Source organism: Gossypium hirsutum, chromosome A10 (assembly GCF_007990345.1).
Source record: "Gossypium hirsutum isolate 1008001.06 chromosome A10, Gossypium_hirsutum_v2.1, whole genome shotgun sequence".
Lineage (NCBI taxonomy): Eukaryota > Viridiplantae > Streptophyta > Magnoliopsida > Malvales > Malvaceae > Gossypium > Gossypium hirsutum.
In genome coordinates this window covers 115021883-115083017 of record NC_053433.1, presented here as the reverse complement: position 1 = coordinate 115083017, position 61135 = coordinate 115021883, and the positions used below count along the sequence as shown (strand labels likewise).

Below are 61135 nucleotides of genomic sequence, written 5' to 3'. Positions count from 1 at the left end.
CAAACAAGGTAGCTTTTCTAATGTAATTATCGCTTAATTAGATAATAAAATTATAATTTAAATTTGACATTATTATAAAAAATGACTTTATTTTATTTAAAAATGTGCTAATTTTATTTATATAAAATAAATTTATTAGTTGAATAGAATTCTAATTATCACTTAATTAGTATTAAAATTATATACCAATTAAAATTTAACTTTAGCTTTACAAAAAAAATTCCATAATTAGGTATATTTAATCAAGTAGCATTAAAGAAAATATATTGTAAAAAATTGGAGATTGTTAGTAATAATAACTTAAAATTATATCAAAAAGAATGAATCATTAAAGTAATGATTCTTTGAAAAGGAAATATCGAATCATATTCAAACAATAATAATATCGAAGAAAGATAGAATATTATTTTTTTGATGATAAGATAATAAAATGTCATGATTTTTTTTTTAAAAAATTTAATTATTTATACTAAACAATCTTAAATTTATTTTTTTATTTATCCATTATTTTTTTTGTTACAGATAAAAAAATGTTTAATTAATTTCAACCATTATTTTTTACCTAAGATTTCAAACTGATCGGCAAGTATTAGTGGAGGAATAGTTTTTGTATTAGTGGGGGAATATATTATGCATTAGTGGACGAATATTAATAGTTTATTTATTAGTGGGGAAATATTGGAGTAGGGGGCTAGGCTAAGGCTATAAAAATTCGTCTGCTTTCTTAAAGCTTGGTCCAAGTTGGACCCAAAATTTTAAAAATAATTTATAGGATAATCGCTTTACTTTTTTTGTGATATTAGGGGTTAAGTTTAAAATAATGATATAAGATTAAAATTATTACATAAGATTTTTGGGCATTTCCATTTTTTTTATATTTTTAATCAAATTTAGCTAATAAATTTATTTTTTTATGTGGAAGGGTCACAAAAAAAAAACAAAACTATATAAGAGATCAAACTACACAATGTGTAAATATTGTGGGATTGATTTTTTAGAATCAAGTCTAAATTGATGCAATGTATATATTTTGAGGGTTAAATGTGCTATTATGTCAATTTTAAATGTTGTTGTCATTAGCCAATTTGTGCTCAGAAAAGGCAAAATTGAACAGTTGAGCAACAAACTTGTAACTTTTTATAGTTGGATCAACAAAAAAGAAATTTACTAATAGTTGGATGATCATTTTGTAACTTTTTATAGTTAGACAATCAAAAAAGAAATTTAATAATAATTGAGTGACTACTAGTGCTATTTACCTTAATTTACTAATAATTAGGTATCTTTTATATTTAATTGAAAAAATATTTTTTATTTAATGAACACTAATCCAAATTAGGTAAAAGGAAAGCAATGCTCAATTAACATTGAAGTTTAGTAGTTAACACATAACGCCATTAACATAAAAATAGTAGGCGGGCCGAAATTGATTAATCACCTGCCATAGATATGCAAAGTGTAACAACTTAATTTTCAGTGGTGTTGGAACAGTGATTTGAGATCACTAAATTCGACAAATGAGTAGGAAATATTATTAATTTAGTGAGTATAAGTTAAATGTGAAGTTAGGAAAAATTTTGAAATAGTGAAATGTACAAATATATATATTAAAATAATTAGAATTGAAAACGAGGTATCGAGACCTCGGGAATTTTAAATCGAGCCATAAATATTTTTATAAATATTTATGGAGTGTTAATAAGTTAGTATTAAAGTTTAATCAAGAAATTTTAAAGTACTGATAGCTAATTGAACAAAAAGGACTAAATTATATCAAATGCAAAATTGTGGGAAATGATTAAATAGCTTAAATGATAAAAGAAAGAGGGTTTAAAAGGAAAATAGACCCAAGGTCTATTTGGGATGGACGGCAAGAGCATGAAATCACCAAGAAAATAAGGGAAAAATTGCAAAATTGCAAAATTTACTTAATAAAGCTAGGACTAAAGTGGAATTATCTAGATTTCTCTTTATTTTTCTGCATTCTCATCAGCAAAAACACCATGGAAGAGTTCCCTTAAGCTGGTTTTTCATATTTTTACTGCAAGTAAGTTCAATTCTTGACTAATTCTTGAAATTTTTGTGTTTTTGTGACTTTTACAACTAGGTCCATTTGTTAAATTCATTAGTTCTTGATTCTATGAAAGAAATTGAAAGTTTCTATGAATATGTGCTGGAAGTATATGATGATTTGACATAGAATTAGAGCTTTAAATTGTTTATATGCTGATTTTATTGAAAGAATTGAATAGAAAGTGAATATTTGGGACCTAAATTGTAAAAAAGTTTGAAGTTAGAGTTTTATGTGAAAATTCTGAATTTCAGTAGTTATGAAATAACTTATAATGTCTAGAAAAAGTATTAATTGAGAAAATTATCTTAATTGAGGGGTTAATTGAGCAAGGACTGAATTGTATGAATTGTGAAATTTAGGGTAAAATGGAAATCAACATTTTGCACTAAAACTGTTTTGGGCAGCAGCAGTAGTTTAACTTTAAAAAATCACCAAAAATTGTATAAATCGAATTAGAGGATGAATAAAATATGAAATTAAAGCTTATTGAGTCTAGTTTCTTATAAAATAAATTATGTAAGCAATGGAATTGTAAATCATGAGATACAATAACTTTTGTGAGACAAGGTCAGAATGATTTCGGGTTCCCCTGTTCTGACTTTGGAAAATCATCAAAAATTTGAGAAAAATAATTAAGGGATTAAATTTATATGTTTAAAATCCTTAAAGAGTCTATTTTCAATAGAAATAAGCGGGAACATTCTCGTACGATGAGATAATTAATTCTTAGTGAAGAAGGGTCGGAACTGTCAGACAGCAGAACAGGGGCAACTTTAAAGAATAAACTGTACTTATTGGCTAAACCAAAAATTCTGAAAATTTTATGGTAATAAGATAAGTAAGTCTAGTTTCAGGGAAATTTAACGGATCTTAATTTCGAGTTCTGTAGCTTAAGATATAAATAATTTAGTGACTATGACGCAAATGGACAGTTTTGAATATACATAAGTAAATAGTGAAATTATTGATAATGTTACTTGTTGCATGTTATATAAATTAAAGATGTGGAATGGAGAGGAGGAGGAGGAAAATATGTATGAATATTCAGTTAGCATGACTAATTTGTATGTTTTAGGCTCATGGACTAAATTGAATAAAAGTAAATTTTTATGGGCAATTTTGTAAAAAAATGTTAGAAATGACCAATTTGCATGAAATGGATTATTTTATTATTTAAATTAAAAAAATTGAATGAAATTATTAATTTAGCTCAAGATCAGGGAAAAACATGTTTTAAGGATTAAATTGAAAAGTGTTGAAATTATGGAAAATTCTAACATTTTATAGAATTCATAGGTTGTTATCAATTTGTGTGAGAATAACGGCTGGAAATAAGGATTAAGTTACAATAATTTTATTTTATTTTAACCTAAAGATGAAGTCGTCATTAATTAAAAGTTTAGGGGTAAAATGATAATTTTGTTTAGAGCATTAGTTGAATGTATTATAACATGAAATAAATGAAAACAACGATCAAATTTCTTTATAAAGATCCGGATGACTTGAATACGAGACTTGAACGTGGAAAAGAAAAGATATCAGATTAATGAAATATCTGATAAATGAATTGGTAACTCCGGTAATGCTCCGTAACTCTATTCCGGTGACGGATTCGGGTTAGGGGCATTACACAAAGGATCCAATTTTAAACTGCAAGATGATAACACATTTATGATGAAATTGGGCTATAATATTGTAGCTAATTCTAAGGCCCCTTTGGTTAAGGTTCTAAGGAACAAATATGGAATATCTAGTGGTTTACTAAAATCTTTATCGTGGAGTAGATGCTCTTTTTTAATGGATAGCTCTCACTAAAGCTTGGCCATTTATTTCAGAAATTTGATTTAGTCAGTAGGAAATAGCACAAGTATTAGATGTTGGCGCAATCCATGGGTTTCAAAAGTGGGGTTGTTGGCTAAGACCGTTCCTAGTCGTTCCTCACTGGATATGGAATGTCATCTAAGGGACAAGGTAAATGAGAATGGCGAATAGAACCTTGACATTTTCCAATTATGGCTCATTGAGGAGGTGATTCGAAAGATTGTTGGGATTCCCCCACCGCATACGACTGTAGGGGTTGATAAAATCATTTGGGGAGGTACCTGATCAGGTTGCCTTTCCCTTAAAAATGCTTATGAGAAGCTTCGAGAAGGGTCGCGGAATCTGAAAGAGCTAATGTGGTGCATTTCGTGGAAGCTCTAAAGACCCTAAGGGGTTCAACTCTTTCTTTGGCTTGCTTTTAACCAACATCTGCTTACCAAGTTTGAATTAGCTCGGATAGGAATAGGTTATGATCCAGTATGTGGGGTTGTGGCCAGGATTCTGAGGACGTACTTCATGCTATTAGAGATTGCAAGGCTGCGAGGAATGTTTGGGACCACTTAATTCCGATGGAATAGTTTCCTAGATTTTACGTAGGAAATCTACATGAGTGGCTTGTTCTAAATTTGCAAAATCAGCATAATTGGTGTTTGGGAGATGTTGACTGGCAATGTCTATTTGGGATCATCATTTGGCGCTTGCGGATTTTTTAATTTTTCAAGGTACTTTATAAAATGATAGTAAAACTATCAAGGTGCCGTATAGCTAGGCAAAGCAATACGTTTCTACTAAAAGGGGCAAAACAAATGACTCACAAGGTAAGTTCCTGTCTCTATTTTTAAATAATAACTATGTCCTTTTGAGTACAGATGGTTCCATTCTGAAGGAAGCTGGATTCACGGCAGTAGGGAGAATAATATGTGATCGAGGTAGAATTTGGATTGTTGGATACAATAACTATTTGGGGAACTGTTTGGTGAGTCGTGGGGTATTATAGAAGGTCTGTCTTTGATTGTGAAGCGAGGATATGATAGTGTAGTGATTCAATCTAACTGTTTTGAAGCGGTTATAGATATTTAGAAGGGATCTACTAAAGGGTCCAACTCTGCTTTGGTTTGAAGAATTCATCAAATACTGTCGCAGTTTAAACAATGGGACATTAGACACATTTTTAGAGAGGAAAATCAGGAAGCTGACCATTTGATCAAATTGGTCCAACATAGAGATTATTGGTTATGTCTATTTAAGACCTCTCCGTTAGAGGGGATGGTCTAGTTTTTGTAATTTGTTTTTAATTCTACTCTTTCACCCAAAAAAATTTGTATGAAAAAAAGGTTAAATATAAAATTATTACTCAAACTTATCCACTTCTCCCAAATTGATATTTATGGTTTCTTTTGTCTCAATTTAGTACCTGAGACTAATAGCATTAATTTTTTGCTGATGTGGCAGCGCTAGCCAATCGTACGCTGCCATGTGGCATCTTATTATGCCTTCTTTTCTTTTCTTTTTTATTTTCCCTCACTTTCCCTTTTTCTTTTATATTCTTATCTTCTTTTTTTCTTTTTATGGGCATGGTTCTACAATCTTTTTTATTTCTTTGTTCCTCCGTCAAAAACTTCCTCTCGCCTACGCGAAACCAAATTACCCCATGCCCCATCTCCATCTGATCTCCAAGAAAATGAAATCAGTGACGACTTGAAACACGATGTAAAAAAGAGCCACAACCAGAAGAAGCACAAGGCTCGTCGCACCGTCCGTTAAGGCATAGACCTCACTTCCCTCTCAACCCCTCAAATCAAATGTATCCCTAGGTGCAATGCAACCTACAATCATATATTTATTAAAAAATATTTTTAAACATTTCAAATCAAATGGTATAATACTAAAAGCTAACATCTTTGTTTATTTTAATTTCTTTTGCGACGTAGATGTTTAGAGCGTCTTCTATCGAACAATATGTTTTCAATGTTTTAATGATAGTTAAGGTACTTAAGGAAGTGCAAGTTTTATAATTCTAAAACTTCTTAGTAGTTTGTTGGAAAATATGTTATTGTAAACAAGGTGTTTGTGTGTTGGTTGTAGAGACTAGGGCTTGATGTTCAAGATGAAAAGGGAAGGCAGTTCAATTATATTCTCTTGCTATTTGTGGGTTTTTTTTACACGCAAAAAACACACATTTCAAATCAAACGGTATAATACTAAAAGCTAACATCTTTGTTTATTTTAATTTCTTTTGCGACATGGATGTTTAGAGCGTCTTCCTTCGAACAATATGTTTTCGATGCTTTAATGATAGTTAAGGTACTTAAGGAAGTGCAAGTTTTATAATTCTAAAACTTCTTAGTAGTTTGTTGGAAAATATGTTATTGTAGACAAGGTGTTTGTGTTTTGGTTGTAGAAACTAGGGCTTGATGTTCAAGATGAAAATCGAAGGCAGTTCAATTATATTCTCTTGCTATTTGTGTTTTTTTTTACACGCAACAATCATAAGAGTTTGTTAACATTGCAAATAGATGGTTTGATAGGTTGATCAGGAAGGATATTGAAATTACTAATGAAGTATTTGTGCCTTTCTCCACACCCTCAACCTAAGCCCCATTACATCCTCTTAAAGACCTTTTGATTGGTGTATCATATCATTTTATAGTGGTGGAGATTTGATTTTCATGCAAGCATATGGTAATGACCTTTCTTGTTTGACTTTTGAGTGCTTATCCTTGAACCTTAAACACTTTGAGTGATTTGAGTGAATCTTTAGTGAGGATGTCGACTCTTGTTGATTTTGAATTAAAGGTAATTACTTAGATAAGGGGAAATACCTATGTTTTTGTGCTTTAAAATTTTTTAACTTTGATTGTTTGGACCTTTATTGCCCTTTTAGTTGAATCGCCAATACATGATTATTTGTGAATTATTTTGAGACATTATTGATGAAAATTATAAATTGAGAAATATTAATTTTAATGAGAGTTAAGGATTTTGCTTGAGGACAAGCAAACGCCTAAGTGTGGTGATATTTGATAAGCTATAAAAGCAATATATTTTAATCACATTCTTAATGCGTTTTTGGATGAGTAATTATGCAAATTAGTGAGTTTGACGCTCTTAATCCTTTAAATTCATGATTCTATACTTAGGAGAGCATTTGGAAGCGAAATGAGCAAAAAACGAGACAAAATCAGACAAAAAGAGCTATTTTCATGATCTATACGGGCTGGCCATACGCCCATGTGCCAACTCGTGTCGATTTTGCACCCTACTTTCTTAATACGTGGAAAACCCAATTTTTAGGTTTTCTGAGCATTTTAAAGTTTATAAATACCCATTAGAAGAAGACATAAAGAGGCCATTAAAGAAGATCGAAGAAAACACTTGAAGAATGCCATCGGAATCAACTCAGAAACAGATCTATATCAAGATCGAAGATCTCTCTTTAATTTTTTTCGAAGTTTTTTTGAGTTGCTTTATGTCTTGTGGTTATTCTGACTTTGAGATGTTTCTATTATTTGATTACCTAGATACCTAGGGAAGATGAAACCTATGATGAATCTTATTATTTGATTTATGATTTACATGATAAATACTTGATTCCTATTCTCAATTATGTGTGCTAATTTCTTGTTTTAATATTTTCGAGATATTAATTCATGTTTAATGTGCTTAATCTAGTGGAGCAAAAGTCCATGTTTAAGAGTAGATCTAGAATAATTGAGTGGAGTTGTATGTAATCCTAGAAATAAGACGACATAAATCTACCAGATTAGAGTCAAATCTAATAAGGGAATCTATAGATCGAGTTAATGCAACGATAAGGGTTTTAATTAGAAAGAGATTTTAATTAATCAACCTAGAGTCAGTTGTTCTTACTCTCGAAAGAGATATTAGCATAATTTAGAGATTTCTACGGATCAAGTCACAAGTGAATAAATCATTTAATTCAGATTCATAATAATGGGTGAAGTCTAGGTGGATTATTTCCTGGGTATTGTCTATCTCATTGGTTAATATTCGATTATTTATTTGATTCATTCTCTGTTGTGTTCTTAGTTAAATTAGTTTAGTAATTTTAGATAAAAACACAATCACTCCAATTTGTCGGCAAAATAATAAGATATCAGCAATTACTAGTATTTTTAGTCCTCGTGGATATGAGATTCCTTACTCACCATAGATATACTATTGTTCGATAGCTACGCTTGCCTTTGTGGTATTTATAGTTAGTTTAGTGACCGTCAACACCCGATTATCTTTTACGAATTGAGCTACAGAAATCAAGTTTTTGCATACATTCGGAACATGGTAAAACACGGTTAAAGTATAAAAGTCTATTACTAGTGGTAATCGAGAGGTCCTTACATAAGTGATAGGGATAGGAGTCCCATTGCCCATCAAGAGTTGACTCGTACCTGTATACTCAGTATGATGACTAAGTGAAGAGAGATCTTTGGTAACATGATTTGTGGCTCTGAAGTCGGGGTACCACATTTGGTCATCACAGCTGGTTTAAGATCTCGATGGTTGACCACTACCTCCTTAAAAGCTAGGAAATTTATTGCAACAATGATGCACCCCATAGTTAGATGCGGTCTGCCTTGGATCGAAAAGATGATGATGATTTACTGTTATCGACCTATCGTCATTAGAGATACCTGCAAAATTCTCATCAAATCGGTAATAACACTTTTGAACAACATGTCCAACTTTACCACATAACTGGAATTGGGGTCGATTATGTGAAAACCAGCCCCCACGTCCTCTACCACAATGGAAACCTTTACTTTGCTGAAAACCACCTCTATACGATTGTTTACTCCGTTAATAATCTCTGTCAGACCCTTTTTTCCTAATCACCACTTTTATAAACTTGTTTTCTAGCCAAGTTTGCCTATATTGGAATACTAGTCAAGAACTTAAGTTGTCTTTCTTCGCAATCAAAAAGTAGTTTTGTCAAAAGATCAAGGGACACACAAGTAGCTGAAGCTACTACCCGCATAGACTCATATTCGATCGAAAGGCCCGCAAGAACTATACTAACCTATTCTTGTTCAGAAATTGAACTCCCTGCCATAATCAACATATCACTCATCGACTTGATCTTGGCCAAATATTCTTTAACAGATAAGTGGCCCTTCTTCTGAGAATACAACGCATGTCGCATACTAAAGAGTTTAATAGTAGATTTAGTTGCAAACTTATTTTCAATGGCTACCCATACATCATAACTGGTACGAGCACTAGTAAGATAGATTAGGACCTCATCACCAACAGTCTTCAATAGAAAGTTGAATTTACTACATAGAGTTCCCTGAATTTACTATATTTTGATTTGTGTAACCCTATTAAAACAAGTCTTCAATAGAAAGTTGAGTCGCTACTTTCTTCTTATTGTTAATAGGAAGAACAAATTATGTGAATTCAACTTTCTCAAACATACAAACTTTTGTGAATTTGGATTGGGGGTGTTAGTTCATAAAATGGTTGATTACCTTCGGTAATATTGTTACCGGACAAGTAGTACATTATTAAACATGTTACAATACTATGTTTGGTTCAAGGTAGAAGTTGAAATAATTATAGACTCAGATATTTAATGATCGATTTGCTCTTAGTAAATAGTAAATGATTAAAAAATATATAATACTTTATCATGTTTTTTATTAAAAAAAATTTATGGAATGATTAATATCATTGATTAAACGGTTAAAAGTTATACAATAATTAATGTTTGACTTTTTTTATACAATATTAAGGTGAGAATGGGTGTCATATAGTTTGAACTCGTGTCAAATAGGTATCTAATAAAAAAATTTAATCATCGTTCTATATAAGTCAAGAGAATATAAATCTGTTTTATTCATTATTAAATGAAAAAGGGTATTAATAATAAGTAATTTTTGTTATAAGAAATCTTAAATATTTTTTGTTATATCATATAAAAGTATATATGTTTTCATTTACATTGTATCATCTAATTTTTAATTTAAATAGAGAAGGCAGAAGCAGTGCTAAAAGACAATGGAAGAAAATATTGAATTGATCTCAAAACTAGGGTTTTTTACCTTAATATTATAAAAAAATATATATACACCAAAATGGGTTGTCAGCCAGATTAATTACGAAAATGGTATACTTTTTGGGGTCGTGCCTACCTGACAGGCACAACCTATTATTTTATTATTAATTTTTTTTTGTTTTAAAAAATTATTATTATATTATTTTTAATATTTATATTAATATATGGATAAAAATACGGGTTTTATACGGATAAAAAATACCCGAAACGGGTCGAGCCTGTCAGGTAGGCACGACTAGTCGTGCCTAACAGGCAGGCATAACACCCTGCACATTTCCCATTTCTTTCTTTGCATTTTACAAAAAATTGGTCTTATATCACTTTTGGTCCCTCTACTAGGCCTAAAATTAAAATTCAATCTTTATACTTGAATTTCTACAATAATATTTGGTCCTATTTTTTATAATTTTTTTCCAAATAATTAATATTGTTAATTACTCTGTTAAAGTTTTTAACGTGTTTTTTTAAACAAAATATTAGTTTAACAAAAGAATGATATGTTAAGCTGTAATAAGTTTTAAATAATAAAATTTCTAACAAAAATGTATTCCAACTTAACATATCATTGTTTTGTTAAACTAATATTTTGTTTAAAAAAACACGTCAAAAATTTTATCAGAGTAATTAACAAAAATTTTAATACAATTTTGTTAGAAATTTTATTATTTAAAACTTATTCCAACTTAACATAACATTGTTTTGTTAAACTAATCAAAAATTTTATAGAGTAATTAACAAAAATTTTAATACAACTTTGTTAGAAATTTTATTATTTAAAAATTATTCTAACTTAACATATCATTGTTTTGTTAAACTAATTTTTTGTTTAAAAAAACAAGTCAAAAATTTTATCAGAGTAATTAACAATATTAATTATTTGGAAAAAAATTATAAAAAATAGAACCAAATATTATTGTAGAAATTCAAGTATAAAGATTGAATTTTAATTTTAGGCCTAGTAGAAGGACCAAAAGTGATATAAGACCAATTTTTTGTAAAATGCAAAGAAAGAAAAGGGAAATGTTCAGGGTGTTGTGCCTACCTGTCAGGCACGACTAGTCGTGCCTACCTGACAGGCTCGACCTGTTTCGGGTATTTTTTATCCGTGTAAAACCCGTATTTTTATCTATATATTAATATAAATATTAAAAATAATATAATAATAATTTTTAAAACAAAAAAAAGAAATTTAATAATAAAATAATGGACTGTGCCTGTCAGGTAGGCACGACCCCAAAAAGTATACCATTTTCGTAATTAATCTGGATGACAACTCATTTTGGTGTATAAATTTTTTTTTATAATATTAGGGTAAAAAACCCTCAAAACTAATATTGTAAACAAGAGAACTAATGTCTCGAAATATAAGAAAAAAAACATAGAAATTTATTGAATTTAGAAGAAAAAAAAAACAATGGATAATTAATCATTCTTCATCAATGAAAATCTATATTCTAATCAAATTAATAATCAACAATCACTTCATTCATATTATATAGCAATCCAATTTTAAAAACACACACTTGATGGAGTTCGGCCATACCTGCATCGAGAAGAAAATAGTATATACATATTATCATCTCTTATGTATACTAATTAAAAATATGAAATAAAAATTATGAATTAATAAAATAATATTAAAATTTTAGTTTTTTTAGAAAAATATTTGAAACCCTTATTTTTTATATTTTAATAATAATTTTTATGTTAATTTTTATGAAATAATATTTTTATATTTTAATGATAAAATGGTATCTTTTATGTTATTTTACCAATTTTATATCAATCTCTAATGATATGGGTGAAAGAAAAATAAAAAGAATGGAAAGACTATTATTTTACAGAAATAAATACCTCACGGGCAAAGGCGTGTAAATACTTGGATGGAGGGAATATGGTGCACTTTATAGAAATTTTCTCCTTCTCTTCCATCTATCCCTTTAATCCTATTTTTAAATGGTAAATTCACTCCTACTATTAACAGTTCTTGAAAAGTAGTAATATACATCAATTTTTCTAGAAGCATCCCTAACCTTTCAATATTGGCCAAACTCTAATCTTCGAAAGGCATGGCATTGTGCTTTTTTCTATTTCCCACTCCTTCAATTTAAATAAAGGATGCATTTTAAGAAATCAAGTTGAGGAAACCATTGACAGACCAAATCATTTTTCTCCCCAAATACTGTAAATTAAGAATTCTCAAACATGGCAGCTTTCCCAACACACCCGTCAGATCATTAGTCATATGAGAGAACTGCAAAGTTAACTTGACAATACTTGGTGGAAGAAATTTCAAAGCATGATGGCTCTGATGTGGATATTCCTTTATGGGACCACTTAACTTCAATTTGGAGAGGCGACAACACTGTAAAAGAGGTTCCAAATCTAGATATGTAAATGAGCTTGATTTCTATAGAAAATTTTACACAAAGTCATGGACAATGACTTAAGGCAATCCAATATCGCCAATAGTAAGATAGGCTTAACATCTTTTGATTTCTTAAATATTATTCCAAAACACTGAATATGAGTCAACCTAAGCACCTCATTATTTTCAATCAACTTCTTGTCCACCCACATGTACTTCAAAGTTTCAATATTTTTTGAAGAAAAGTTTCGCGACCAATGAAAATATCTTTCGATCTCAGGATACTCATCCCCTTTCGTTACAAATTGCCTTAAGCGTTCCAACTGGAATACAACATTTGGAACTACAAAGTGAAAAAGGCATCGGAGGTACAAAGTGTGTAAATTCTTCAACTTTCCAATAGCCCTTGGCAAGATTATTTTCATTATGCATCGTAACCTCAAATACATCAAATGATGGAGATTACCAATTTCACTTGACACATGCCACTCCTCAACCCATCTAGTAAGTTTCAACACTCTTAAAAGTTTAAAGTTATTGAAATTTGAAATATGGACATTTATCAATACCTTTTCTTGATTCATCAGCAACAAAGAACGTAATTTTGGATGCTTTCCTTTTAAATAGAAGCCCCTTTCGCCAGGATGTATAGCAATTCTTCGTGGCATAGATGCTACCAAGGTCACATCAAGAGAATTTTCAGATTTTTGAATAAATTTTAAGAAATTCTCCTCTTCTGCTTTCTCCATGCACAAGTCTCTGAAGAGATCATGTATTCGACATGTTTTCACTTTTGTCCCTGTAAAGTCTCGCCTCCAAACTTGAACCAAACTTCTATCTATAAGCTCTTCTTCGCCTACATCCTCCATCAAGATTTCTTCGCTTTCCAATAATGGTGAAATGAAACCTTCAGCGATCCACAATTGAATGAGTTCTTTTTTGATATTTCCCAATCTTCTGGATAATGAGCAAGATACAGAAAGCATGGTTTTAAATGATAAGGCAAATCATTGTAGCTTAAAACCAAAATCCTGTTCACCGCACCATATTGATGATCATGTTGTTGGAGCCCTTTTAAGTGTCCATGGAAAAGGTTTTTGTGAACCGTCTCCCATTGATCCACTGATTGTTTTCTTGCTAGCAAGCTTCCCAAGACAACAATTGCTAAAGGTAGACCTCCACATTTTTTCACCATCTCTCTTCCGAATTTCTCAAATTCTTGTGAGCAGCATTGAGAACCCATTTTGCTCCGTGGGAATGCTTTCCTACACAAAAGATTCCAACTTTCATCATCTGCAAGAAATGAGAGCTCCATGGGAGTGTTGCAAGGATCGGCGTATAAAGCCACATTCCTGTTGCGTGTTGTGATCAATATTTTGCTTCCCTTTCCTCCTCGTGGAAAAGCGGGTTTAAGAATATCCCAATCATCGCTTCCCCAAATATCATCGAGGACAATCAAATACCGCTTTTCTTTCAAAGCGTCAAAAAGCCTTTTCATCAGCTCACTCCCTTCCAGTTTCTCAAATAGCTCTCTTTCATCTTTAGAAGGAGAGAGAATTTTCATCAAGACAGTAAGCAAAACTTCTCTCGGCTTACATTGTTGAGATATATAAACCCAAGCCATGTAATCAAAATGGCGTCTCACATCAACATGATTATATACTTTTCTGGCAAGAGTAGTCTTACCAATGCCCCCCATGCCGACTATCGAAACGACGGCATGGAGTCTATCTTCTTCAGTCATCAACTTGGTCATGACATCCTTCGTGCTAACCTCCAAGCTAACAACATCCTCTTCCTCGACATGTGAGTATGTCCTTCTTACCCGTTGCTGCAAAATTGAGCTAGAGCCTTCTCCATCACGGGATATCTCATAAGCTGGAAGATTCTTGGAAATGTTTTGGAGCTTGGTCTGGATTGCTTTGACCTGCACCCCTATTTTGTGCAGATGCGAAGGTTTGGTGCAAATGGAGGTGAATCTCTTGACGATTCCTTGAAAGCCTCCTTGATGTGCACGTTCAAGGATGAAGGAGTCGATAGCATCTTCAGCATCGTAAGCAAGATCTCTAATTTCCGACACCCGATTCTGGAAACGCGCATCTTGTTCAAGCTTGCGATCCGCGTCCTTCAAGAAACACTGCATTCGCTTAAGTTCAGCGTTTAGGCTCTCAACTTGATCTTTCACATCTTTGAGGAAAACAGCTTCATGGATGAGTAAATCAGAAATTCTTTCAACAGCTAAGGACACAATAGCCTCTGCCATTTCTCCTGCTTGTTCAGAACAGATTCCACCAAACAGATCGGCAAGTATTAGTAGAATATTTTAAGTGGAGAAGTATTTCTCTTTATCAGAAGTTTCGAAGAGCTGTTTTCGGGAATAACATATATTAGTGGAGAAACACGTGTTTAGTGAAATAGGAAATTTGGGGAAAGATTTTTTGTTATTAATAAAATTAAGAATAATAACAAGAAATTAAAAACAGAAAATTCAATAAATCCAACTTATAATCAGGATTAAAAATGTTATAAACAAATTATAGTTATGAAATAAATAATAAGGACAGTAATTAATAATAATAATAATAGAAGAGTAAAAGCAAATAAGGAATGAGAGCAAAAGAAAATTTATATTTATAGAGATTAAAAATATATAATAAATCAAATTTATTTTCATATCATTCATAGCAATTATAAAATAACTTATTCCAAATAATAATAATAATAAAACTCGCTTTTATTTTTTTCTTTTTGTAAGAAAGAAAACGTTAGGTGTACACAAAATTCCAAAAGCGCAAGAGATTTTCCACATTGAAACCAAAAGCTGTTTCCAATTTCCACATTGGATGCCATACAAAATCGATAAAGTAAAATGGCATGTGAAGAAAAGGTAAGCTAAAGTTATGATCACTCAAACAAAACTTTACGGAATAATTAATATTATTGATTAAACGGTTAAAAGTTTCAAAATAAAAAATAATTAATGTATAATTCTTTTTATATAATATTAAGTGAGAGAGGACGTCATATAATTTAAATTCGTGTCATTAAGATACCTGATAAGAAATTTCACTCTAGAAAAAATTTCACGATATTTGGTGGAAAAAATTCTAAAACGTGATGGCTTGGATGTGGACTATCATCTATCCCCATTAATCCCAAGAGAGATGATGACATTGAGAAAGGGATTCTAAGTCTAGATATGATAGGTGTGGAAGGTGTAAAAACTCCAAGGGCAATGACTCAAGGGGTTGCAATTTGGATAGCAAGATGAGGATAGGCTTCACATATTTTATTCTTGTAAATATATTCCTAAACTTTGAATATTAGTCAACCTAAGCACCACGTTACCACCACTATGTACTTCAAAGTTTCAATACTTTTTGAAATGAACCCTGGGCACAAAGGAATTCCTCTTCCGATCCACTTAGTCGCTTTTATTACAATATGCTTTAAATTTTCTAACTTAAACACAACATTTGGATTTACGATGTGAAAATTAAATTTGATGTATAAAGTGTACAAACTCTTCAACTTGCCAATAGATGACAGCAAAATCATTTTATTCTGACATTCTAACTTCAAGTATCTCAAATATAGGAGATTACCGATTTCAACTAACACATGCCACTTTTTGAAACACCCTTAAAAATTTGAAGCTTTTGCATTGCGAAATACACAAATCTTGCAATGTTTCATTTTGAGGCAACAACAAATAACGTAATTTTTGATGCTCTCCCTTCAAATGAACTTTCCTTTCACTAGGATGAATAGAAATTCTTCGTAGCATAGGTTCTGCCAATGTCACATCCAATTCTGACTGTTGTTGAATAATTTCCAAGAACTTCTCCTCTTTTGCTTTCTTCGTGCACAAGCCCCTCAACAGATCATGCACTCGACATGTCTTAACATTTGTTCCTGTATAGCTTTGCCTGATAACTTGAACCAAGCTCCTATCTATAAGCTCTTCTAGAAATTGTTAGCCTACATCCTCCATCAAGATTTCTTTGCTTTCCAATGATGGTGAAATGAAACCTTCAGCTATCCATAATCGAATGAGTTCATTTTTTGATATCTCCCAATCTTCTGGATAATGACCAAGATACAAAACGCATGGTTTTAAATGATAAGGCAAGTCATTGTAGCTTGAAACTAAAATTCTGTTCACTGGACCATATTGATGATCTTGGTGTGGGAGCCCTTTTAAGTGTCAGTGAATATTTTTATCACACCCCTAACCATAAATCACACAATTAGCTTTGTAAATATTTTTAATAAATATTACGAATCTGATTTATGGAAATAGAATCTCGAAAATACATTTTCCGACACCTATGACTATTAGGTCGTTACAATTTTTGTGAACCATCTCCCATTGAACCAATGACTGTTTTGTTGCTAGCAAGCTTCCCAACATAACAATTGCTAAAGGCAGACCTCCAAATTTTTTCACCGTCTCTTTTCCAAGCTTCTCAAATTCTTGTGAGCAGCATTAAGAACCCATTTTGCTCCGTGGGAATGCTTTCCTACACAAAAGGTTCCAACTTTCATCATCTGTAAAGTGAGAGCTCCATGGGAGCGTTGCAAGGATCGGCATGTAAAGCTACATTCCTATTGCGTGTTGTGAACAATATTTTGCTTCCCTTTCGGCTTTCTTCCTCGTGGAAAACCAGGTTTAAGAATATCCGAATCCTCTCTTCTCCAGAATATCCCAATCCAGGTTTAAGAATACAAATTATTAGATATTTAATTATCGGTTTGTTCTTAGTAAATAGTAAATGAGTAAAACGTATTTAATATTTCATGATAATTTTGATTTAAAAAATTTTATGAAATGATTAATATCATTAATTAAACGGTTAAAAGTTTCAAAATGATTAATGTATGACTCTTTTTATATATAATATTCCGGTGGAAATGGATGTCATATAATTTAAACTCGTATCAAACGGGTACCTAATAAAAAATAAAAATATATAGAATCTAAAAAAAAATATTGCATAATTAATCATTCTTCATTAATGAAAATCTATACTCTAATCAAGTTATTGATAAACATCACTTTATTCAAGTTCATATTATTTAGCAATCCAATTTAAAAACACACACTTGATGGGGTTGAATATCTCAATGAAGTGTAATTACCTGCATCAACAAGAAAATGGTATAAACATATCATCATCTCTTATGTATACTAATTAAAAATATGAATTGAAAATTATGGTAAATGATATTAAAATTTTAGTTTTTCTAGAAAAATATTCAAAATCCTTATTTTTTTATATTTTAATTACAATTTTTATGTTAATTAAAGATGTGTATTTTTGTTTTCTGTTGTTTTACTAAATTTATATCAATATCTAACTATATGGGTGAAAGAAAAAAAAAAGAATGAAAAGATTATTATTTTACATAAATAAATACCTCAAATGATGTTGAATCCAGTAACTTTACAAAGTCGATGGAGGGAATGTGGCGCACTTTATAAAAATCCTCTCCTTCTCTTTCATCTATCACTTTAATCCTTTCTTCCAATGATGAACTCAATCCTACTAATGACATTTCTTGGAGAGTAGTAATATACCTTAATCCTTCTGGAAACATGCCTAAACTAACGTTAACTAATTCCAATCTTCGAAGACATGGCATTGCGCCTTCTTCTATTTCCCACTCTTCCAACTTTATTAGATTCCCTATCTGAAGAAAATCAAGTTGAGGAAACCCATTCGCAGAGCAAATCATTTTTCTCCCATTATATGCTTTAGACAAATAGAAAATCCTTAAATGACATAGCTTTTCCAATACGCCCATTGGATCCTGGCTCATATTACAGGAATCCAAAGTTAGTTTGACGATATTTGGTGGAAGAAATTCCAAAACACGATGGCTCGAATTTGGAACTCCTTCTATCGCCCCCATTAATCTCAGTTTGGAGAGGTGATGGCACTGAGAAAGGGGTTCTAAGTCTAGATATGATAAGATTGAATTGTCTAAAATATCAAAGGACAATGACCGAAGGCGTTGCAATTTGGTTAGCAAGATTAGGATAGGCTTCACATATTCTGATCTTGTAAATACTAATCCTAGACTCTGAATATTAGTCAACCTAAGCACCACATTATTTTCAATCAGCCTCTCATCCACCTCTATGTACTTCAAAGTTTCAATATTTTTTGAAGTGAACCCTAGCCGCCAACGAAATCCTCTTTCGCACCACCTAGTCCTTTTTAATATAATATGCCTTAAACGCTCTAACTTGAACACAACATATGGAATTACAATGTGAGTTTCATACTTGATGTATAAAGTGTATAAACTCTTCAACCTGCCAATAGATTGCGACAAAATCATTTCTCCATAGCATCCTAACTTCAAGTATCTCAAATGTTGGAGATTACCAATTTCAACTGACACATGCCACTTTATGACATTCCTTCTTAGAAGAGTCAACACCCTTAAAAATTTGAAGCTTTTGCATTTTGAAATGAAGAATTCTATCAATTCAACGTCTTGAGGCAACAACAAAGAACGTAATTTTGGGTGCTCTCCCTTCAAATGAACTTTCCTTTCACTAGGATGAATAGGAATTCTTCGTAGCAAAGGTTTTGCCAGTGTCACATCAAATTCAGCCGATGATTGTTGAATAATTTCCAAGAACTTCTCCTCTTTTGCTTTCTTCGTGCACAAGTCCTTCAAGAGATCATGTATTCGACATGTTTTCACTTTTGTCCCTGTATAGTCTCGCCTCCAAACTTGAACCAAGCTCCTATTTATAAGCTCTTCTAGGAATTGTTCGCCTACATCCTCCATCAAGATTTCTTTGCTTTCTAATGATGGTGAAATGAATCCTTCAGCGATCCATAGTTGAATGAGTTCACTTTTCGATATCTCCCAATCTTCCGGATAATGACCAAGATACAGAAAGCATGGTTTTAAATGATAAGGCAAATCATTGTAGCTTAAAACCAAAATCCTGTTCACTGCACCATATTGATGATCTTGGTGTGGGAGCCCTTTTAGGTGTCCATGGATGTTTTTGTGAACCATCTCCCATTGAGCCAAGGACTGTTTTGTTGCTAGCAAGCCTCCCAACACAACAATTGCTAAAGGCAGACCTCCATATTTTTTCACCATCTCCTTTCCAAGCTTCTCAAATTCTTCTGAGCAGCATTGAGAACCCATTTTGCTCTGTGGGAATGCTTTCCTACACAAAAGATTCCAACTTTCATCATTTGTAAGAAGTGAGAGCTCCATGGGAGTGTTGCAAGGATCATGTTGGTGCAAGAGGCAGCAACAGGCTGTTTTGTATCTTGCTTGAATAGCAAGCCTCGAGCCTTGGTGAAGAAACAAACTCGGAAGCAGAAACAGAAAATGAAACTAGCTAGTGAAAAAAACATAAAAGAGAGAAGAAGATTGAATGAAAATGAGCTGATTTTTTTCATTAACACATCAACAAGGCATTAAGCCATTACATATATTGGTCAACAAGTAAAACAAACAAGTAATCACCTAATAACATACCTAACACCACTAAATTGCCTAGTAACTTGGTAAACTTGATTGAAAAACAAAAACTTCTACCTAAACTTGTCAATCAGCACCTAATTACATCAAAATACAGTTACCAACTTAGTTCAAAACAAACTAAAACACAAAATGTTCATTTGAGTAACCAAATGAAACAATGCAGTTTCGGTTTGCTGTTAAAGCACGATCCCTGCATGGCCACCTTGCATGGTTACCTTGGCTGCTGCATGGGGGTTGACTTCAACACTCCTCCTCAGCTTCTATGCAGCAGACTCCTAGTTGCTTCCTTAGGTTTACAAATCTCGATGCACTAAGTGATTTTGTGAAGATATCAGCGATTTGATCTTCTGAGCTGCAATGAATTAGCTTGATCTCTCGAGCTTGTTCCATTTCTCTTATCACATGGAGTTTGATGTTGAAATGTTTTGTCCTGCCATGGAAGACAGGGTTTTTAGCAATAGCAACTGCTGACTTGTTGTCACAATGTATCACAGTTGCATCATTCTGCTGTAGATTCAAATCACCCAAAATTTTTCTCAGCCACATAGCTTGATTAACAGCATTAGCAGCTGCTACATACTCTGCTTCTGCTGTCGATTGAGCCACCATTGTTTGTTTTCTTGAGCTCCAACAGATCATAGCTGAGCCAAGAGTAAAAGCATAGCCAGAAGTGCTCTTCATGTCATCCTTTGAACCAGCCCAATCGCTATCAGTGTAGCCAATCAGTTTCAACTCTTCAGCCTTTCTAAACTGTATTCCATGGTTTAAGGTACCTTTGATGTATCTTAGCACCCTTTTCCCAGCCTTGTAATGTTGCTGGTTACAGCAGTGCATGAACCTTGATAGCATGCTCACAGCAAACAGAATGTCAGGTCTTGTTGCTGTTAAATACAGCAAACAACCAACAAGGCTCCTATAAAATGATTCATTGACAGGCTCGTGTTCTTCTTGGCTCGACAGTTTTATGCCAACTGCCATAGGTGTGCATGTTGGCTTGCAATTTTGCATTGAAAACTTGGATAAAACTTTCAAAGCAAACGCCTTTTGTCCCAAAAAGATTCCTTGATCAGCTTGCTGTATCTCTATTCCAAGGAAATAAGTCATCAACCCCAAATCTGACATCTCGAACATTTCCTTCATTCTTGCTTTGAAATCAGCCATCACAAGCTTGTCTCCTCCAGTCACTAGAAGATCATCAACATATAGTGACACAATAAGCTGTGTTTCAGCTCCATTCCTCTTAACATAGAGTGTTGGCTCACTAGCACTACTTTCAAATCCCAAACTGACCAAGTATGAGTCAATTCGAGCATACCAGGCTCGAGGGGCCTGTTTTAGGCCATACAAGGCCTTTCTTAGCCTATACACCAAATGTTCCTTACCAGGCATTATAAAACCTGGGGGTTGCTCGATGTATATCTCCTCTTCTAGGAATCCATTGAGGAATGCAGACTTGACATCCATTTGGTGGATTGTCCACTGGTTCTGAGCAGCAACTGCAATCAGCAATCTGATTGTATCGAGTCTGGCTACTGGAGCAAATGTTTCCATGTAGTCCAGACCATACCTTTGACTGAAGCCCTTTACAACTAGTCTGGCCTTTAGCTTGTTTAAACTTCCATCTGCATTGTGCTTCACTCGATAGACCCATTTTACACCGATAATCTTTCTGTTGGCAGGCTTTTCAACCAACTCTCATGTCTGATTCTTTACAATCATGTTGATTTCATCAACCATAGCTTGTTTCCAACCTTCATCTGCCTCAGCCTCTTCAAAACTGCTAGGTTCTGCTATTGCAACCTGTGCCCTTTCATAAATATCTTCTAGGAGCCTTGTGCCTCTCACAGGCACATCATCAACATCCATTTCAGGTCCTAGCCACTCAAGTTCAGCTTGATTAGGCACTAGGTCTTCTAAAATTGTTTCTGGCTCATTTTTCTCCCAATTCCAGCAGGCTTTTTCATCAAAGATGACATCTCTGCTCACCTGGACTTTGTTTGTCAAGGGATCCAGAACCCTGTAGCCCTTTTTGACTGAGCTGTAGCCTACTAGAACACCTGGTTGAGCCCTTTTAGAGAGCTTGTCTCTCTTTGCTGCTGGTATTTGTGCATAACACAAGCAACCAAACACCTTCAGATGTGCCAAGGAAGGCTTGAAACTGAACCAAGCCTCGAAAGGTGTCTCGGATGCAAGAGCTTTGGTAGGAAGCCTGTTCTGAAGGTAAACAGCAGTGTTTACTGCCTCAGCCCACATGGTCTTGGGCAGTTTCTTTTCAAACAGGAGACATCTGGCCATATCCATCAGACTTCTATTCTTTCTTTCAGCTACCCCATTCTGCTGAGGTGTGTAGACATTTGTAAGCTGATGTTTGATACCAGCATCATTGCAAATGGCTTGAAACTGAGCTGAAGTGTACTCAGTGCCATTGTCAGTCCTTATCGATTTCAGCTTGCAACCTGTTTCTGTTTCTACAGCATTTTTAAACTTCACAAACACTTAAGCTACCTCAGACTTGTGTTTTAAAAAGAAAATCCAGCAAAACCTTGTAAGATCATCAATAAAGAGGATGAAATACCTGTTTTTGCTGAGTGATTCAGTCCTCATTGGGCCACATACATCAGAGTGCACCAGCTGCAGTCTTTCAGTAGCTCTCCAAGCTGAATTTGTAAGAAATGGCAGTCTTGCCTGTTTTCCCATTTGGCAAACTTCACACACATCATCATGCTCCACTGAGCTGGTGAAGTTCTCTGCCAAGCCCTCTTTGGCCAATCGAGCCATTGATCTGAAGTTGGCATGTCCAAGCCTTTGATGCCAAAGCTTGAAGTCATCAACAGAAGTTGTGTATGCTGAGTTTGAGTCATTTGCCCAGTGAACCTCAAAGCATTTATCAATCATTGTGACTGTCATAAGGCTTGATCCACTTGGATCAGTAATGTGGCATTGTTTGTCCTTGAACACAACAGAATAATCTTTCTCGAGCAGTTGAGCTATGCTGGGAAGGTTTCTGTCAATCTCTGGCACCAATAGCACATTTGGAATGATCTTGTTGCCTGTGGGAGTACATATCAGCACTTCTCCTCTTCCTTTAGCCCTTATAAACTGACCATTTCCAACCTTGACCTTGGTTTTGTATCTTCTGTCCAAGGTTTTAAACAAGGAGGCATCTGGTGACATGTGGTTAGTGCAACCACTGTCCAGCAACCAGCCTTTTGAGCATTTCTTCTCAGCAGCTAAACAGGAAACAGCAAAGACCTGTTCTTCTTGGTCACTACTGTCCTCAGCTACTCGAGCTTCAACCTTTGACTGCTGAAATTGATTCTGCCTTGGCTTACTCCTGTTTTTACAGACCCTTTCAACATGGCCCTTCTTCTTGCAGTGTTGGCATACTGCATCTGGCCTAAACCAGCATCTGTCTTCTGGATGGCCAGGCTTCTTGCAATATCTGCAGGGCTGGTCATTGCTCCTTGCAGCATCAGGCTTAGGCCTGTTTTTCCAAGGCTTTTTGCCTCTTTGAGCATTGGTGCTCGAGGCTTCTCTGGCCTTGGCTTGAAATGCACCTTCTTGGTGATCTTCAGCTCTGCTAGCTCTTCTTTGTTCCTGAGCATAGAAGGTGTTGATTAACTCAGTCAAAGAGATGCTAGCAAGGTCTCTTGAGTCCTCTAGGGAGGATATCTTGGCCTCATATCTCTCAGGCAAAGTGGAGAGGACTTTCTCCACAATTCTTGCCTCATCAAAGTGCTCACCTAGGAGCCTTATGCTGTTAACCACTGCCATAATTCTATCTGAATACTGCTTCACTATTTCTTCTTCCTTCATCTTCAAATTCTCGAAGTCCCTTCTCAAGTTCAACAGCTGCTGTTGCCTTGTTCTCTCAGTGCCTTGAAACTCCTCCTTAAGCTTGTCCCAAGCCTGTTTTGGAGTCTCACAGGCCATAATTCTGGTAAAGATGACATCTGATACACAGTTCTGAATACAGGACATGGCTTTGTGCCTTTTGGTCCTCTCATCAGCATGTTGTCTGATCTGAGCTACTGTGGGATTAGCCCTCAGTGGTGCTGGCTCAGCATCTATGTTAACAACTTCCCACAGATCGAAGGCCTGTAGGTAAGTCTTCATATTGACCAGCCATATGTGAAAGCCTTCTCCATTGAAGACTGGTGGGGCTGCTGGTGAAAATCCTGAAGAAGCCATCAGTTTCCTTGATTTGAGGCAACAGGTCCACTAAGACAAGAGCTCTCGATACCAATTGTTGGTGCAAGAGGCAGCAACAGGCTGTTTTGTATCTTGCTTGAATAGCAAGCCTCGAGCCTTGGTGAAGAAACAAACTCAGAAGCAGAAACAGAAAATGAAACTAGCTAGTGAAAAAAACAGAAAAGAGAGAAGAAGATTGAATGAAAATGAGCTGATTTTTTTCATTAACACATCAACAAGGCATTAAGCCATTACATATATTGGTCAACAAGTAAAACAAACAAGTAATCACCTAATAACATACCTAACACCACTAAATTGCCTAGTAACTTGGTAAACTTGATTGAAAAACAAAAACTTCTACCTAAACTTGTCAATCAGCACCTAATTACATCAAAATACAGTTACCAACTTAGTTCAAAACAAACTAAAACACAAAATGTTCATTTGAGTAACCAAATGAGACAATGCAGTTTCGGTTTGCTGTTAAAGCACGATCCCTGCATGGCCACCTTGCATGGTCACCTTGGCTGCTGCATGGGGGTTGACTTCAATAGATCGGCATTTAAACCCACATTCCTGTTGCGTGTTGTGAACAATATTTTGCTTCCCTTTCTTCCTCGTAGAAAAGCAGGTTTAAGAATATCCCAATCCTCGCTTCGCCAGATATCATCGAGGACTACCAAGTACCGCTTTTCTTTCAAAGCATCAAAAAGCCTTTTCCACATCTCATTCTCGTCCAGTTTCTCAATTAACTCTCTTTCATCTTTAGAAGGAGAGAGAACTTTCATCAAGACACTAAGCAAAACTTCTCTAGGCTTACATTGTTGAGATATATAAACCCAAGCCAAGTAATCAAAATGGTGTCTAACCTTAACATGATTATATACTTTTCTGGCAAGAGTAGTCTTCCCGAGGCCCCCCATGCCGACTATGGAAACAATGGCGTGGGGTCTATCTTCTTCAGTCATCAACATGGTCATGACATCCTTCGTGCTAACCTCCAAGCTAACAACGTCCTCTTCCTCGACATGTGAGTATGTCCTTCTTAACCTTTGCTGCACCTTGATAATTGAGCTAGAGCCTTCTCCATCACCGCCTATCTCATAAGCTGGAAGATTCTTGGAAATGTTTTGGAGCTTGGTCTGGATTGCTTTCACCTGCACCCCGATTTTGTGCAGATGATAAGGTTTGGTGAAAATGGAGGTGAATCTCTTGACAATCCCATGAAAACCTCGTTGATGTCCTACTTTAAGAATAAAAGAGTCAATGATATCTTCAGCATCATAAGCAAGATCTCTGATTTCCGACACCCGATTATGGAGACGCTTGTCTTGTTCTGGCTTCCGATCAACGTCCTCCAAGAAACACTGCATTCGCTTCAGTTCAGCGTTTAGGCTCTCAACTTGATCTTTCACATATTTGAGGAAAACAGCTTCATGGATGAGTAAATCTGAAATTATTTCAACAGCTAAGGACACAATAGCCTCTTCCATTTCTCCTGCTGGTGGAGAACAAATTCCACAAACTGATCGGTAAGTAATTGTAGAATATTTTATGTATTAGTGGAGGAAGTAATTCTCTTTATCTGAAGTTTTGAAGAGCTGATAAGGTTGCTGATTATTTTTCTTTGGACAGGAAAAAGCTGAAGATATTATTATTATTATCATTATTATTATTATTATTATTACTGAACTGAATTTTTTAAATAAAATAACTTATATTATTTGGACGAAGCTACACGTTATTGAGTGATTTCTTTTTTTATATATTTTTAACCAAATTTAGTTAATAAATTCATTTTTTTAATTCCTTATGTGGGAGGATCGTAAAGAAAAAATTATATAAAAGATCTTGAAATTCAGAATAAGAGTACTGATGTAACATAAAACTATTGAAAAGGGATACAGATGACATGGCGTCACTATTTCATACAATCCTTTCCCTGTTAGAATAGGTGTAATCAAATATAAGCATTTAAACCCTATGAAATCACAAACAATAAAGATAGAGATATGACTGTTATAGCACCATAATGCGAGGAACTATAAATTTTAAAGCTAAAAAATCAAAAGAATTAAATTATGTATAAAATTATTTTTTAATACAATATTAAGGGTAGGGATGAGGTTAAATGGTTTGAACATATATTAAACGAGTGTTTGACAAGAGCTTTAATAAAAACGAGTTTTTGTGATAATGGCTCCAACTCTTCTAAATCAAATGAAATTTGTCATTGTAGAAAGATATTCATCTATAGTATGTGATTTGGATGGAGGGAATATGGCGCACTTTGTAGAAATGTTCTCCTTCTCTTCTATTCTTCACTTGAATCCTCTTTTCCAATGAACGTCTCATTGTTGATAATTTCAATTCTTGGAGAGTAGTAATAAACATCAATCCTTTCGGCAACATCTCTAATTTTAAAATAAATCTTAACTTCAAATTTCAAAGACGTGGCATTGCACCTTTTTCTATCTCCCACTCTTCTAAATTTTTTGCATAGTCCATGCAAAGAGAGTCAAGTTGAGGAAAGCCATTGGTAGAGCAAATCATTTTTCTCCCCTCATATGCAAAACCTTGTAAGTTAAGAATTGTCAAACAAGGCAACCTTTCCAATACACCCATTGGATCATGAGTTAGCTCAGAGAAACGCAAAGTTAACTTGACAATACTTGGTGGAAGAAATTTCAAAACATAATGGCTCTGATGTGGATATTCTTTATTAGGCCCTATTAACTTCAATTTGGAGAGGCCACGACACTAAAAAAGAGGTTCCAAGTCTAGATTTGAAAATGAGCTTGACTTGTCATCGTTTAGAAAGTCAGACAAACTCATGGACAATGACCTAAGGCGATCCAATTTGACCGCCAACAGTAGGATAAGCTTAACATCTTCTGAACTCTTGAATATTATTCCTAAACCTTGAATATTTGACAACCTAAGCGCCTCATTATTTTCAATTAACTTCTTGTCCACCGACATGTACTTCAAAGTTTCGATATTTTTTGAAGAAAAACTTCGCCACCAATGGAAACCACTTTTGATCCTAGGGTATGCATCCCCTTTCATCACAAATTGCCTTAAACGTTCCAACTTGAATACAACATTTTGGACTATACTGCGAGAAAGGCATTGGAGGTACAAAGTGTGTAAATTCTTCAACTTCCCAATAGCACATGGCAAGATCATTTCCCCAGTGCATTTTAACCTCAAATACCTCAAATGATGGAGATTACCAATTTCACCTAACACATGCCACTTTTCCTAACATTCCTCGTAAGTTTCAAAACTCTTAAAAGTTTAAATTTCTTGAAATTTGAAATATGGAAATTTATGAATACCTCTTTTTGAATCAGTAGCAAAGAACGTAATTGTGGATGCCTTCCTTTTAAATGGACATCCCTTTTGCCAGGATGTATAGCAATTCTTCGTGGCACAGATGCTACCAAGGTCACATCAAGAGAATTTCCAGAGTTTTCAACTAATGAAGGTTGAATAAATTTTAAGAAATTCTCCTCTTCTGCTTTCTCCATGCACAAGTCTCTGAAGAGATCATGTATTCGACATGTTTTCACTTTTGTCCCTGTAGAGTCTCGCCTCCAAACTTGAACCAAGCTTCTGTCTATAAGGTCTTCTAGGAATTGTTCACCTACATCCTCCATCAAGATTTCTTTGCTTCCCAATAATGGTGAAATGAAACCTTCAGCGATCCATAATCGAATGAGCTCCTTTTTCGATATCTCTCAATCTTCTGGATAATGAGCAAGATATAGAAAGCATGGTTTTAAATGATAAGGCAAATCATTGTAGCTTAAAACCAAAATCCTGTTCACTGCACCATATTGAGGATCATGTTGTTGGAACCCTTTTAACCTTCCATGGAAAATGTTTTTGTGAACCGTCTTCTACTGATCCAGTGATTGTTTTCTTGCTAGCAACTTTCCCAAGACAACAATTGCTAAAGGTAGACCTTCACATTTTCTCACCATCTCTCTTCCGAGTTTCTCTAATTCCTCTGAGTAGATATAAGAATCTGTCTCGTTTAGTGGGAATGCATTCCTACACAAAAGATTCCAACTTTCATCATCTGTAAGAAATGAGAGCTCCATGGGAGTGTTGCAAGGATCGACATATAAAGCCACATTCCTGTTGCGTGTTGTAAACAATATTTTGCTTCCCTTTCTTCCTCGTGGAAAAGCAAGTTTAAGAATATCCCAATCCTCGCTTCTCCAGATATCATCGAGGACTACCAAATACCGCTTTTCTTTCAAAGCGTCAAAAAGCCTTTTTGTTGGAGTTTCAACACACTTTAACCGGGTAAAGTAAGAATTTCAAACAGAGCACCAACAGTAATATATTATACCCGGGTAAAATATGAGGGAAAAAATGATTGGAGTTCAAGCTTTTTAGCTACTGTCAAGAATGAAGAACAGAACTTAGAAGTTTTTAGAAGGCAAAGAAAGATAGAGCATATGGAAGAAAATCTGATGATTTCATTCATTTGAAACATTGGCTTAAAGCCATTACATATACCAGTCATTTGGCTGGTCAAAAGATTAACAAATCATTTACCTAAACACTACCTAACTCCACTTATTACATTGGAACTTACAAAACTAAACTTGTACACTTAAGTAAAGTTGGTCATCAGCTCCTACATCATCAAACTACATCAAATAGGCTTAAACTAAGTTCAAAACGAACTAGAACACATTTCATAGACTTGGTTACAAAAGAAACAAAATAAACAGCTTCAGTTACGCATACTTTACCGGGTAACTTATGTGTATGAATTCTTGCACATACTTTACCCGGACAACTTATGTATATTTGTTCTTACGTGCTTGAATCTGCATGGGCTGTATGTCTTGCATGGGAACTAACTTCAACACTCCTCCTTAGTTTCCATGCTTGTAACATCTAGCTGCTTTCTCAGTTTTATAAACCTTGACACACCAAGGGCCTTTGTGAAAATGTCAGCAACCTGCTCCTCTGAATTGCAATGAATCAGCTCCACCTCTTGAGCTTGTTCCATCTCCCTTATCACATGTAACTTGATGCTGAAGTGCTTCGTTCTGCCATGGAAAACAGGATTCTTTGCAATTGCAACAGCAGACTTGTTTTCACAAAAGATCTCTGTTGCCTCCCTTTGATGTAGGTTAAGATCAGCTAGAATTTTTCTCAGCCATATGGCTTGATTTACAGCATTTGCAGCTGCAACATATTCAGCTTCTGCTGTTGATTGAGCCACAAACGATTGTTGTTGGGTTTTTGAGCACTTATCAGCTTCAGCTTCTTCAAAACTGCATGGCTCCACTATGGCAACTTGTGCTCTTTCATAAATTTCAGCCAAAGGTCTAGTGCCTCTGACTGGCATGTCATCAATGTCCATTTCATGACTAATTTGATTAGGTTCAGCATGATCAACCATCAGCTCTTCAGAAACAGCCTCTGGCTCATTCTTTTCCCAATTCCAGCATCCTTTTTCATCGAAGATCACATCTCTGCTTACATGAATTTTGTTTGTTAAAGGGTCCAAAATCCTGTAGCCCTTCTTAACCATACTATACCCGGCTAAAATACCAGGAATAGCTCTTTTGGACAACTTATCCCTCTTTACAGCTGGTATTTGGCTGTAACATAGGCAACCAAAGACTTTCATATGAGCCAATGATGGCTTGAACCCGAACCAGGCTTCAAAAGGTGTCTTGTGAGCAAGTGCTTTGGTTGGAAGCCTGTTTTGTAAGTAGACTGCAGTGTTAACTGCTTCAGCCCACAAATTTTTAGGCAATTTCTTCTCAAACAAGAGACATCTAGCCATATCCAATAGGCTTCTATTTTTTCTTTCACTGACCCCATTCTATTAAGGTGTATAAACATTTGTTAGCTGGTGTTTGATGCCAGCATCATTGCAGAGGGCTTGGAACTGGGCTGAAGTGTATTCAGTCCCATTATCTGACCTAATGGTCTTTATCTTGCAGCCTGTTTTTGTTTCCACTACAGCTTTGAACTTTATAAACACTTGAGCAACCTCAGACTTATGCTTCAAAAAATAAACCCAGCAGTATCTGGTAAAATAATCAATGAAGAGAATAAAGTACCTGCTGCCACTAAGTGATTCAGTCCTCATGAAACCACAAACATCACTGTGCACTAATTCCAGCTTACTTGATGCTCTCCAGGTGGTATTTGCAGGAAATGGAAGCCTAGCTTGCTTTCCCATCTGACAAACTTCACATACATTTTCAATATGAACTATTTTGGGGAAGTTTTCAACTATTTCCTTACTGACCATTCGAGCCATAGACTTGAAGTTGGCATGACCAAGTCTTTGATGCCAAAGCTTGGTGTCTTCTGTTGAAGCAACATGGGCTGAGTGTGAGTCACCTGACCAGTTGACTTCAAAGCATTTTTCAGTCATGGTGACTGTCATGAAGCTTGATCCATTTGGATCAGTGATTTTGCACTTTTGGCCTTTGAACACAACTGAGTACCCTTTCTCTAGCAATTGAGAGATACTAAGAAGATTCCTGTCAATCTCAGGTACCAACAGGACATTTTTGATGATTTTCTCACCTGTGGTTGTGCGAATAACCACATCTCCCTTTCCTTCTGCCTTGATAAAGTGGCCATTGCCGACTTTAACTTTTGTTTTGCAGCTTCTGTCTAATGACTTGAAAATAACTGCATCTGGTGACATATGATTGGTGCAGCCACTGTCAAGGAGCCAACCATTTGAGACTTTCTTCTGAGTAGCTGAGCAGGAGACTGCAAAGACCTGCTCTTCATTGTCACTGCCATCTTCAGCTATCTGAGCTTCAGCCTTGTGTTGTTGGTTTTGGCCAGGTCTGCCTTTTTCTTTGCAGACCCTTTCAACATGGCCTTTCTTTTTGCAGTGTTGACACACAGCATCTAGTCTGAACCAGCATCTGGCCTCTGGATGACCAAGTTTTTTACAAAATCTGCAGAGTCGATCTTCTCCTCTTGCAGCATCAGGCTTAGGCCTATTTCTCAAGTTCTTTTTGCCTTTATAGGCTGAGGTGCTCAAGGCTGCTTTGGCCTTAGCTTAGAAAGCACCCTCTTGGTGCTCCTCCGATCTGCTGGCCCTCCTTTGCTCTTGTGCATACAGAGCATTGATCAGCTCTGTTAAAGAGATACTGGTCAGATCCCTTGAATCCTCTAAGGAGGATATTTTTGCTTCGTACCTCTCCGGTAAGGTAGAGAACACTTTCTTCACAATCCTTGCCTCATCAAATTGCTCACCAAGGAGCCTTATGCTGTTAACTACAGCCATGATTCTGTCAGAATACTTCTTGACAGTTTCTTCTTACTTCATCTTCAAGTTCTCAAACTCCCTTCTCAGATTCAACAACTGCTGCTGTCTTGTCCTCTCAGTACCTTGGAACTCCTCCTTAAGCTTGTCCCAGGCCTGCTTGGGAGTCTCACAAGCCATGATTCTGGTGAAAATAACATCAGAAACACAGTTCTGAATGCATGACATAGACTTGTGCTTTTTGGTCCTCTCATCTGCATGTTATCTGATTTGAGCCACTGTTGATTGGCTCGAAGTGGAGCTGGCTCGACATCAGTGTTGACAACTTCCCACAGATCAAAGGCCTGTAGGTAAGTCCTCATCTTGACAACCCATATGTGGAACCCCTCACCATTAAAAACTGGTGGTGCTGCAGGAGAAAAACTTGATGAAGCCATTTAATTTTCAACAACAGGTCCTCTAAGATGAAAGCTCTTGATACCAATTGTTGGAGTTTCAACACACTTTAACCGGGTAAAGTAAGAATTTCAAACAGAGCACTAGCAGCAACGTATTATACCCGGGTAAAATATGAAGGAAAAAATGCTTGGAGTTCAAGCTTTTTAGCTACTGTCAAGAATGAAGAACAGAACTTAGAAGTTTTTAGAAGGAAAAGAAAGATGGAGCATATGGAAGAAAATCTGATGATTTCATTCATTTGAAACATTGGCTTAAAGCCATTACATATACCAGTCATTTGGCTGGTCAAAAGATTAACAAATCCTTTACCTAAACACTACCTAACTCCACTTATTACATTGGAACTTACAAAACTAAACTTGTACACTTAAGTAAAGTTGGTCATCAGCTCCTACATCATCAAACTACATCAAATGTAGGCTTAAACTAAGTTCAAAATGAACTAGAACACATTTCATAAACTTGGTTACAAAAGAAACAAAATAAACAGCTTCAGTTACACGTACTTTACCTGGGTAACTTATGTGTATGAATTCTTGCACATACTTTACCCGGACAACTTATGTGTATTTGTTCTTACGTGCTTGAATCTGCATGGGCTGTATGTCTTGCATGGGAACTAACTTCAACACTTTTCCACAACTCATTCTCGTCCAGTTTCTCAATTAGCTCTCTTTCATCTTTAGAAGGAGAGAGAAATTTCATCAAGACACTAAGCAAAACTTTTCTCGGCTTACATTGTTGAGATATATAAACCCAAGCCAAGAAATCAAAATGGCGTCTCACATCAACATGATTATAAACTTTTCTGGCAAAAGTAGTCTTACCGATGCTCCCCATGCCGACTACCGAAACTACGGCATGGAGTCTATCTTCTTCTATCATCAACTTGGCCATAATTTCTTTGGTGCTAACCTCCAAGCTAACAACTTCCTCTTCCTTGACATGTGAGTATGTCTTTAACCGTTGCTGCACCTTGAAAATTGAGCTAGAGCCTTCTTCATCACTAGGTATCGCATAAGCTGGAAGATTCCTGGAAATGTTTTGGAGCTTGGTCTGGATTGCTTTGACCTGCACGCCGATTTTGTGCAGATGAGAAGGTTTGGTGAAAATAGAGATGAATCTCTTGACAATCCCATGAAAACCCCGTTGATGTGCTGCTTTAAGAATAAACGAGTCGATGACATCTTCAGCATCGTAAGCAAGATTCCGAATTTCTGACACCCGATTATAGAGACGCTTGTCTTGTTCTGGTATACGGTCAATGTCCTCCAAGAAACACTTCATTCGCTTCAGTTCATCCTTTAGGCTCTCAACTTGATCTTTCACATCTTTGAGGAAAACTGCTTCATGGATGAGCAAATCCGAAATTCTTTCAACAGATAAGGACACAATAGCCTCTGCCATTTCTCCTACTGGTCTAGAAGTGAAGGAAGTATTTCTCTTTATCAGAAGCTATGAAGAGCTGTTTGGGGGGGTGAGGTTGCTGATTATTTTTCTTTAGACAGGAAAAAGCTGAACATAATTTTTTGAATAGCATAACATGTATTCAAAGTAGACGGAGGAGAAAATCATAGGAAATTTGGAGGAAGCTGCGTTAAGTTTAATCAAGTGGAAAGATTTTTATTTTTTCTCCCCATATATGCGAATTACTGTAAGCTGAGAATCTTTCAACGCAACTTTTGCAATACACCCATTGAATCGTACTTCATATAACTAAACAATAAAGTTAACTTGAAAATATTTGATAGTAGAAATTTCAAAACATCATGGCTCGGATGCTGATATTATTCTATCTTCTCTACTAATTGCAGTTTGGTGAGATAATGACACCGAGAAAGATGTTCCAAGTCTGAATATGATATTGGGACTGTAGCCACATATAACTCTATGTACAATGACCAAGGCGATGCAATTTGATCGACGACATTAAGATATGCTTTGTATATTGTGTGCTCTTAAATGCTATACCTAAACTCCGAGAATTAGTCATCCTAGGCATCGCATTGTTTTCAACAAGCTTCTTGTTCACCATTATGTACTTCAAAGTTTCAATATCTAGAAAAGTCAAGCTTGGCTGCCAATGCAACCCTTCTTTGATCCACATTAAAAGGGGAACTTCGACCACAATATGCAATGCAACATTTGGAATTACAAAGTAATTTCCACATGGAAGGTATGAAGTGTGTAATACTCTTAAATTTTCCAAGAGATTGTGACTAGGGACAAAGGGAGGAGCTAAGCCCTCGATCCTCCTAAAATGAGAAATTATTTCTTTAGATTTTCTAAAAAACTCTCAAGAAAATATATTAAAATTTTAATTTAATCTTTTTGAAAACCATAAAAATATAATTTAATACAATGATAAAATTACAAACACTAATCTAAATTAAGTCCCATTGACCCCAAAAAAAAAATTAACATTACAATTATCATGGAAGTTTAATAGCTAACACTTAAAACCATTAACTTAAATGGAAAAATGAGCAAATCATTCTTTTGTTACGAGACTTAACTTTAAAATTATTAGGAAAAAATCTTAAAATTATATATGAATTTTGATTTAATGTGCAATTTAATACATAAATTTTGATTTGGTGTAATTATAAGCATGAAACTTTGATTGTGATTCAATCATAGGCATTTGAAGAAATAAAGACATCAATTTATTATGATATTGGGTCAATATGATTATTTGTGTATGTAATATATAGACATAAAATAATGTTATATAAATAATTGTGTGAATAATTTATTAGAATTGGATTAAAGCAAAATTTCATATATAAAATTGAACAAAATTAAAATTTATTTATAAAATTACGCATTAAACCAAAAAGTATGTATAATTTTGAGATTTATCCCAATTTATTAATATAACCGAGTGAAGGCAATACAAAGGTTTTTTTTTTTCAGTTTTAGTGTAATGTGAATCAAAACTAATAGGATATACAAGAAACAACTAAAGCTTGGATATATATATATAAAAACAGACATAGTAGAATATAATACTATAAAAAAATTGGTTCCTATATTAGGCCCTTATATTAGGAGTTGATTACATTTTGTTTTTTCTATTTAAAAAACGAGTTAGTCTTTATGCGTTAGATCAAAGAGTAAATTGGTCCTATTAAAAATTTTATTCATTTTTACTATTAAAAATTGGTCCTTATACGTTAGTACATGTGGCACTTTACGTGCAATTGTCTATGTTAAAATTGAACGTCGATAATGGTAATGTATAGCAAAGAAAAGAAAGAAAAATAGAAGATTATACAGATTTTACGTGGAAACCCTTTCAGGAAAAAACTCACGGGTAGAGGAGAAAAAATTTCACTATGTCAAATTCGAATGATACAAGAAGAGTTTAAACTACATCTATTTATAAGTTTAAAAACATTTTTCTAATCAATATCTAAGTAATGCAGTAAGATTTAAGCACATTATTCAAATCAATATCAAATAGTGAAAGTAAACTTCTATACGGATTCCACTTATTCAAACACCCCCGTTTGCGACCCCGTCTAATCAATATCAAATGCCACTGTATTTTTCTTTAACTAAAATTTAGGTCATACAATTCTAACAGTCTAATTATTTTATTAGCCGTGCCAGTTCTTAATAGTAGAAATAGACTAATTTTTAACTAAAAATATCAGTTTACTTTTTAACCTGACATACAATGACTTATTTGTCTATCTTTTAAGTATATTAAGCAAAATGCAACTAACTCCTAATACAAGTACTTTCATAATACATTTATCTAGTTTATAATTATTTTATTAGTATTTTTTCCTCTATATTATTGTGTTGATTGCTTGAACACCAAGTAATTGGATTTTAAAAATTCTAATTTCATATAATTTTGCATGTTCCAATTTACTTCTTGCCTTGCATTTTGCAGGTTTGTCTCTTATTCATTTAGATTAAAATTTTAACATTTCATTATTGACTTTGGGTATTCTTTAATTTGTTTTGATTTTTTTATGCTCCTTCAGTATCAATTATTTTGATTTACTGCTTTGTAAATTCACAATCACAAAAAATTAATAATTGGAACAAAATCTCAGTTGATTGAATCAAAACTAGGGAAAATTACATTTCATGGTCATTTTAAAATAAGTTTTGTCCTATTTTAGTCATTTTAATTTTTTTCTCAAATTTAGTTATTTTAATTAAGATAATTGTTCGAATTAATCATTGTCGTTAAAAATTTTATTAATCCACTAGCGGATTGTTGATGTGGCACATTAGCCTATTGAGTGATTGAAGATGTTGTACGGTGATGGAGGATGTTGGGCGGTGATGAGTATTGGTGGTCGAGCTTTAAAAAGAGAGAATAGAAAAGAGAAATAAAGAGATAAAAAAAAATCCTCATGTTGCAAATAAACAAAAAAAAAAGTATTTTTGACTAATTATAGTGAGGTCCCCAGTTTTAGCCAAAAAAAAAGTCATGTGTCAATCATTCAATGGGCTAATGTGCCACGTCAAAAATCAATCAGTGAATTAACAAAACTTTTAATAAAAGTGATTAATTCGAACAATTATCTTAATTAAAAAGATTAAATTGAGAAAAAAAAAATTAAAGTGACCATAAGTATAGTTTACCCTTAAAACTAATATTGTGTTTTGTATAATTCATCAATGAATCGATGTTATATTAATTTTCAAGTAGCAATAATCCCATTGGCCGAAATTTGCAAACAAATCCCAAACATTTGGTATTTGAATTTAGTTTCAAAGTTCAGATTGATACTTAAGGTTTTCTTTTATCTAATTAGACACTTGAACTTGGTTTGAAGGTTCAATTTGGTACCTAAAGTTTATTTTGGTCCAATTAGATATTTGAACTTGACATTGGTTCATATTGGTACCTAAACTTGGTTTTTTTTGTCCAAATTAGTTCAATAATTGGTACCTAAAGTTTATTTTGGTCTAATTAAGTACCTGAAATTGGCTTCTCGGTTCAAATTGATGCCCGAACTTGATTTTTTGGTCCCATTAATATTTATAGTTAATTACTTATTTAAACCAATTTGAACTATGAAGCCAAGTTCAGCTATTAATTTGAATCGAAAGTCTAAGTTCAAGTACCTAATTGAACAAAAAAAAAGTTTAGGTACCAAATTGAACCTTGAGGCCAAGTTTATGTACCAAGTTAGATCAAAAAAATATGTTTAGGTACCTAATTGAATTGGAAAAAAAACTTATGGACCTATTTGAACCTTTAAGCCAAGTTTGGGTACCCTTTATAATAATAGTGTTATGTTTTATTAGTATTTTTTATGTGTTTGATTAAAATATTAAGTTATATATTGATTATATAATTCATCCGTGGAGTTCCTTGATTAAATTAAGTTAAATTCCTTGTTTAGTTCAATAATCTTAATTCAATCTTTGGACATACTTAAACTTAATACGTTTTAATTTAATTGGATTGAATTTAAGGAGTAAAATGTAATAAGACCAATTTTAGTAAAATTATTTTATGAAAATTAGTTACCATTTATTTCTATAAAAAAAATTCTTCATAATGGATTTTAATCATTGATAATCAGTTTTTTTTATTTCACTTAATTGGGTACTTAAACTTTCAAAATGTATTAAAATGACCTTCAAACTTTTTTAAAAAAAGCAATTAAGCTACTGCATTTTTTTGCACTCAATTGGGTTTTTTTGCACTCAATTGGGTACTTAGATTGTCAAAATGTATCAAAAAAACCCTCAAACTTAAATAATAATAATAATAATAATAATAATAATAATAATAAAGCAATCAAGTCCTTATTTATTTTCTTTAAGTTAATTGTCAAAATGCATCAAAAAGCCATTTAACCGTAAATTTTAATAATTGACTGTTAAAGTTAATTGTACCTAATTTTTTTCAATTAAAGTCACCTATATCACAAAGACGGTGTGACATGTGGCAAAAAAATTATAAAAAAATAAAAATCAATAAAAGTTATAAAAATTATAAAAATTATTAAACTTTAATAAACTATATTTAAAATATTTAAAGTTCACTAAAAATTAAAAAAAAAATAGAAATTGTAAAAATATATATAAAAAATTATAAAATTTTATAAAAATCATAAAAAAATTTATAAGATGCATCAAAAAAATCCGTGTAACCATTAATTTTAACTGTTTATCGTTGAAGTTAACGACTTTTTTTCATGTGTGGTAACACAACGTGACATGTAGCCAAAAATGATTAAAAAAATAAAAATCAATAAAAGCTATAGAAAAATTGATACCATAATTTTTATAATTCTTTTATGAATTTTATATTTCTTTACATTTGTTATTGTTATCATTTTCTTTCTATATTTCTATATATTTTATAATTTTTTTTACGATTTTTATAAAATTTTTAAAAAAATTATAATTTTTTACGGTTTTTATAATATTTTTCTAATTTTTAATAAAAATTAAATATTTCATATATTTTTTTGTTAAAATTTAATAACTTTTATAACTTTTATTTATTTTTATTTATTATCATTTTTTGTCCCATATCACACCATAATTTATTTTTTATTTATTCTTTATAATTTTTATTAAAATTAAAAACGGTTTAACTTTAACGGTCAACCATTAACTTTACGATTTTAATATTAGATAATTTTCTTTTATTAAAATTTTAAATTTACATAAATGTATATCTTTAAAATTTAATGTTAACACAGTATTATACTAGTACATATTTAATTTCATGTAATATAAAAATAAAATTAAAATATATTACTAAAACATAAAATAAATCGAGACAAACTTAAGCTTAAATCTATTTTTTAAGTCTCGTATTTTTACTAATCCCTTTACTTTTGCACCTGATTAATGATTTCGATGTGGAACTTTATTTTAGTTTTTATTTTTATAAAATTAATTCACAAAAGAATTATGTGATCACCACCGTCCAAAGTTTAGAAGTCAACAACATATCAACGGGCTAAAACTCTTTAAATCCTTAAGCTCTCTTAAGCCCATTCTCTCTCAGCATATCTGATGGTATGCCTTCTCAACCATAACTGATACATCACCATATGGAACGCATCGCACGGCTCTGGCGTATCGTTCCACACAAAATGCTTACTCGCGACCGCAGCTGATTCCCTCATATCCTCGTACTCTTCCACCACCACGCGCCCCAAAACCCTCTTGATCTCATTAACTCCACCGCTTGATCCCACGAACACCGCGATCTGTTGCCACGCAAGCAAATCCATCAACGGCAAGTCCTGGATCGGACGGTCAGTAATCACCACGGGCACACACCCGAAACTCATCGCTTCACCGATCGCCGATATCTCCGGTCCGTACTCGAACAAACAAAACTTACTCCCGGCAAGTCTTTCCTCATAAGTCAACTGATCCGACGGTTCAGATTCAACCACAATCTCGGGATCAGCTAATAGCTGTTCCATTAGATTCGACTCTTTAACCCAATTATACCTCACGTAACCTAAATAACTCGAGCTCTTACTAGCCGGCGCGTGTACCGGAGCGTGAACGTTAGCAAGTGGTGGTAAACTAACATCCTTATGAGGAATAAACAACCCAGCCGTCGTCGGAAAACACGAGACCTGAACCGAGTTCTTCTTCAACTCCACAACATTCCGGTCCGCACCGTGACCAATACCAGAGCAGGAAAGGAAAAAATGATCAGCTCCAAGAGTCCGATTCCAATAAATAAACTCCGTACGGTAATTTCCGACGACATACGCGACGGCGCGTGTGGAAAGCCCGGAGTGGAAAGAGAAAGGGATGAAGAACAAATGGGCTTCTTCAGGGTTTTGAGTAATGAAGTGACTGCGGATAAGAGAAGAGTAAAAGAGGGATTCAACTTTGGAGTCAAACGACAACGTTTCCGGAGGTGGGTAAGCGTAAATTTTGAAGTTTTGGATCATTTTTTGGTAATTTGGATGGAGGATAGTGGGGGAAAGGTAAGGGGATGAAGTGAGAGGAGTGGAAAGTGGAAGGAAAGAAACGAAGAAGAAAAAACAGAGAAAAGGGGGGAAAGACATTCTTGTTTGGGAGGAAGGAAAACCGGAAGGAAACAGAAGGAAAATTTTGGGGGGTTGAATATTGTGGGAATTGTTTGGAATGGTATAAAAAAGGAGAATTTTGAATTTAATTACGTGAAATGTGATGGCACGTGAAAATTGGGTTACTTGAATGTCTATTTTGATGGTGCTTGGTATCGTTACAAAATTAAAAATGTTTTTTTAACAAAATAAATATTATGAAAGGTAAATGATTTAATTTCTATTAAATACTATGAAAAGTTTTTATCATAGGTGTTGAAATCGGACAGGATTTGTGTATTGGTTGGATCGAAAATAGGTCAGTATTTTTAGAGGTGAGTTAAATTCGATTCGATTCAAATAAATTAAAAAAAATTTAAATTTCAAGTTATCCGATTTTTTTGAGTCAAATCGATTAAATAATTCGAGTTCGAGTCAATTTAAATTTTACAAGCCTAATAATAGATTAGTATAAATTCGCCTTTAGTTCCTATCAATTTTGAAATTTAACAAATTGGTTTTTCTCTTAACAAAAATTTCAAAACAAATTTTAAAATTTAAAATATTTTTAAAAAAATTAGAATTTTATATTTTTAAAAAAAATTTATAAAAAATTTAAAAATTTTAAAAAATATATAAAGAAAGTTAATTTTTTTTCTAAAATAATAATTTTGGGATCTAAATAAGATAAAATAGGACTTGTCAATTTGATTAACTTACTCTTTTTTTTACTCGATTAGATCGAATGCTTGTAACGACCCGATAGTCGGGGTTGTCAGAAAGTACATTTTTGGGACTCCATTCTTGTAAATTGAACTTCTAAATATTTATATAAATATTAACGAAGCTAGTTAATTAGATTTTGGTTAAGTAAATTTGCATAAATTAAGAATAATTAGGTATAAGAACTAAATTGCATATAGGGTGAAAGCAGAATTATAGATTAAAGAATAATTAAAGGGACTAAAAAAGAATTTTACCATTGTTTTTTTAGTGGGACCGCATTAGGTAAGATATTTGTAAATTTATTATATATATATAATATGTTGACTTAATATTTAAGTAAATATATATTATATAATAATAAAATAAAATAAGTAATAAAAGAAATAAAGAAAGACAAAAGCTAAACAAATTAGAAGGAAAAGAAAGATAGAAAAAGAAAGAGAAAGAGAACCCACACCTATGGGTTTCAAAAGTTTTCAAGTTTAATTAATTAGTTAATTTAGTTTTTTTTTTACAATTTGTATATTTTTAGAATATCGGTGTTAACCCGACCCATGTCGAAATTTTAGCAATGATTGAGTTTTTAAATGTTGTTTTGTTGAATAATTTTACTATTAAGGATTAAATTGATAGATTTTTAAGCTAGAAGTGAAAAATGATTAAATTGTAGAATAAATTATAACTTTTGAATAATATAGGGGCTAAATTGTGAAAATTTTGAAATTTAGGAATTTAAATGAAAATAGGGAGTTAAGTTTAGTTTAAAGTGAAATTTGTGTAAAAATATAAGATTAATTGTGAATAATAAAAATTAGTCTCGGTTTAGGTACTAAATTGAAATTTAGGCAAATATTGAGTCAAAATTGAAATATTCAATATGAAATTGAATTGTGTTATATTGATGAATTTTAATTGTTTTAATTCCGTAGCTAACGTCATACCAGAATCCTCGACTAAAAAGAGGAAAGATAAAGTTGACGTCGAATAATTGGAAATTTCTAGTTTATATTTCTATAATCTGAACCTAGTTGTTAATTGTTGTATTTTGATTTAATGTATATGGTAAGTGGTTGAGGTGAGTATTTGACACTTTGACTATTGAATTGATTTCATGTGTATATGGGATTATATGAAAAATATATTTGGTACTTTGATATTGAATTGAATTAAAGTTGATTGAATTGGATTGAATTGATATATATATATGTGTGTGTGTGTGTGTGTGTAAATGTGATAACGTCCAAATATGATAATTGGACATTGGTTGTATTTGGAAAGTGAATTGGAACCCTATTAACTGTATCGAGCTGAGTCGGATATAAATGGCATGTCATAGGATAAGAATAGTTCAAGGATTTCTTCAACTTCAAGTCGATGAGGCACTGAGTGCCAATTTACTTCGATTTAACCGATGAGATACTGGGTGTCAAATTTATATAGTGTTGGGTGCAACTATTACTTCGGATTTAACTGATAAGGCACTAGGTGCCAAATTGGTGTGTTGGTTGGATCCGTGTATCCGTCCGAGTCCGAGTCGTGTTAATAGGGGTAATTAAATAAAACGGTATTATGATTGATATTGGATTATATTGTATGTGAATTGAAAATGGGATAGTGAATTGAAACATGAAAATGAGATACATGAATTATGTATTCATGAATTGGATATGGAATAGATAATGTTATTGATTAAATGATATGTTGATCAAATTGTGAAAAGCAATTATATAGCAATTGATGAGAACTGAGTATGGTATGAAATGGTGTATTTATGAATTGAGTATTGAATGGCTAATGCCATTGTATGAATAAATGTGGTTTTAAATATTCAATTGTGCTTATAATTAATATGTGCATATTATATTATATTGTCTTTAAATTTTCAGATGAGCTTTACAAGCGTACGGTTTTGCTTTCCGTGCAAAGGTTAGGTACTTAACTTTTGATCGTCGATTCAGCTTCCAACAACGATCCCGAACTCAAATGTGGTGATGTCTATCTTTTGTGTCGGCGTGTACCTAGGGTGTCTAGATAATAGTTATTTTGTGGATTGATTGTAAATAAGGTTATAAGTTTAATATTAGTTTAATATATATAAACATGTGTTTGTGTTTGAAATCATATTATCATGACAAGTTGAACCAAATCTAAATATGTGCATGTGAATTTAAGCTAGTGTTTAAGTGCTTATGAACTAGGCAAAAATGGATTGAATTTGGTAAGTTTATAATTTGGATTTGAATGATACTTTGATGATATGTTTTGATGATAGAAATGTGGTACCAACGAGGGTACATTGGTTAGGCACCTAGGATGATTGTTTTGACATGTTTTGAATATGTTTGATCATGTTTTAAACTGGTTAAACGAATGGTTTTTGAATTGATTAAAGTTCAAGCTTGTATGGAATGGTAAACTTGTAGTTTAAGGCACATTTTAGGTCCACATGGCTAGACACTCGTGCGTATGACTCAGCCATGTGAGACATACGGCTAGCACACGGGCGTGTGAGGCCATTTCGAAAGGGTACACGGCCTGACACATTGGCGTGTGGCTTGGATGTGTGACCCTAGTTAAAGAGTTACACAGGCATGGACATAGGTCGAGACACGACCGTGTGAACTCTGCAAATTTGAAAATTTTTAATGTATTCCAAAAAATTTTCTGAGTTTCCAAATTAGTCTCGACTTATTTCTAACGCATATTTTGGGCCTCGAGGGCTCGAATAAGGGACAGTATATAGGAGTTTGATTGGTTTCAGACCTAAATATTGTCTGATATGAAATGTTTAAAATTTCTGTCTGTTTGATCTGTAAACTTCGGTAATGCTCCGTAACCTGGTTCTTGTGATGGATACGGGTTAGGTGTGTTACAATGCTCACCCCTTGATACGTCAGTCTAGAGTAAAGGATAGAATTGATTGACTAGTATGAATTAGTTGAACCGGATTTAAAAACCAATTGAGTTGGCGATTGAATTAGCTTTTTTTATTTAAAATTTTATGAATCTTTAATAATCTATTTAATTAAAATTAAATTTGACCACCTATCCAATTCCAAAAATATTGGTTTTATTATATTTTTTAAATATTGTTAAATTATGTCACACTCATGATGTGAGTGTAAGAAAACATTCTATGTAAAAAATATTTTATTTTAAATTTTATTCAACAATTATTATAACCGGAATAATAAAAAACTTATATATAAATCTTATTAAGTACGTGTTCAATCTTTAAATATTTGATTTTTAATTATTTTATTTAAAGTGTGAAAAGATAAAAACATTATCGTAATAACATTAATTATCATATAAAAAATATATATTTATTTTTTTAATTGAGTTGTTACTCGATTATCTTGTGGCATCAAGAGTTATGGGATCGTGGGTGAAAATGGTACAATGTCAAATGAAATGAGTTAGAGATCAACTACTTCAATATCAATTTGGTGGAGAATTGGAGAGACCAGACGAAGATCTAAACGAAAAAAAATGGAAATATTGAATGTCGAGAGTTAAATTTTTTAGAAACTAAATTGATATAAATGTATAAATGTTAACGGTTAAAGTTGTTATCATGTCAATCTTAAAAACTACCATAGTTAGACGACAAATGATAAAAAAATGACAAATTTAAATAGTTAAGTGACTAGTAATATAATTTATCTGAAAATTCTACTAATTATGTATTTATATTTGGCAAATGAGCCCAAAAGTAAAAATAAAAAATAAAATTCAATTACGAAAATTAAATTAATGAATTGGATGTATTACTAAGACATATTGTATTCTCAGAAAAAAATATATGTTTGAATTTTAAAGACGATATTGTTGAAGGTAATGACAAACTTTGAATATGAACTACAACATGGACATGGAGAATAAAATATTTTAAATTAATCAAACTTCTTTATTAACAAAAATCAATAATGATTAATTTAACAGTTAAATTAATGCTGATGTTACAAATAAAAATACTAATATATTGACACGTGATCCATCACATGGATTGATATTTAGACGTTGCATGTCATGTTGGTAAAAATTTCAAAAATATAAAGAAAATTTAAGATTATACATAATTCTTTTCTTTAAAAAAAAATCATACAATAAGACTCATTATTAATCCAAATCATATGAACCTTGCTGGAAAACAAGAAAAAAAGCAACAAACGCGTGAAACTCAGCGCTCCTAAATGGCGCGTAACAAGAGAGAGAAATTTCAGTTATGTGCCGTTGATCAGTCAAGTATTTTGATATTTTCCCTTCCCTCGTCGTCTCCGTTGCCTCCAATTTACGGCAAAACGCATCGTTTTTCTCCTTTAAACTGATTTCCACAACTTTCCAAAAAATTAATTCCCAAATTTTCTTTTAAAAAATACGCTTTTCTGCTTAGAAAAAAAAATACTTTTCGTATTTTCTCGATTCCACCTCTTATTTTTCAATGGATGAATCATCGTTTTCAAATCTTCCAACCAGTCGTTTACTCGGCTCAGTTCCCGTAAGCTTCTTAATATTCTCTTCTCTTTTTTTTTTCTTCCAATTTTCGGTTAATTTTACGATTTTATTTCTTTTTTTCGAATTAAATTGTTAAGATTCGGCATTTTCTATGTAATTTATTTTTTATTTTTTTTTCATTTTGGGTTTCAGTCTGTTATAAATGAAGAAAAGAAATCCTCATATGCAGGTGCTTTTTTCTATTATCTTTTAGATTTGTTTTTTTGGAAAAGTTTGTTTACATTAATTGCGAATTTGACTTTATTAATTATTTTAATTGAAATTTTGTAGCTCCTGAAGCAAGCATGCAAAATTTTCCTCCAAATAGTGGTAGTGGCCGAGGTTATCAAACTCTTGAAGCTCCAGCTGGTATATTATATTTTTAAAATTAATTTTTATTGTTTTTATAGAAATCTTAGTTAAATTTATCAATCTTCTTTGTATCTTAGTCTGAAATGTTATGATTGAAGTGATAATTCTTTTTTATTTCTTAATATTTTGGTGATAGAATTGAAAATCTGCTATATTTGCAACAATTAATGTCTCAGTGAATGATTTTAATAAACCAAATTTGTTATTGATATTAATTGAATGAAACAGAAACTTTCAAAATCACAGCATCTAAAGTTGAAATATTGGAGATTTGATCATTGAACTGAATGGATCTTCTTATTGGAAGTTACATCTGGTATCTTAGGGAAATTTATTCGAGGAAGATTTATGTTTTACATGCCTTTAAGTTAGAATGTAGAGAATACTCAATCCTCTGCATTTGCCGTTATTGAATTGTGTGTGTACCTCTTTTAACTAAGGAATATAAACCACTGATTTTGCATTCATGTTCTGAAACACCTTTGGGCCTAGGATATGTGGCTAATTCACTTATGGTAACATTTTAATGCTTTTATTTAGTGTTTCTGAAGGAATTTTAATGTTTGATCATCCCTTTGTCTATCCTATACAGAAAGCTTTGAACAACAGCCACCAAACAACTGGAAGGGAGTGTTTAATATCTCATCCTACACACAGTATTTTAATGTGGATACAGATGTTGTAATAAACAGACTGATAAGTTCCTTTCATCCTACAGCTGGAGATTTTTTCAACAAGATCGAGGCTAACCCTGATTTGTGAGTATGCTTCCCTCCCCCATTCAATTCTTCCTTTGATGCCATTGTATCATGAAATGAGACATGCAAAGCTGTTTTCTTGGAAGCTTCATCATTCTATTTTTGGAATTGAAAGTTATCCTTTGGAAGAGAAAAGTTTATGGAGTTCTTTGACCTTATAGAAGCATATTATCTCTAGCGGTATAGTATGGGAAAAAAAGTAGTATAGAAAGCAATCAAAGCACCCATTGACCTAGGCATTCTTCCATTTGCAAGAAACAAGCTTTGGGGAAATCAGGGCGAGCTAACTAATTTGGTTCATAAACTTAAAAAGTTAGAAAGTCTTAGTTACTTGGTTCTTTATTTTTGACATGAATGTGAGAAGCATTGAAGGGAGCATGCTAAAAATGAAAATTTTTTTATTTGTCTTGATTTTTTTGCATATATTAGGTATGGGCTTATCTGGATCACAACTACATTGGTTTTTATGCTTTCTTGCTTTGGAAACTTTGCCACATACCTTATGCAAAAGCACACTGATGGGACTACTACTTGGAGCTTTGATGTTGGCTATGTAAATGTAGCAGCTTCTGGAATCTATGGTTATGCAATTGTGGTGCCAATGGCATTTTACTTCTTGCTTCAGTATCTGGGTTCAAATGCTAGCCTTATACGATTTTGGTGCATGTGGGGTTATTCTCTCTCCATTTTCGTGCCAACTGCGGTAAGTTTTTTTCCCTTTATAGTTTTAGTTTGCCATTCAAGTCCAAAAAGCCATCGTCTTGTTAATTCTCTCCTTATTAGAGAACCTTAAATGCTAATTCTGAAGTATTTATGACCCAAGGATAGCATATTCATTGATGCGTCCAAGGTTTTGTAATTGTTGATCACATCTAGAAAACCTTAAGGTAGTGTTTGGGAACTTGGATTTTAGAATTCGGATTTGGATTTCAAAAGTAATTAAATTGAGTAGGAAACTATTTAGAAACGCAACATCCATAATAATTTCTCAATTCCATGGATTTGTTAGATATGTATTTAGTAATGAATTCGAAATTCTTAAAATATTTTTAGATTTAACAAATCCATGTTTTTATACCTTTTAGATGTATATTACACTGAATTCCGATTAATTCGTCCATAATATATGCATTTCATTTTTACCATTTACATAATAATGAAATCCAAATCCATGTTCCCAAACAGAGCATGAGTTATATCATGCATTCTTATGAAGCAGAACATAATAATATTTTGTTTTTCCTCCTTTTATGATTCGGAATTTTTTAGAGGAGGATCAGTCTAGAGGTTCTTTTTCTGTTCATATTCATGTAACTAATTAGTTGGTCCTTTTGTTTCTTTTCACCCAAAAAAAAAAATATTAATCATTCATAATTTCTTTTACAATCATCTGAGCTGTATTTTATGACATATTTGCAGTTCCTATTGCTTATTCCAGTTGAGCTTCTCCGATGGATTATTATACTAATTACTGGTACAGCTTCATCATGCTTTGTTGCTTTAAATTTAAGATCTTATATCGAAGGAGGGAACGATCTTACGATAATAGTGATTGCTGCATTCTTGTTGCAAATGGCCCTTTCAATCTTCATCAAGGTCTGGTTCTTTCCCTAAACCTCATTAAGTCATCATGTATGGTCCAAACTTTGCTGTTGATTCTCCATTTCCGTGAATTACGCAAAAATGAGTTTAGTTTGAGCAAAATTCCTATAGAAGAAAAGCTTGTGTGCGTGGGATTCCTTGCTCAGCTAGTTTTAGTGATATTGGAACATGTAGCAGAAGTGAGTCCCAGGAGTCGATGTTTTCCGGTGAGGTGTTGCGGTGCCACTAATATGGTTTTGGAGTTGGTTGATCTAATTGACAAAGGTGGTGTTGGCCTACTATTAAGAGACCAACATCATTAGAACAACTAGAAGTAAATGTCAATGTGATTTTTTTAAGTTTGGAAGTACTCTCCCTTGCACTTGGTTATGTATATATAGGTTGTCACTGTCTTCATTTGTCAACTGTAATTGTTACGTAGCATCATAAAGCAGTTTTTTGTGTCAAATATTTTGGCTCCATTTGAAATATAAACAATAAGTAGCATGACATGACTACGTAGACTATCTCATTTGCCCTAGGAGAACCATGAGCATCAAGGTTCACAGATCGATTATGAAACTTTGTTCAATAAGTGAAATGCATTAGCTGTTCAGTTTTAGGTCCGGCTATGAGGGTCAGAGATAGGTAAGCAATGATTCTTTGGAACCACAATAGTCCTTCATTAGAAAGGGGTGGAGAACGACTTGTCAGTTAAAAGAGAAAAAACGACTGACTAACCTATTTTAATCACCTTAACCATTATAACCGATTTGGTTGAGCCGACTCAATAAAAAATAATTGGATAGGTCAATTTGAATTGATTTTTGCTCGTTTAATTTAGAAATTAGAGTTTAGGGATTTTTCAAAACTTGTGCAGACCACAGAATATGGAAGGGAGAACAAATGGTGGCTGTTGGTGCGGTCAGCCCAATCTAGCTTGAGCCCAATCTTTCATGGCTTATGGTTTGTTGGTTGCGTAGGTCTTATATCACATAGATTAGACCTATTCCATACATGATATTCAATTCATTCTTTTAATTAATTGGCTGAAGAATGAAGAATTTATTATATTAAGAGATAAAAGCAATATCTAGTCTTGAATTTGGTAAATTTTTTCAACTTAGTCCTTGATTTTTTTATCCATATTAGCTTAAACTTAATTTTTTCTTTTTCTAATTTTGGTCCATGTGATGATGTTTGTTCCATATCATCACTTTATTATTTTTTTATTTTTAAAATACCACATAATCACATGATTATTAAGTTCAAGGACTAAATTAAAAAAAATTATCAAATTTTAAGACAAAATGTTATCTCCTTTTAATTGTTCAAATTAATTAATAATAAAATCCCTACTAACCCAAAAACTGGACTTCACGTAGTCGAATATCAATACTTGATAGGAAAGCCTGAATTTTGTGTAGTCCTATCCAATAGGCTAATATTCAGAGTTAATTAAATTATTCAAGGGTTTTTGACTTTGGAATCAGTGTTTGTTTTCGTTTTCCCTTCATTTAATCTAAATCTGGTTGGCTTTAGTTGTATACTTTATATATTTATTGGTCATCAACAGGAGTAAAAAAATATTTTTAAAAAATTCTATATAATTATTCAATTATTATTTTCATAAGGTGCTGGTTGGTGATGCAGGTGGATTTGGTATTGAACTCATTTTAAAAACCTTCTTTCTAAATCAAGCTGTTTTTTTTGCTAGTATTTGATTTCAATTTTCAAGAAAGAAAAGCAAATCAAACTAAACAAAATTAAATATTATTACCACCGTTTAATATAGATTCAAAATTTAAAAAAAAAACAGAAAGTAAATATTAATTTATGGAAATTTATTTTTATAAACTTGGCAAGTAGATTAGTGAGGTCATGTACCATTTTATTAATTCTGCTGATGAAGTATTTAGTTTGAATTGATGAAATTAGTTTTTAAATTTAATTAAAATTATTATTTGATATTTTTTTATTTTACTGGCAAACTAAAAATTTGTCATGCGTATCATTTAAAAAAATATAAAAATTAATAATTATTACATTTATAAATAAGTTTAGAATTTTATCATGCGTGTTTTTTATTTTATTTTATTAGGACATATAACAATTTTCTATATTTGCTTGTGGATATAAAAAATTACCTTTAAAATTAATTCATCAGTCCAATTAATTCAATTAAATAAATTATAAAAATTTTACAAAAAAATTTAATTTAATCATTTGATTCAACCATTTTTTAGTTTAAACATTTGAATTAATATTTTTTTAAATCGATATCTAATTAATTATTGATCTAATTAATCCAATAGCTTATAGCTTTTTAAGAAAGACACTAACGTTAAGTGATTCTAAAAGAAAACTTTTTTCAACAAATTTAAAACTTCAATAAAGTAGTTACATTTTTTATAATTAAAAAGAAATTAAAGAAAAGAAATAGAAAAATCCAAATAACTTTTTTTTTGTTGTCCCATGTGACCTATCATCCACCGCCGACTGTTTTAACCCAAGCAAATCCAAAGCCCACTAAACACTTCTCAAAATCTCAACCATCCATGTCTTTGTGCACCGTTTTCTAATTACCAAATAATCAAATTCTCTCCTCTGCCTCCCTACCTTAAAAACCCATCGCCGAATTGAAATAAAAACGCACAACTGAGTCACTGAGTCGAATCCATTCAGCAACCAATGGCTGAGGATAGTTCAAGAGCTTTTGTTAAAGACGTCAAGCGTATCGTCATTAAGGTTTGTTTCTTTTCTCTCTCGCTTTCATTCTTTTCTGTTCCTAACATTGTTTAAGTTTTGACTTTTGATTAGCTTAATGAGATAAAGAAATGAATTAATTTTAAAGTTTTCTTTCTTCTTCTTTGTTGTAGTTCTCTTTTTAGTGGGTTTATGTTGGTTTTTGAATTTGGGGGGAGGGGGTGTTTGGGTACCAGGAAAGATGTGGAATTGCAAAGAAAAATGGATGCCTTGATTGTTTTCTTCTTACTCTTTATGCGTCTTTTGTAACTAAGAAAATGTGGGTTTTTTTAGTATCTAAAACATGCGTTCTTTTACGAAAAAAAAGAGATAGGAACACTTAAAATAGATAAAATGAAGTATTTTTTTACAAGGCATTTTCCAATGCTTTCTCCTAAATTGTGCTAAAAGTACTTATATAGTTTTTGAAGATCTTAAAATGGGATTAAGGATGCTGGATGCTATTTTAAGCTAAGCTAAGCTCAGTACTTGTTCTTTTTTTTTTTTTTGAAATGGGTACAAGGATATTAAAATCTAAAAATAGAGTCTGTGTTTGTTTCATTTCAGATTGTGAAGTAAAATATTTTTTTCTTTAGAATAAGATTATATGTTTTTTTAGAACCAGAAAAACTGAAAATTGGGTTAACATAGTCTTTTTAGAATATTAAGTTTTTAAAAAAGAAAATGAAAATTAGGCCTTTGACATTGCCATGGAAATCATTTTTATGAAGATGGGAAAAACTGAAAATATGTAGAACTCCGTATGGCACAGCACATTTTATGAAGATTAATATTAGTCTTTTTAAAAAGTATGTTTTAAAAGAGTTCAAGATCTCTCTCTTGGGAATCTTGGGATTCTTAATCATTGGAAATTGCCCTGAAAGTGATGTCTACTTTAAAAAAATGGTTTTTAGATAAGAAATTTGTCACTTTCTGCCACTAAAGTGGGCCCTTTATTATTTTTACAATTAATTTTTTAATTTTAATTCTTTTTTTATTTTTATGGCTTGATCAAGAACAAGAACACTTGTCTCGATATAGTAGTTACAGATTAAACATCTCAGCATCAAATGAGAGAGAACTTAATATTTTAGATAGTTGGAGTTCTGATAATTGAGTGAACTGACTTATATTGAAGGTTGGGACTGCTGTTGTTACTCGAAATGATGGACGATTAGCACTTGGAAGATTAGGAGCACTATGTGAGCAGGTATGCTATTTTTCTATGCATCATTGTGAATAAAGCTTGGGTGGTTGCACTTATTGTTTTATTTGCCTCGAAATAACATGGTAAAACCTTCTAACAACGTGCAGATAAAAGAATTGAACTCTCAAGGATATGAGATCATTTTGGTGTCATCAGGTGCTGTTGGCTTAGGTCGCCAAAGGCTTAGATACAGGAGACTAGTCAACAGCAGGTTTTTTGTTTCTCCTTTTCAGCTCTGAATAGTGATGTTTGGATGTATTTTCTGAGCCTGAAAATCAATATTGATGCAATGCATCAAAAAGAGAAAAGGGGAAAAATTAGTATTTGAGATGTGAACTCTTTTACCTTGGTATTATTCTTATTCATTCTTGTCTCATGTTTTGCAGTTTTGCTGATCTTCAGAAGCCACAAGTAGAACTTGATGGGAAGGCATGTGCAGCCGTTGGACAAAATAGTCTTATGGCTTTGTATGATACATTGTTCAGTGAGGTGGTTACGCATTTTCTATTTCATGACTGCATCAGACTATCTTGTTTTGAAGTTCATTACCAAAGTTCATTCTTTCTTTACTAGAACATAATATGCATGTTTATATCTCAAGTGCTTTGAACTTATTTGAAATACATTTTCTTTTTCTTTCTTGCAGCTGGATATTTCATCAGCTCAACTTCTTGTAACAGACAGTGATTTTAGAGATAGAGATTTTAGAAAGCAACTAAATGAGACAGTGAAGGCTTTATTATCGTTGAAAGTTATTCCTATATTTAATGAAAACGATGCTGTCAGTACCAGGAAAGCTCCATACGAGGTATTATGCTGATAATTTTTTCTATGTGATGGTGTCTCTTTATATCATTACCTGGACTAATGCTATCCCATTCTACCTTTAGTATTTTTGTGCAAAGCTATAATGAAAAATGATGTTCCTCGTCATCAGTAGAAGCTTAATCTTAGAAGGCTCTACCAACACATTCAATGCATATTAACACATGTTAATGAATATTTTAATCAATACCTGGATGAATACTTTCCCTCTGCCTGCAGCATTCTAAACTGCTGTTCTTCATATTCATAAGTAGAATCTTAATCTTAGATGGCTGTACCAATACACTTAATGCATCATAAATAGAAGTTTCTTTCTCAAGCCTCCAATGCATCTTGTAAAGTTGGTAAAATAATGCTTTAAAAGCTTTGGCTCATCTTGAAGTTCATAATGTGAGCACTTTTTCAGGATTCTTCTGGTATATTTTGGGACAATGACAGTTTAGCAGCTCTACTCGCTTTGGAGCTAAAAGCTGATCTTCTTGTTTTATTGAGTGATGTTGAGGGTCTTTACAGTGGCCCTCCAAGTGATCCAAAATCAAAGCTAATCCACACATATGTTAAAGAAAAGCATCAGGGTGAGATTACCTTTGGAGACAAGTCAAGGGTAGGTAGAGGGGGTATGACTGCAAAAGTAAAAGCTGCTGTCAATGCAGCTTATGCTGGCATTCCTGTTGTTATCACCAGGTATGGTTCATGCTTTATTCCAGGTTTGGTTCTGTGCAATGTTTTATTGTGTTCTGACACATGTTATATATAATAAATAGGATTAATGAGATGATTGAATGCTGTTTTTGTTAGGATTATAATCATTTAAAATGAAATTAACATACTGGCTACTATCCTGCCAGTAATTACATAGAGAGTTAGGAAAATTGCAGCTATTTAACCCTCTTGCCTCATCCCATCTAAAAATCTTCATGCATTGTTATCTGTATTCTTACTCAAGGAAAAAGACTGAAAACTTATTTTGTTTGGAACTTGTAGCTTTTCCCATATAGGATTATTCTTCCTGCATTTATATGCTATGTTGCCATTCTATTGTCAGTCACTTGCCTTCTGCCTAACCGTGAGTATTTTTTCTTTTGTTTCTTATGAAGTGGAAGTGCTCCTGAGAACATAATAAGAGTCCTTCAAGGTCAACGAATTGGTACTCTCTTTCACCAGGATGCACATTTGTGGGAACCAACTAAAGAAGTCGGTGCCCGTGAAATGGCAGTTGCAGCAAGAGACAGTTCCAGACGACTTCAGGTAATATTGTGATGCTTTGTCGCTCCAAATGTTCTATGTGCCCAATTTTTGAGAACATTCCTTTACTTCTTCCTTGTGGTTCCGGCTGCCAACTTATAATGTTGAGAGTCAGATATACCTTCTTGGCTAGTGGGAAAATAACTTAATAGCATTTGGTCTGCAGGCATTGTCTTCACAAGAGCGAAAAAAGATTTTATTAGACATAGCTGATGCCCTTGAAGCAAATGAAAAATTGATCACTGTTGAGAATGAAGCTGATGTAGCTGCTGCACAACAGGCTGGATATGAGAAATCCTTGATATCTCGACTAGCTCTGAAGCCTGGAAAGGTTGGGTGCTAAATCTAATTCGCCCATTTTTGCTTATTGAATTTGAATTACTATTGCTGGTTATTACCTCTCAGCTTTGACCTTGTCTGCAAGTACCAAAAGCCGATGCATAACTTGTGCATCAAATTCCAACTGTGCCTTATGCCTTCTCATATAAATTTATAGTTATGATCATGTTCTGTACTATTGAATTTATTCCTATACTCCCCAGATTGCAAGCCTTGCAAAGTCAATTCGTGTGCTTGCGAACATGGAAGACCCAATCGGCCGTGTTTTGAAGAAAACACAGGTAAGAAGTAAGTAGTTTATATGTTCAGTAGGTTTATACCTCAAGGTGTGTAGTATCTGGAGATTTATTTGGTCTGAAATATAGTTGTTTAATTTCTAAACCTTTAAAAAGAAATGGGGAAAGAAGGGTTCCTTTTTTAGGGTTCGGGGGATTATATAAGAGACAAAACTATGTTTGGTTTTAGCCAAAGCTATTAACGAAATGCTTTTAACTTTTTGAACTAATAGTTATCTAATGGTTGTCTTTGCATTCAGCTTGCAGATGGACTTATTTTAGAGAAAACCTCAAGTCCTTTGGGTGTTCTTTTGATTGTTTTTGAATCTCGACCTGATGCGCTTGTACAGGTAAACAAATAGAACTACAACTTGGAAAATCAGTTCACTATTTCTCGATGGTGTAGTAAGAAAAATGTTTAAATAAATTATTTAATTACCGAGGTGGACAATGTTCATATCCCCTCGTATGTTAACCATTATTTGGCTTGACCAAGGCAGGAAAATGCTATCTGCATTGTGAGGTGGAGCTAAGAGCTATTTCTTGTTTGCCTATTAAATTTATATGCTTCTATTTCTGAATATACTCATCTGGCTTTATGAATGATTTGAATAGATAGCCTCATTAGCTATCCGAAGTGGTAACGGGCTCCTTTTGAAAGGGGGAAAGGAGGCCAAGCGGTCCAATGCTATTTTGCATAAGGTTTGGATTCTAATATGAGTTTTCTTGAATGTACTGAAATGTAATTTCTTGTTTTTTTTTTTTTTTGTATTATCTTATCACCTCCTTTTGCACTCATAGGTAATAACTGAAGCCATTCCAGACATTGTTGGGGGTAAAGTTATTGGACTTGTAACTTCAAGAGATGAGATTCCTGATCTTTTAAAGGTTAGTAGATCCTAAAGTAACCAATTAGTAGAACAGATACTATTACAACAACAGTTCACAGTTCAACTTGTAACTTGGCTTTAAATTTATACTTCAGCTTGATGACGTTATTGATCTTGTGATCCCACGAGGCAGCAACAAGCTTGTTTCCCAAATCAAGAGTTCAACCAAAATTCCTGTTCTTGGTCATGCAGGTTAGATGGGTTACTTTTGTCTTAAACATTTATCATATGCTTTGCCTGATTAAAGGATACTGCTGCCCGGTTCTCATGTAGTGAAAGTATACTGTTTGTTTCAGATGGAATTTGCCATGTATATGTTGATAAGTCTGCTAATATGGATATGGCAAAGCGGGTTGTTTTGGATGCAAAAATAGATTACCCAGCTGCTTGCAATGCAATGGTTATTCATCATTCATTTGTCGATTTTATTCTTTCAGGCTCTCTTTTGTTTGAATATTTTCAGATTATACCGAGCACATTATGTAGTTCTTTAATGCTTCTCTTTTACTTATGACAGGAAACTCTTCTTGTACACAAAGATTTAGTGACAAATGGTGCACTTAATGAGCTAATTGTTGATCTTCGTATACAAGGTACATTGCAAATACCTTCACTTATTATATATGGTACTTCGAAACGTTTTTGAAATAAACTTCAATTATCCATGATCACCAAATAAGTTCAAATTTCAACAGAGTTAATATTTTGAAAGCTTTTTATGGTTCTGCAAATGAAAAAATTAATTTTCACGGCATTTTATAAACAGTAAATGTTAACTCTATTGCAATCTGGTCCCTATAATAGAGGGACTTGGCAGGTACTTTCACCAATTTCCACACATTTCCATTATATTGTAACACAATATTTGGAATATCTAATGGATAACCAACAGTAATGCATCTTTTGCAGGTGTTACTTTATATGGTGGACCAAGGGCAAGTTTATTGTTGAATATCCCACAAGCACGCTCTTTTCATCATGAATACAATTCAATGGAATGCACTGTTGAAATAGTGGACGACGTGGCTGCAGCCATCGATCACATCCATCACCATGGCAGGCATGTTATTTTCTCTTATCGACATCTCTTTGTCTGCAATTCTATGTGTCATGTGTGTTGTATGACTGTTTCCATGAGCCAATGGACATGAATTGCCTTTTACTTTTTTGCAGTGCACACACAGATTGTATCATCACCGAAGACCAAGAAACTGCAGAAATCTTCTTGCATCAAGTTGACAGGTAAGACTTTAATTATCTTGCTCCATGCTTAGACCGGCTCCCTTTGATTTTTGGTCACCATGAAATATGTTCTGTATTTGAATTGGCAGCGCTGCTGTTTTCCACAATGCAAGCACAAGATTTTGTGATGGTGCTCGATTCGGTCTAGGCGCTGAGGTATTGCATCTATCGTTTTCAGTACCTTTTTAATATGTTAAAAGATCATTAGTTAAGTATTTGGTTTTTCTTAAATAACCAATAGGTTGGGATAAGTACAAGTAGGATTCACGCTCGGGGTCCGGTTGGAGTTGAAGGATTGTTAACAACAAGATGGTATGGATCTATTAAACTGCATACATTCTATATAATATGCATTTGGACATATAAGTTCCCTATAGGAAACCGTTTTGGGTAACATAAAGTTGACTGATCTTAATATTGATGATAACATTGTAAGGTCCCTAGTTAAAAAAGGGTAAATATACATTTTAGTACTTGAACTTGGCTTTAAGGTTCAATTTGGTATCTAGTTGTTTTTTTCGAATTAGGTACTTGATCTTGGCTTTAAGGTTCAATTTGGTACCTAAAGTATATTTTGTTCCAATTAGATACCTGATCTTGGTTTCTTGGTTCAAATTGGTACTTGAACTTGCCTTTTTGGTCCAAATCAGTACTTACAGTAAATGACTTATTTGAATCAATTTGAACTATTAAGCCAAGTTCCATTACTAATTTAAACCAAAAAACTAAGTTCAAGAATTTTAAGTGCCAAATTGATCCTTGAGGCTAAGTTTAGGTACTAATTTGAACATTGAAGCCAAGTTCAGGTACCACCCTAAAAAAAAAAGAGAAATAAACCGCACATGTGCGTATTACTGTATTATAAATCCGTATTTTTCTTCCCGAAATACAGGATTCTGAAAGGAAGTGGGCAGGTAGTAGATGGTGATAAAGGGGTCACTTACACCCACAAAGACATACCAATAAATTCTTGAAAATGTATCAGAAAATACCCCTAAAATGCAAAGGGGAAAATGGCTGAAGCTGCTGAATTGGTTTCTTGAAGGGGGTTGAATTGGGATAAGAGTGTTTTGTCAGGGTGTTAATTGTTATACTATAATATTGTGAAATTATTGCTAATGCTTTATGTTTTTAAATTAGGAAGTAGATTCTTTTCTTTTCAAGTGTGATAATTAGAATTTAGGATTTGAGTAATTTGTGTCGGGAGAATTTGAGTAGAAAAATAAGAATGTTAGAAGTGTTCTGATGTAATTTTATTTCTGTTATAATGCAAAAGCAATTGAATTTGGAATTTCCTAGCTCCATTCAAAATTGAAGTTGATTCAATTTATCATAATAAATCAATAATTAAAATTAAAATTTAATGTTTTGAAAATTAGGATTGAACAGAATTTTAGTAAATCAATTCAAATTTTAAAAGTTCAAAAGTAACTAAAAAATTTATAAAAATGAGAAGAATAATAAATAATAAAAGAAATGTAAACATATATTTTATAAATTATAGAAATTCAATTAAATATTTAAATTAATTTAAATTTGATTCAAGCTGTAATTCCAGTTCCAAAAAAAGTGTAGAATTAAATTAAAATGAATTGAATTGAAAAGGACTTAAACTTAGAACAAGAACAACAAATAATTTATTCAAAAGTAACTTGAAATAAAATCACCTAATCAAACTAAAAAAAACCCAGAACCAATGTCAATCAATTGATTTATAATTCCCATCAAACAAAGATTAAACAGTACCTCAAATCCTTACTACATATATACTTCCACAAAAATGGCTTTTTTTCTTATTCAAAAGGTAAACAATGTTCCCACTCAAAGCAAAATCTCTGAGCCATAATATAAAACAATCTGCATATTGTGTTATTTCAGTTCATAATCCTAGTTTCTCTTCATAAACAATAATATAAGAAACTATTATAAACCCTTCATTCTTCAACAAATTTCTTGAGATTTTTCAACCATAAAAGATACTCTCTGTTATCCTTATCGGCCATGTACTCACGCAAGTAATTTGTTGTACTTGGCTTGATTCCTCTAACCTCCAAGTATTTGTAAAAACCCTTTTGCAAATTCTCATCCAAATCACTGCAAATCACACATGAAACAATAAAAAAGCAATCAATATCCAAACTTTCCCATGCAGTTACACAAAACTATAAGAAAAAAAAGATCAAATTACAATCTTGGTCCCTTTACAATACTCCAATTTGAGATTTAACCCATCTGGTTTAATATCTATTTCGGTTAATATAACTTCTAGTCTCTTAACTTGGTAATTGGGTCCACTTTGGTACCTATACTTACCTGAACTTAGCAATTATGTCCATTTGGTCCCTTTGGCAAAGGTAAAAGCATTGTGCAACATCATCACCAGTTGTCATCAAATTCTTGATGGAATCCAAATTTCAAGGATCAAAATGGATCTAGTTGCCAAGTTCAAGTACCAAAATTGAAAAAAAAATATTGGAACCAAAGTGAACCTAATTGCCAAGTTCAAGGGCTAAAAGTTATATTAACCCTATCTATTTTTATAATATCTATTAGTAAGTTCAAATAACTGACCATTAACTATTTTTGAGTAAAAAAATATACAAGCACCAAAGTGGACCTAATTGCCAAGTTCAGGAACTAAAAGTTATATTAACCTTATCTATTTTTATAAGGTCTAATGTCTATCCGTTAGTCCAAATAATCAGCACCAACTAACTGCTCTGATTAAATTGCAGATATGAGCTACTTCTTAAAATATTTCTACCTCATCGTTATGACATAAATCTTTTTCATGTAAAAAATTGAGACATTTTAACTGGAATGATATTAACTATTTGGGCTAACTACGTTATATGCAAACTAAAGTACAAACACTAAATCTCAAATTAGAGTATATCAAATGAACCATAACCATAATTTGACCCAAAGGAAAACGGAAGCTTACTTGAAATCAGGGCCTTCATAAGCAAGTTCATCATCCTCAGGGTTGGGATTTCTAAAACTCAAACTGTCGATTCCAATCCCATCATGAAAAGCAGTGCAACTGAACTCCAAACTCGGACCATCTTTCTTCGAAACGGTGACAACGAACGGGATTCTAGCATTGGTATTATCCCCATCCTTGTCTTCAACTTCATCTTCATCTTGCTCGTCTTCGTTAAGATCAAGCATGTGAACATCAACTTTTATGAGCTCACCATTATATTCTCTTTTCAATGTTACAGTTTGAGTCCCAGGGTTATCTTCGACTTCAAAAGGGAATCCACTAGGAGTTCCTACAACCTGTGAAAAAAAACAAAGCTTAATATATGATGACCATTTTCATTTCAAAGAATAAAACCCAAAAGCAAGAAACAGAAAAAAAAATCAAGAATTTTCTATGCTTACAGCAATTTTAGTTCAAAAAATGCTATTGAAATTACAAAATTTATGTAGAAATGGAAGCATAATTTTAAACAAGCGTGTTCAGAATTTATTTTCAGCTTCTTCAGGAAAATAATGATTTTTTAAACAAGATTGCAATCTTTTTACCATTCTTATGAAGATCATCACCATCTTCATTTCAAAGAATAAAAATCATAAACATGAAACAGAATTTCTTTTACCCCCCCCCCCACAATTTACTATCTTTACACTAAATTTAGTTTAAAATAAGGGGAAAATGATATTGAAATTACAAATATGTTTTTCCAGCACCTTCAAGTTCTTTTAGAGGAAACTTCTGATTTTCAACAAGGACGCAATTTTTCCCATTTTTATGAAATAAATTTTAAAAATAAAAACCCAATATACATCAAATTCAAAAATTCATGCTTTACCCTTAATTCCCCATTAACAAAAAGAAAACGTTTAAAAAAAAAGGGTAAAATGATTAGTCACCTGCTCAGAGTTATCACCCTCAGCAAATTGAATCTCGGACTCAAGAACTCGGACAAGAGACTCATCAGAAGAGGGTTTCTTGGAAGCAACGGCGGTAGAGAAATGGAAGCTATTTGGGTAAAAACGGTTAACGGCCGGTTTCTGAGATTGTAACCCATGGTTCAAAGCCCTGAAGATGGAGGAGTGGTAGTTCCTCTGGACTCGGGTGAGTCGAATCGCGAGTGGAGCCAACGAGTTAGCTGATTTACGGAAAACCGAAGCGAAAGCCATGCGAACTGAGCTGAGAAAACAAGAGGGTTTTCTAGGGTTTTAGAAAAAAGCTTAATTCTTTGTATCGAGGGTTTTAAGGTTTTAAAAGGCAAATATTTGAGCCCTTTTTTGTAAAGTTGGGCCATAATTGGGCTTGATTTTGCACCATTTATTTTAGGGTAAATTGTAACTAAAATCACTATACTATTAATAAATTTATATTTTCGTCACCCTACTTTAAAAAATTACAAAATAATCACAATTAGCTGTTGTCATTGAAGTGATATTGTAAATTCGCATTTATTACTTTTATTTATTCACACAATTAGGGCCAAGTGAAAATCCAATCAATTAATGATAAATACATTTGTTGGTCAAATGCTTAAACTACAAATATGAGCAATTTCACCCTAATAAAAAAAATATCATGAAAAAATTAAAAATTAAAAATTAAAGGTAAAATATACGGAATTATTAATAAATTTACAT

General features: G+C 33.1%; 5 protein-coding genes across 6 annotated transcripts; 2 read left to right on the top strand and 3 right to left on the bottom strand.

Moving 5' to 3' along the window:
- Positions 1-12361: 12361 nt before the first annotated feature.
- LOC107936664 (putative disease resistance protein At1g50180) lies at positions 12362-14698 on the bottom strand. Its single transcript, XM_041078199.1, has one exon. It carries the CDS (start codon positions 14600-14602, stop codon positions 13208-13210), a length of 1395 nt encoding a protein of 464 aa, XP_040934133.1. The 5' UTR covers positions 14603-14698; the 3' UTR covers positions 12362-13207.
- A 24071-nt stretch (positions 14699-38769) lies between these two features.
- LOC107935290 (probable glycosyltransferase At3g07620) lies at positions 38770-39699 on the bottom strand. The gene has a single exon (XM_016867866.2). The coding sequence runs from the start codon at positions 39697-39699 to the stop codon at positions 38770-38772; it is 930 nt and encodes a 309-aa protein (XP_016723355.2).
- A 5033-nt stretch (positions 39700-44732) lies between these two features.
- LOC121207812 (protein YIPF1 homolog) lies at positions 44733-48260 on the top strand. 2 transcript variants are annotated; one of them, XM_041078196.1, is made up of 6 exons: positions 44733-45043; positions 45193-45229; positions 45331-45408; positions 46004-46169; positions 46599-46872; positions 47589-48260. In XM_041078196.1, the coding sequence occupies exons 1-6, from the start codon at positions 44987-44989 to the stop codon at positions 47781-47783; spliced, it is 807 nt and encodes a 268-aa protein (XP_040934130.1). In that variant the 5' UTR covers positions 44733-44986; the 3' UTR covers positions 47784-48260. The 2 variants fall into 2 exon arrangements, with proteins under 2 accessions (XP_040934130.1, XP_040934131.1); XM_041078197.1 differs by lacking the exon at positions 45193-45229 and having other exon boundaries at positions 44900-45043.
- A 1978-nt stretch (positions 48261-50238) lies between these two features.
- Positions 50239-57809, top strand: LOC107935332 (delta-1-pyrroline-5-carboxylate synthase). Its single transcript, XM_016867902.2, has 20 exons — positions 50239-50498; positions 51634-51705; positions 51810-51913; positions 52089-52191; positions 52349-52510; positions 52934-53211; positions 53625-53775; positions 53939-54103; positions 54315-54392; positions 54647-54736; positions 55002-55088; positions 55188-55274; positions 55372-55468; positions 55573-55676; positions 55794-55869; positions 56186-56336; positions 56450-56518; positions 56608-56674; positions 56760-56830; positions 57411-57809. Exons 1-20 carry the CDS (start codon positions 50442-50444, stop codon positions 57490-57492), a joined length of 2151 nt encoding a protein of 716 aa, XP_016723391.2. The 5' UTR covers positions 50239-50441; the 3' UTR covers positions 57493-57809.
- Positions 57810-58217: 408 nt separating this feature from the next.
- Positions 58218-60740, bottom strand: LOC107935333 (uncharacterized protein At2g39795, mitochondrial). The gene is made up of 3 exons (XM_016867904.2): positions 60398-60740; positions 59463-59800; positions 58218-58612 (listed from the first exon to the last, which is right to left on the bottom strand). The coding sequence occupies exons 1-3, from the start codon at positions 60665-60667 to the stop codon at positions 58453-58455; spliced, it is 768 nt and encodes a 255-aa protein (XP_016723393.2). The 5' UTR covers positions 60668-60740; the 3' UTR covers positions 58218-58452.
- Between the last annotated feature and the right edge of the window lie 395 nt (positions 60741-61135).

Coding starts and splice junctions, on each gene's coding strand:
- LOC107936664 (XM_041078199.1), bottom strand. CDS start 14,602: ATGGCAGAGGCTATTGTGTCCTTAGCTGTTGAAAGAATTTCTGATTTA.
- LOC107935290 (XM_016867866.2), bottom strand. CDS start 39,699: ATGATCCAAAACTTCAAAATTTACGCTTACCCACCTCCGGAAACGTTG.
- LOC121207812 (XM_041078196.1), top strand. CDS start 44,987: ATGGATGAATCATCGTTTTCAAATCTTCCAACCAGTCGTTTACTCGGC. Junction 45,044..45,192: donor GTTTACTCGGCTCAGTTCCC/GTAAGCTTCTTA, acceptor TTTGGGTTTCAG/TCTGTTATAAATGAAGAAAA. Junction 46,170..46,598: donor ATCGAGGCTAACCCTGATTT/GTGAGTATGCTT, acceptor TGCATATATTAG/GTATGGGCTTATCTGGATCA.
- LOC107935332 (XM_016867902.2), top strand. CDS start 50,442: ATGGCTGAGGATAGTTCAAGAGCTTTTGTTAAAGACGTCAAGCGTATC. Junction 54,393..54,646: donor GTGTTTTGAAGAAAACACAG/GTAAGAAGTAAG, acceptor CTTTGCATTCAG/CTTGCAGATGGACTTATTTT. Junction 55,677..55,793: donor CAGCTGCTTGCAATGCAATG/GTTATTCATCAT, acceptor TACTTATGACAG/GAAACTCTTCTTGTACACAA.
- LOC107935333 (XM_016867904.2), bottom strand. CDS start 60,667: ATGGCTTTCGCTTCGGTTTTCCGTAAATCAGCTAACTCGTTGGCTCCA. Junction 59,801..60,397: donor AGGGTGATAACTCTGAGCAG/GTGACTAATCAT, acceptor TTTTTTTCACAG/GTTGTAGGAACTCCTAGTGG. Junction 58,613..59,462: donor TATGAAGGCCCTGATTTCAA/GTAAGCTTCCGT, acceptor TGTGATTTGCAG/TGATTTGGATGAGAATTTGC.